Source organism: Megalopta genalis, chromosome 2 (genome assembly GCF_051020955.1).
Source record: "Megalopta genalis isolate 19385.01 chromosome 2, iyMegGena1_principal, whole genome shotgun sequence".
In the NCBI taxonomy this organism is placed as follows: Eukaryota; Metazoa; Arthropoda; class Insecta; order Hymenoptera; family Halictidae; genus Megalopta; species Megalopta genalis.
In genome coordinates, this window is record NC_135014.1 from 7,489,275 (window position 1) to 7,561,363 (window position 72,089).

Here is a 72,089-nt window from a genome sequence, read left to right on the forward strand (position 1 = left end):
GTAAACATTGAAATATTTTAACATCAACTGACAGAATGAGTTAATTTTTCTTTTGTCCCACTAAACGTAATCAATCTTAGCTTCTTCCTGTATAAACACCTAAACACTTTGAACGTTTCTTCGAATATATTCCTATAACAATTCTGTTTAGAAACTAATGCTGGAAAAAATATACTTGCAGTCTGTTAGGTCCATGAATATATTTTAAACAAATTTTACATAATAAAAAGCAACGAACTTACGTGTTCCGGTTATCCATCCAAGAATTGAACAAGAATAAATTCTAGATGTCAATGTGAAACATAATTTATTTACCGACGAAACGTGCGAAGTTCGGCAAATTGAACGATTATTCGAGACAATGCTTGAAACAAAAATGCACGGAGGAATTTGCATAGCGTGATCGATATTCGGAATCGTTGTATTTAACGTCTTCCGCGATAAATGTTAACAGGCGGGAACATAGCGGCTACGATTATCGGAGGCCAAAGGTAGGGGTGGTTGTACGTAAGAGTGCCGATAACCGGCAATAATCTCGTTTTGTTCGATACTTACTTATTCATGCAAATATTTATTATTCAACGTAAGCGTTTTAATTGCATTAGCACGGTAACGAGTAGGTGCCTCGCACGCGTTCATTAAGTATGAAAAAAAACACACACACACACACATACACATACATATAGCGGTGAATCGGTCGAGAGCCCGTCGAATTTTCAAAGGAAATATTGATCGCGCGCGCTCGTGCATCTTCGCTCCTCGCGATTTATTTGCACACGCGACGCACTCCAGAGACTTTAGCCCCAGAAAAATAGGGAATTTGATCTCACATAAGAGACGCCTGCTTTCTCCCCTCTCTTTCTCTCTCTTTTTCTCTCTTTCTCTCTCTCTCCCTCTCTTTCTCTCCGTGTCTTCTTTCGCATTGTTCCTTTGCCGCACAAGCGCGCGCGTTCACGAGTAATTTCATTATCCCTGCGAATTTCGAAAACAGATTTGTCCTTTGTAGAGGCAGGTAATAAATTCCGTGAACGAGACGGTGTACAGTAGAAAGCGAATCGTTTCCACACGCTACAAACAAGAAACAAATTACGCGTTTAATCGTCGGGATCGGTCAGAAGGCGCAAAAAATTTGTAATCGTCCGGCGTCCATCGATCCCCAAAGTAAAAAGACAGCGATCACCGATATGGATTTCCCTCCGTCTTCTGTCGAGACCGTTCAATGGAATCACTGAACTCTTACGGCTAGGCTGTCGATCTATATGCTCTGATACCGTGTGCAAAAATACAGGAAACGTTGACACGAACATGTATTGACCTTTGTGCAAGATCTTCTGCGCCGACTGCGAGAGACAACAGGTCAACAGTTTTGATAAATTATAGATAATGTGCATCTGAATTTATTCGATGTTTCCTAACATATTTGTTACAAATGCATAAAATCCGCAGGTTATGAATGACAGGTTCCTATGTCATTTGAAGCGAAGAGAAATTTTTATTTCATTAAACAAGTGTCGTGTTTGTTCCAGGTTGTACGAGGTAAATGTTAATCCTTCTCAGTAAGGTCAGTATTAAACGTCCTTCGTAGAAAAGTCAGTGTTAAATATCCTTCTCAGTAAGGTCAATGTTAAATGTCCTACGTAGTAAAGTCAATGTTAAATATCATTCTCAACAAGGTCAATGTTAAATATTCTTCTCAGTAAGGTCAGTGTTAAATATTCTTCTCAGTGAGGTCAGTGTTAAATATCTTTCTCAGTAAGGTCAGTGTTAAATATCCTTCTCAGCACGATCAGCGTTAAATATCTTTCTCAGTGAGATGAGTGTTAAATATCCTTCTCAGTAAGGTTAGTATTAAATGTCCTTCGTAGTAAAGTCAGTGTTAAATATCCTTCTCAGTAAGGTCAATGTTAAATATTCTTCTCAGTAAGATCAGTGTTAAATATCTTTCTCAGTAAGGTCAGTGTTAAATATCCTTCTCAGCACGGTCAGCGTTAAATATCTTTCTCTCAGTGAGATGAGTGTTAAATATCCTTCTCAGTAAGGTTAGTATTAAATGTCCTTCGTAGTAAAGTCAGTGTTAAATATCCTTCTCAGTAAGGTCAATGTTAAATATTCTTCTCAGTAAGGTCAGTGTTAAATATCCTTCTCAGTGAGGTCAATGTTAAATATCCTTCTCAGTAAGGTCAGTGATATGTCTCTACCTCTCGCACTTGTTAATTACTATCTACCGTAATTAGTCTGTATGTCATACCGTCTCCACCGTATCTCTTGTCGCGACTAACGAATTTCTATCTTAAGTGTACGTTATCCACTTCAAACTAGAAGAATCCAGGACAAAGCTGTTCGCCGCTAGGAGTAATTAAATGCGGTTCGCTTTCGCGAGGGCCGGGACCATGCGAAAGGGTGCCATAAAAACTCGCGGGGTGGGAAAGTGTGCGGACAAAGTTGTCGAACGTAAATTACGCGGAATGCCTGAGTCCGGGTGAACGACCCCGCGAAGGAGCCTTGGTTCAGCTCGCATTTCAAAGCGGACCGTGTGCGGTAGGTGGTCGTGCTGGGTAGACACGGGACGAGCCCGCGTTTCGCGTCCCGCAGGAGCTGTCCCTGTGTGAACATCAACTCCTGGGGCGCTGGCTGACGTCTGAGATTTAGAAGCCGCAAAATAACAAAAGCTTAAACAATTTCCGGCTACAAAAGCGGAGCCATTCCCGCGGCCCGACGTCGCGTCATTGTTTGGTCTTGCCGGGAACGGGGTTGGTTGGCTCGGACACGGGGCAGGGTGCAAAGGGACAGGGTGCATGAGGGGGTGCGCGTTTATACGTCCAAGAGACGCGATATCGCTTTAACGGTCACCGCAGCTCGGTGCCCTATTAAGGAGGAGTCGCAGGCCTCCCGGCGAGAACGAGCTTCTGAAATATTTCGGCGGACATTTTCATAACGGCCCCGGAACCGGCAGTTCTCGCAAAACATTTATGGATACGCCGAAAGAAAATCCGGCCTGTTCGAGCGGAATACGAGCGGATGTTTATGCATGCACAGTATCCACGGATCCGGGGCATCGAAAACTCAATTGAGAATAATATTTAGAAATAATATAAAAAAAATTGTTGTGTACGTGAAATTGAACAACAAAATAAGGAAGCACTTTTTACATTTTATTCGTGGAGTTATTTATGAGTTTATAACGTGTGCAGCCTCGTAAAATGCGAAGAAGTGATTACACAGACAGAAGAATTAATATCATTTTAATATTCCGTCGATTAAACATAGTCGACGAGATAGAAATTGTTCTTCTGATTTTTGTGAAATATATTACAAGAATAGCAATTTCGCTAAAGTTCCCCAGTCATTTTGTTAATTTGTGTTGGGAGAAGGTTTCTCCTTTGAGACTAATTTTGGTAATCGCATCCCTCATTTAAACATCATTGACCATAATTTATGCGTCTAGAAATCATTATTGGTATTCACGCAATTTAACGGTCATAAAGATATTTATTTCATAACTATTTAAACAGGCAGTTAATTTTCTTGATTTACATTTAAATAAATGTAATTAGCTTCAAGTATTAGAAAGACAATTGTTACACCATCTAAAAATACTTGGGTTGTGAAAGTTATTAATTCTAACACCAGAAGGTTTATTCTAATATAGCAGCCAAATTTTATGTTTAGTCGAATTGGAGAGGATTTCATTAATACTTTAGAAGAATGGAATACAGCGAAACATAAATTAACATGGTTTCTAATAATTAATGAAATAATAGTAATAAATTATCTAAATTTCAATGATAACTAAACAAACGCTGTAATTGTTGTAATCATGATGACAATTACGACCTAATTTCATGTTAATCGCACGGATGAAACGAATACATGAACAACTAGTTCGAACTTCATTATAATCGAAAGCCTATTATTCGACGAGAGTAAAGATTTGCCCATGTTTCAAATTTCGTTTATAATTTTCATAAAATGTAATGACTTAACCCACGAGTAAGAATAGATATAAACCCAAAAATAATAACTTATAACCGATAATACTCTAAGATTACGTTCATTCACATTCCCATATTCGATAAATCATCGTCAAAATGTTGACAAAAATCATCGCGGCGACGAATTCGCATTTTCAAACATCAGCTTACATAGACAAGACAATAATTCAACAAAGGGAACTCCAATTAACGACATAATTCACAACAATTAAGCATCGTTCAACAAGTTACACGCGCATTAATCACAATATCCGGCGAGTTCTCCAAAAATCACCCAATTTATTCGATATCCCGCGTTCCCAGCAGAACGCTTAATCGAAAATTACGCTTAACAAGCCTCATTTATTTTAGTCGGCAAGTATTAACCGCTTCCAATGCCAATCGCTCTAGATCCGCGCGTACTCGACCAAAATTATCCAAGAAAAATTTCGCAATAAAAAGGGGTCGATCTCGTTTACCACGGGATTCGAGAAGCCTTTCACATCCTATTATTCTTCGATTTGGACATGATGGAGCCTCGACAGGAGAAACCAGAGCCGACCATCGGAACAACTTTTGTCTCGCTGGACCGAGGATTCCGTAAGCTTAGGCTCGAGCTACTCGTCCGAATAGACGGCGCAAAGGAGAGATGGGTCGATCTACGTGTACTGAAATATCAAAGGGAAAGATGAAGGAGCCACGGGGGTTAGCAAAAGATCGGCCGGTGACGGTCTCGCAGGTTCAAGTTTCGCAGGTGTGGTGGTCGGCATTGGCGAGCCAAGTATTCACGACAGTGTCATTGGCAGGGTGGTGGTAGTAGTGCCGGCAGCGGCGGCGGCGGCGGCGGCAGCAGCGGCGGTGGTAGTGGTGGTTCGGGCGACGGTTATCAAAATTGCGCGTGCCATTATAATTTTAAAGCCGGCTTTCCTCGCAGCACAGTCGCCTGGTCGTTGGACCGCAGGGGGTGGCGGAGTTCTGGCAGTGGGTAAAAGAGGAGGTGGAACGGAACGGAACAGGAGGACGAGAAAGAGAGTGGTAGAGGAAGTGGAGGAGGGTGGCTGGGTGGCTCGGAAGAAGTGGAAGAGGAAGAGTGAAAGAGGTGGGCGCGCGAAGGGTGGCGGCGCGGAGCGGAACAGAGCGAAGCGGAGAGAAGCGAAGAGGAGCGGCGAGCCGGCGAGGGTGTTGGTGGGTCCGTGCACGCTGGGGATTGAAGTTCGGGACGGAAAGGGGGTGGACGAGCAAGAGAAGGGTCGAAGGGGGTGGGTCATTTATTTCCCACCCGCACGGCATAATTTATCGCGAGGATTTTCGCGAGAGCACGCAGAGAGCACCGTGATAGAGGAAGAGTTAGGTAGGCGAGAGGAGAGAGAAAAGTAGCAAAAGGGAGGGCCGGGACAGAGGAAGGGTGGAAAAGGGTGGTCTGCCAGTGGCGTCGGCGGCGTCGGCGCTGCTACGGCAGCAACTCGCTCGAGGCATCAAGAAACTGATGTAAATGGAGGCAAAGTATTCGTCCTACGAATGCCCGTTCCCGCGTCCTCGTCTTTGATAAAAGGACCCCTCGATTTACGGTCGTCTGCAGCCAGGGATATTTTATATGCGAATTTCGTATTACGCACCGAACGATTCCGTACAGCTCGCTGTTCAACCCCTGGCTGTCTCGTTCGGACCGTCGTTTCTGTATATTCAAAGCTGGTATCGCGCGGACATTTATGTTGATTCCCGAGTATAAAATCTTTTTGCTTGACCTCGATTTGATCGAATTATCTCCCATGCAGCTCTTTCCGCGGAATTGAACGCTGTTATGCGTGGCACAAAAAGAAGTCCAATTTGACTAAATAACACGATCCTTGATGCTCGAATTAGCCGAAATAGGAAACTGAAGTCGCCGATAACAATTGCATCGATGTATAGCCGATTGAATTCTTATTAAGTCGCTATTTATTTCATCGAACATCGTACTCTAAAGATTCATTCTTAAAACCTTGTCAGCAATTTTTGGGACAATTATGGTAGGGAAGCCGATTACTGTGGGCTGACCAATTTCTGTGTAATTGGTATATATGATTGTAGTAATTAACTTTATACATATTCATCGAATAAGGTATTAAATGTTTGTATTAAAAAATAAACGAAATAAAAGTGTAACAAAATTATGCCCGAAAACAAACCAAAGGCACGGCAGTTGGTCACCCCACAGTAACCGGCTCCACTATCGTATCACCGAATTCAGGCATTCGACGTTGCTCGTAAATTTACACTTCATTTAAGGGTTCACGCGTTCACCGCCAAACGAACGACCCAAAATTTTCGTGAAATCATAGTAATTTATTTAACAAAACGTCACACAAAGTTATTAATTGTAATAATTTTTTAGTTTCCGCGGATTCAGTTTACATTAGCATGTCGCAGTCAAAATTAATTCCTAAATTTGGACACGATATTGTTAGTGTTATCGTCACCCAATTATAATCGTTACAGCAATAAACGTGTGAAACATTGGTGCTGGACTGCGAATCTTTGTGCGAACGAAAAATCCTGCACAAATAAATATAACGATGTTCTTAAATTCATTGAATATTTCTTATTAATTAATTTGTTATCTGCGATGATTCGCGAGGACGTTATGACCTAGGCACGATCTTCATCGTAATTTCTCTACTCCTGACATCCTTGCATCTAATAAAATGATTGAAAATAGCAGAATTTAGATGTCGCATCCTGCATGTGGGAAGCCAGGCAAGAGAAATCAGTTGAAGACGGATTGATCGCGATGCGATCTGTCGTTGGTACAGCATCGCGTCGAGCTGACAGGTCGGATGGAGCGTTGCAGCGACCTGTTATTTAAATAGGAAGCACACTTTAAACAAACACAGGAGTCGTACTTCGCGGGGTACTAGCAGACGGCGCGGAATTGTCCATCGGCGACCGTAATACGCGTATTTGCTTTGTCTCGTTATGGAACGGCAGACTTCATAATGAATGCCAGATGTATTTCGCGATTAGAATCGGACAAGAGAGCGGGAACGAATTTTCATCGTAAAATACACAGGAGCTTTGCGACTACGAGGGCATATCAACGCGTTTACACGTTACAGCCGCGGTGCCGTGGCCGCCGCGTAACGATTTACGCGTGAAATTTTCATGAATGCGCAACATAATTCGCTGAAATAAAGAATTAATTATTGTTATTGTGTGTTTAACGTGCACGGGGCCGTGTTACACGGATATTGAATATTTAGCGTTAACTTTTAAACGCGGAGCGGCCGGTGTCCTTTTCCCGGCTTTGATCGGCGAACTACATCTTTTATTTACGAGCCGCGATAAAGATAAATATTACAATAAAAACGCTCCACACAATAAAGGCAATCGGAAAAAATTTTTTCCCGCTACGCGGGAATGGCGAGCGACCGCGGACATTCTGATTAGAATTATAACGTGGCGCGGTTCGTCATAGAAAAACGCGGCCGGCAGCCTTGGATCAGCCGCGTAACGAAATTTCACGGCGGAATGATAACCGACAGAGAAAAACCAACCCTGCCCGCAGCTATTTATCCTGCAATCGATTACTTATGTGTTATTGTTCCATTACCAAAGGGTGAAGCGAGCAGTGTTTATATTTGAAAAATACTCTGGTACCGGCGTCTCTCGTCCCGGCGCGCGCCGCGACGTCTTTTGTTGTTTCAGCGCGTCTTCGTTTTTCAATTTTCTCTTTCGCCAATTTGCCCGCGAAATAGACCGTGTATACCTTACGTCGGGGATCCGAGGCCAGGTTAATCGTCGACGACACGGCGCAATTAATTTTAAGCCACACGCGGGTGCTCGGCAGCATCCTCCAGCTGCTTAAGAAGCCTCGATAAAACGTTCCCCGATCCTCGATACACCGCCGGTATCGATTAGAAACGGATTACTCTTCGTCTCCAATATACCCTGACACAGTTTAAAGCCAAGACCATGTGACACCCCCGACCGCGTGACACTATCATTCATACATGTCCGTCCATACATCGAATCCTTCTCATCTGTATATCGATCAGCGTCCACGGTGCGACCGGAGTGCCGCCGCGGCGAGCAGGGGTGGGGAGGTCGGTGGCAGAGAAAGGTAGCAAAACACGCGAGGAGGGCGAGGGCTCGCATCAAAATTCCCGAGCTCGCACCCCTAGGGGGCAGTTCGTGGAGGAAAAAAATTAGGGCCGTCAAGACGGGGCCGAAGGGATACGGATAAGAGCGGGCGACAGCGCGCGAAGGGGTCGGCCGGCGGCGGTGGCCACGGAATTCGAATCGATCCGAGGGAGCCTTGAAAGTCTAAGGCAGGTTATTTTGAAATTCATCCGAAACTCAGCGCCATCGTTCACGAAAAAGTTGCGTACTGCGCACACCCCTGCACGCTGCCCCTTCTACCACCCCTATGCCGCCCCTTCGACGCCGTCGAGGACGAGGAGACACGGCGGGCCTGCGGGGGGTGCCGGCACGGAAAGCTACACTTGTGCGACCTCAGAGGGGAAAAATACACGTTGAAGTGCGCGCGGGTCGTGAGGGCGGCGGTGCTGACGATGTCGCTACCGATGGTGGTGGTTATCAAGCCTCCGACCCCGGTGGTGGTGGTGGAAAGGTGGGCAAAAAGTACGCCGACGCCGGATTGGACCGTTGCCCTGGGGTGGGGCACCTTTTCGACTGTCGTTCCTCTTTCCTCGCTGCGCCACCCCGCTCTCCGTCTCGCTCTACCGCTTTATCCCCTCTCTCTTCCTCTTCTGTCTCTCTTTTCTCTCTCTCGTCTCTCGCTCTCGCAGCCATCCCTGATATCTCTGAGTCGCCTCGGCTACGTTCACCCTTGCCCCCAACATTCCTCGGTATATTTTTCTTCGAGGAAAGAACGGGGCGCCCGGGAACAGCCGCACATCCCTAGACGTTTACATGATAGCGGTATTGTTTCGTGTTTCTGAATTTGCCCGGACTAATGAACGCCGGGCCATTGTGCTTTTCGGAACACTGGCCGATGATGTTTTCGGGCTACGCATTCCGGATTTGATCGCCGTGCTTATCGCTTGCCTGAGAATTCTGACTGCGCGGAATTTCCGAAGCGAGACTTGAAATGTGCGGAGAAATTTGCTGAAGGCTTTTCAAGAAAATGGCACGTTTCTCTCATTTCAACACGTTCCCTTGTCTCGGAGGACGCTCTATTTGCTTTACATCGTTTCTAGAGTGGTAGAAAGTATTTTATTTTAATCTTGGTTTAACTATGTTCTGTGGTCTGGTTAGTAAAATTAACTTTACGATTAGATGTGAATAGTAGGAAGGGGATCAGTATCAAAGATCATTCATTTATAAAAAATGTTATCCAGTAATACTTTCGTCGTCTCCTCCAGGCGCACCGCGTACTAAACAGGGAAAAAGGCCCGAGACTTCTCCTCGACTAATGGAAATTTCTCGTTGGAGCATGGCCGACGAGCAGCTCGCCGCTCTCGAAACGTAAAAATTGTCACTTTCAGCAGGCGCTTTTGCATAATACGCGTAACGTAGCGATCAGCATTCATAGAATAATTTCGTTCTAGAGACTACTGTATGACTTATCTGGCCGTCACGGCTGACAGCCTTTCTTCGGTCCCTTTTTAATTATTTCATCATCCAAATTACTCGCCCGGCGCATTTCGGCTTCCTTCGAACTCGGATCTTGCTTCCCCCCATGGCTGTTTCAACAACATTCTATGATTCGTACGCAAAGTCTACAGTTAAATTTCTCATCTTGAAATTCTTCCCAATTATCTTTCCTCGACATTAGGATAGAATAACACAATATGAATTTGTGCCTGTGTGTACGACCATGAATATTGTGTAAGAAATATATTTGTTCTATTATTATCGATATCTATATGATAATATTATCAACACTAGATGTGCGAAGCTCGTCAATCCGACAGGTTTCAAATTTTTTAATTTACAATCACTGAAATTACTAAAACACATTTTTCATGGGGAACATACTCGATAAATTTGTTTCATTAGACATACGTTAAAATAAATATTGCCAAAAATGTGAATAAATGCGTGCTTGTTATTTTCATGAAGCAACATAAAAGTGCTGCTTTTAGTGCCCCGGAAACCCAGTGTGATTAGTGGTACCAATTGACTCTGGATTCAACCAAAAGCCACTTCGATCGTACGTATTATGTTATTATTCTCCGCAGCATTGACGAACGGCGACCACGCGAACATCGAAGATAGCCGTGAAAAATGATTAAGCCGAAAATCCCAAAGAAGGCTAACGGTGATAATTCTCATCTAGAAAGCTCCACGATAATTTCGGCGGCTGCCTGGCAGAAGATAGCTCGCGATAATCGAAAGGTTCCCGGGCTCGCTCAATTTATCTTCAAATCGTTCACGGAGCGACGTCATTTTATTCAGGAAATCGTTCACGACCGGATGCCTTTTCATAATTCCGCGTAATGTTCTATCGAGCGCGGTTCGACCGCGACGACCGAGGGACAGGGCCGGAGCAAATAAGGGGTGAACCTCCATTCCTCGTGATGGTCGATGTGAAAAAAGCCAGAGAGAGAGAGAGAGAGAGAGAGAGAGAGAATGAGAGAAAGGGGAGAAAGATGGACCCCCAGAATCCTGGGACACCGGACTCAACGTGATAATTAATCAGGCTAAGAAAGCCGTACGACCGTGAACTGCGGCGACGTCGGAGGTGACCGGGGCGGGTGAAAAAAGCCCCCGACACAAGGATACACAAGGCTGAATTTCAAACACAGAGGTGGCAGCAGCTTGTAGGCAGGGAATTTGGCGGGAAAAACGAATCCAAACACGACGACGGGGAACACGCCGGGCAATACATCACGTTCTTCTAGTAGCGGAGAAAACACCGGGAAAAAACGAGGAAAGGGAGCGTCAGGAGGGACCGTGGAAGGGCATAAAACTGAACACACACACCTGGCGGTGAGGCGTTGAGGGGGAGGGATGGATCCTCTCTCCTACCAGATCGTCTCCTCCTTCTCTTGCCGACGACTCTCCCCCGATCTTTTCCGTCGATCGTGCTGCAACCCCTTCTATCGTCTGCCGTTCATTTTTTTTTTTTTTTTTTTTGGTGTCGCGGCAGTGGGGATGATCAACTCCACCCCTGCGACCAGAACTATCCCTTCTACTTTTCTTCGGCCACCTTCCCCTCCGTGCCACGTGGAGGGAGAAGAAAGAGAGACCGGGAAGGGTGGAGGGGGTCACGGGCGGAAGGTAATTTTTAAAACGCCGCTTGTGGGAAAATAAAAATTAGCCGAAGAAGGAGACGCGATCGGTCTTCCGAGGCAACAAAAAAAGAATCGCCCCGGCGCAGCGCATGGTGCTCGTGGAACGTCAAGAGGAGGTCGGGGGTGGCAGGATCATTTTTCAGGGGCTGGAAAAATCGTGTAATAAGGGTGAGGGAGGGGTCAGGGGCCCAAAAATTGCTGGAATTGCGAGCGTGAAACGCCCGTCCTCGTTCGCGCCGCTCGGGATCTCTTTTGCAGGCGCGGCTTAATGAGTCGCAGCGAGGATTAGAGCCGCCCGATTTTTGGCGGGAAAACCGTCCAAGGTGTTACGGGACGAAAATTCGTTGATCCGACCAACGCCGTTTCGAGACAACGAGCGACACGGTCGCGCCGAACCCGTCCTAAGATCGTGCCGGGCATCTGTTACGGTGTCGCCGCAGAGTTCTGCTGCTGCTGCTGCTGCTGCTTCTATTAAATCTCCTGACGCGGTTAACTGCTTCAGGGTGACAGGATTTTAATGGGAAATCGGCGGCGACCCTTTCCTCCGACGTCGGAAGTCAACGGCGCGCAACAATTAAAAAACACCCCCGCGGCGCCGTTCGACAGACCGATTACTTCGTTTTATCGAGTCTAGCAAGATCCTTCCGATATATTTTAATGCATTAATAGAGAGCAAGGGACGGGAGGGGCGACGAGTGAATCCGTCGCAGCACAGTGCCCCCCTCCCCTCCCCCACCCAACCACTCATCGAGCAAGGATCAGAGAAATTTATAGGGTGTTCCAGGAGGTATCTCGCTATGCGCAGATTTATTGGCGCGTGCGGTGCGTCACGGAGAACTGCGTTATAGCACGGCTATACAGATCGATCAATTTTCCGCGGAAGTTATAGATTACCTGACAGAGGTGTATCTTTAACCCTCGAATCGGGCAAACGCGGCGAAAATTCTAAGACGGCCCGTCGGTCGCGGGTAATTGTGAAATCTCCGAATGATACTGGTTAGACATTTCGTGAAATTAGAAGATGCTGCTCGTTGGAAATTGGTTTTTCTCTTTTCGATGTTTGAAGATCGAGGTAAACGGAGCATTAGCAGGAGCGCGAAATAATTAGAAAACTTTGCTAGGGGTTCGTTTTCGTTGCGTTTTCGGTCGGAAAACGGATCGGTCATCCGTTACAGTTATTTGCGAATAAGTGAGCGAAACTGGGAGCGCAAGTGGCTATCTTTCTATCCTTCTCGCTCGAAATTTAGAGAGATTTAAAACGCTGGCTGGAAGTATTGCTCTGTTCCCATTTATTGGCACGTGCGATGCGTCAGGAGAAAACACGTTACGGTACACTGACTGATCGGTTTGGCGGGAGCACGTCGAACTTTCCACGGTGAAAGTTCGATCGCTCGCTGCTGCACCGAGCAAATGCACGCGAGGATGCATCTAACGGATTGCATAACCAGACTGGCCGGCCACCGTGGATACGAGACCATGACATTCTCTTTGCTATTTTTTTTTCTATTTACCACTTGAGACTTCGAACTCTTTCTGATCCCACAGTCAATTTCGACCTGTAATTCCTTGAGTACCTAATCTTCGTTTTGCCATTTAACAGTGTTCGAAACAACTCGCTGATCGTTTTCTGCGGACTGCTCTTTTCAATCCATTGCAATTGATCGCGCTGCGAAAGGTGCATTAAAAAATACAAGATAACAAATACAATCGAGTGAATCGTCGCTAATTATTCATCTGCCTCGAAGTCGGGCAATTTCGAATTTCATTGTGATTTAGGAGGGGTTAAACAATTCAGACTAGAAAAATATTTTCGCAATTTAAAAAGTCGTCACGGATTCGTTATCTGTTTCTCTCTGTTAAAGTCGTCCAATTTAGAATTTTATTGTGATTTAAGAACGATGGAACTGGTTTTCGAGAACTGAAAAATTTAGACGAAAAGCAATGTTATCGTACAATAATTTGTTTAACAATTTATTCAATTCTTTTATAAACGTTCAGATCGATGAAGCGCCTTCTATACGAATTGCATTAGGTTACAAACTAAACGAAGAACCATCTACTCAATTTTAAATCAAATCCTTATACTCGCTCGTAACCGTAAAAAAAATCGAAATCGTTCCACTTTTTCAAACAAGCCGTTAGCAAGAAATAGTTCACGATCACGCAGACCATCGGTTATCGCCATTCAGGTTGTGCACTTGTGGCCCTCCGAAATTTCGAAAAAACATTTACCAACATACGTGCATTTCTACCTTGAAAATTTTCGCCTGCACTGCCTATAAAATAATTTATGAAAATATACATTTGCATAAAGACTCGCAACGATCCCCGAAGGAGCGAATCTCGTGAGACTTTCGAAAATTCCAGCCGTACGCTGGCCGGTCCTGGCCGGTCCTGGCCGGTCCTGGCCGGTCCTGGCAAGTCGGGGGGCCGCGTCAGGAGAGCAGAGAATTAATTACCGACGGCGCACCTATTTCCCCGCGATTTCGAAAACGGACTGCAACGTCCGCGCGACGCCTATCGATTTTTTCCTGGCAACGACGACGTCGACGACGCCCGTGGAGCTCGCCCCATCGCGAAAAGTCGCCGCAGGACGTTCTTCATTGGATTACTCTTCCCATCGCGTCGCGCTCGCGAACGTCCGCGGACCGGTTCACGCGAGCATTCGTAATTCGTCGCGCGGCCCCGCACTTAGCTGCGCTAAATTGCATTCGCGAATCTCGTTAGCGCACCGCGCGCGTTTCCGTCCGAGCGGAGAACGGCGCAAACGTTCGCCCGCAATTTTCGGCCCCCGCGAACTTCGAAGGCGGAACCCTGATGAAGCGGGGGCTCTGATTCTCGGCCCCGCGAGCCCGCCGGACGTCCGCCGGGATATCCGTAATTAAACGGGGACAGGAAGTCGCCGAGGCGAGGCGAGGCGAGGCAGAGGCGGAGCGAGACCGTCAGCCCGCCACGTAAATTGAAAAATTTTCGAATACCGAATTGACCGGGTCATGCCGATTATCTACGTCCGCGGTTTTGCGCGCAAAACACCCGCCAGCCACCGTCGCACAATCGCTTTACAATTTTTCGCGTTCCCCGTTAGACAAAAGGTCGATCGACTGACAAACCGCTGATCCGCTTCATTCTGGATGCACCATATTTTTCGATCTGGTCGTTCACGAAATTTCTTCCGAAACCTTCTCCCGTTTGCTTTTGCGCTTCAACTTCGTTTTCTTCTTTGGCGACTCGTCTAAATTTTGAAATAACTTCACAGTTTCACGGCCGTTGTCACGTACACGTGACTTCGCGAAAATTCGAATGATCAAAATCTGTTCGTAGCAACTTTTTTACAAATACATCATAATTACGATATTTACAAAATTTGTCGTGTTTATATTATCAATAAAGTATACCATAATTGCGCCATTAAGAAAATGTATGATAATTACGCTATTTAACACTTCGACTACCGCGTCACCCATATGCGACGCATTCAATTTCTGAATGTTCATTTTTGCGCTAATCCATTATGATTTCTTAATTTTATTAAGATTTGCAAGAGAGGTAATAATTTTTATAAAATAATTGATGTCATATAACTTTGCTTCGCAATTTTACTTTAATTGAATAAAATACTTTAATTTTATGAAATTTTTGAGGTTTTTCGTGCTATTGTTAACAATGGACATTTCTGTAAATTGTCATTTTAACGAATTATTTTACAAAAGACCATTGCAGTGACTGTTTGGATTTCTTTTGCAACTCATTTTTCGTCTTTAAACGCTCTGTCACGAATGTGACGCGACAAGCTAAAGTTTCTGTAATTTTGTAGCATCCGCTTTTATCTTAATTCTATGTTGTCGTTTGCCCATTAACTAGGAACTTATTGAATTTTTTGAATCGTTGTATGAAAGGCTCATCCCGTGAATACTAAATAAATAATGATAATAATAAAAAAAGGGAAATCTGTAATGTGTGGTAATATGCTTATCCTTTTGCATTTTGCAAACGTGCACGAGTTATAAATGCCCAAAGATTTTCAGTTAATTAAAGTTGCATAATTAAAATAGGGATGCATAATTTCATTACCATGATAAAAAAAATTCTTTTATATTTATCTTGTGTCGGTGACAAAAATTTATATTTATCTCATTATTCGCTTTTCTTTACATTTTTTGTACAAGCGACTCACTTAAGATCTGAACAGAAAATTTCAAAAAAATTAACACACGTAATTTTTCGAAACAACGAATTTTGTTAACACGGTCTCCGAATTGATGAATCATAAAACTACCATCAAGATACAGTACAAATTAACCCCTTGCCATATAATGACGAGACAGACTCCGGATGATAATTTGAACTATAAATATTATTCCTTTCTTTTAAGCACATATAGAATTCTGTTTTCTTCGCACAAATACGTAATAATTCATACAAATGTAGACACAGAAACCATTCGCATATTCTTTTCCTTCTAACACATTATTGCAATCAAGGAAGTTCTAATCATTGCAATCGCGAAGAAAATTGTACGGCAAGTGGTTAAATCGAGAAGGAAGGTGATCATGATTGATAGTAATTACAGCTCGCTGTTCGAAAGAAGAGAACCGAGTTGGAGGGATAATTATTCCTTGCACTGAAGCCAGCTAAATATTGCGAGTCGGTAATTATTATACCGTGATGGTTACCCACCGATACGATAAATCAGGTCGGTTGAAAGAGGAGTACACCATAGATTTTCGTATGTTTTCGAGCTATATTGTTCGAACAATGAAAATAAAATATTTTTATTTATTGAATAATTCAGAGCACGCGTGGAAATGTATGTGGCACGACAACGAGGATTCTGCGAATACATTTACAGTTCCGGAATCAAACCCGTGGCTGAAGGACTGAAAAAAATACGCGCACACAAACATAGAGAAACATGTACACAGAGGCGAGCTCGCACGTCGATTCTGTATCATAGTTGGGTTAGGTCTGGGTTTGGGTGACACGTTGCGTCGAAGAGCAAATGCGCAACCGATTGAAGGGGTAACAACGATCTTTCGCGATTGTGAGCAGTCGCGGGAACCGATTTACAGAGCAGCCGGCATTTTCTCACGGCAATTTATGCTTCGCGGATCTCGTTAAGGTAGCCGGTTCTAATCGAGTGTGCGTTCCGGTTGTTTCCGGGGCGCGCGTATGAAAGAGAGGCTGGTATCGCTCTATGAAACGGCTGGAACAATGGAATACAAGTAATATGCGTGTTAAACAAATTGGAAATTCTGGAAACCGTACAGCGGTCGAGAGCGTTCGAAAACGTTCCAAATAATTTTTACCGGGCGGGGTGGGCGCGTGGGTGGATGCCTGGTGTGCCATGACTTTCATGATTGAATCATGAAATCGTGCTCCGCATCGAAGCGCTTCGCGAAAAATCTGACAGGAGGTAGTTACTGAGGTAATATGCAGCTGGGAGTGGCGAATCCGAGGCCTCGGACTGGAAAACAGGTGATCGTTTAGTAATTTCTAATTAGTGAACTGCGAATTTTCACATGCGAAATACAAATTTTCTAAGTCGATTGCCAGAGGCCAGAAAAAGTTCGAACAATATATAATTTTTCTTTTACTATCTCTGGTAATTATATTCTTAAATTCGTCACGGTTTTTTATCATACGTCGCTATAAATGCATAAAATCCGCAGACTACATTGTAGTATTCTTTGTGAGACGAATTGAAATATAACGATTCGAGCTTTTATACCGAGGCCCCCGATTCAGTAATAATAGGCTGTTGCATTTTACCTCGGCAAATAAAAGAATAGATTAAGCTGGATAAAATTTGTTAAAATACTGGAACAAGCTGGGAGACTTTTGACAATCACGACTGAAAATACTCGATATTTAAACTATTCGATGCGAAAGGGGCATTTTATCCTCAATTTAATCCAATATTTACGCGGATTCCATTATAAGTATACAAAATAGAACTAAATTATCAACCTTGCTCTATTCGACTTATATCCATAGTGAAAACGATCGGAACTATTTCAGAACCAAAGAATAGAACTTTGTCACGAGCTCGCCTCGATATTACATATGGCACGTTTAATCGATCATCTACAAATATTTTTCACATACATGAATAATTCCTACTTTAACCGAAGCGTCGACCCAGGCAAACTTACAACGATCACGAATGTTCATCAACCTAAAAATTTGAAATCATATGATAGCCGTATCTTTCGTAGATTAATAGTGATCCACGACACCGGGTCGTTCGCTATCAGCTCTACGACCGCAAGATTCCGAGCACCGAGTCGGTGGCTAATTAGCAGAAATGCGGCACGCGCTTTTAAATTCTGCATCCGTCTTAAGCCGCGTTCATCGAGATCCCGCAACCCCCCCGGTGGCCTCACTTTTTTTTCCCGGGCGCACAACCGAGGACGCTTAATACCCTAATTAATGTAATTTGGTTTCTATACCGGCACAAATCCCAACTGTCGGACCGAAACCGTTCTCCGGCGACCACCGCTCGGGTCTCGCGTAGCTTCTGTGTATATTCGAGCCACCCATCGGATCACTCCCTTTCCGGCCGGCGAACGGCCCGACGGTCATCTAAACTTTTCCCGTAATTAGTTATAAATTTCATTCGCGTTCTACGTAACAATATTCCTGCGCGACCTCGCCGGACACCGTGTACCGGTGTGCACACGCGAATACAGGCACGCGTGCACACGTACACACCGGTAAAGGGGGGTGGGAGGCTGCGGAGGCAGTGGTAGGGATCGAGGGGCAGCGAAAAAGAGAGAGAAACGGAGACGTATAGTGGGTGGAGAAGTAGGAGCTCGGTGCTGGCCGTAGGAAGCGGTGGGGATGAAGGGGGTGGAAAACGGAGGCCGCGAAAAAAGGAGACGGAAAAAGAGGGGTAGCTGGCCGGCTGGAGGGAGCGCAGGTCCTCCATAAACAACAGAAAGAGGGTCCCGCCGGGACGGGAAAGAGAGGGAAGAGCGAAGGTAGTTCTGGTTCCCGCCAGTGGCGCTGACCGAGTCCTGCCGGGGGTGGGGAGGCTCGCAAGAACGGTGGTGGAAACAGAAAGTAGAGGGGAATGTTGCGGCCGGGGGACCGACAGGAGAGGGTTGAAAGAGGCTGGAGCGCCGGTCGACAGAGAAGGGGTTTACTAACGAATGACGAACGAACGGGAAACGAACGGACCGGATAGAAAGAGAACAGGATGGAGAAAATTCGAACGCTCTACACCCTCGAGCCGGAGTAGCCTGCGACTGGTGGGGGTGGCGGCCATTTTGCGAGCCGCGAAAAACAGCCCTACCACGAGATAGCGCGAAGGGGATTTCTGCCACCGACCCCGCAAACCTTCCATGCTCTCATCCTACATTCTCTCTCAGCCTCTTACTCTTTCACGCCGCGCCGATTCTCTCTCTCTCTCTCTCTCTCCCTTTCTCTCTCTTCTCTCTCTCTCTGCCTGTCTACCTTTCTCTCGCTCCCACTCTCTCTCCCTCTCTGTTTCCAGCTCGGCCGTGTTTTCTCCACCCTTCGCGGACCACCCTACACGGCCGGCCCGTGCGGCACACACACACGCGAACCATTCTCTCTCTCTCTCTCTCTCAGCCGCTCTTATTCCCTCGATTCCCCCTACGGTCTTGTATTAAGCGCAAAATGTGGACGAACATTAGGCACTAACGTTTTACTTTAAAAATACATTCGTGTTTGGGAGATCTCCGGCTGTCCTACGAGTCTCTCGGGCTTTCCCAGGGGTGATTGTCTTCTGGAGCCGGATCCCGGTCAGATGGAGGGTTAAACAGAGAGCCGCCCTTTTTTTTCCCTCCGATTAGGCGGATCCTAATCCGACGCCGGCAATAATTCGAAATTGCCGTCGTAGAGCCGTGGATCGTTGCCGTTCTCCTGTCCTTTTGGTATCGATTCGATCGTATTGACGCATTATCTTCTTGGGCCGTGGCCGTTGCTAGAAATTTACATTGCGGTTCGCCGATTTCGTGAATCGTGCACGATTATCGGATTTCTAAAATAATAACAATGGCGGGGCCGCGATTCGAACGGGCTGACGGCCATAATAATATCGTTGACGATTATGCAAGCCGTGTGCGTAAATCTTTCTTTGGAATCGCGGCGCCATGACGAACCGTGTAATTCGAAGCCTACGACGATTTATAATATCGTAACGCGATACAGAAACGGACCTGTGGAGCGTAATCCACGCACGTGATACTTAATTAATGTGAAATCGAAAGTCCTCGTGACCCATACATTCGGGAAATTAAATTATTGTTATTTTCGGAATCACCTGTTGGCAATACTCCATCTGATAATATCCAGCGAACCGCAGAAGCGACGCGGCTGCGAGAGAGCCCGATACACACGCGCGGCGCATGGAAATTTTTCGATATTTTCCTCGAAAACTTTGACACCCGACAAATTACGGTATTGCCGCTTTATCGGTAATACCGCACTGCCCGATATAATTACGTAATGCCGATGATTGTTATACTGTTTACATTATTACGCGGCCGGCTATTTATTTCGAATGCAACACGTGGCGTGTTTTTGCTTTTCGTGTCGCTGTTGCACCACGTATGGCGTGCCATTTTTCACGACCCTGCCCCCTCCCCCCCGGTGTCGACGGCCCACTACGCTTCGATCAGCGATTTTATTGACAGCCGCTGCCGTAATCTTGATATTGAATTCTAATACCCTGATTTCCTTATTAATCTTTTGCAATTTTATCGCAAAGAGAATTACTGTTTCTTTTAGATCTGGGACAGGTAAATCGTAATTATCGTTATTATATATTATTTAAATCGTAATTATTTCAGCTGAACTTATTCCCCCGTTACTCTCTTCTCAAATTTTATTCCAGCAAAATCATTTATCGTTTCTCACCATGAAAGAATAAATGAAGTTGTTCCTTTAAATTTTATTTTAATTTTGCTTAAAAGAGGATCATTATTTCTGTTGAAGAAAGAAAGTGTAAATTACGTGACGAAGTAACATAAAATTCTGCGATTAGAAAACACAGATAAGAAACGTCACGATTAGACCGCAGATTTTCATGCGTAATTCAATTTTTTTTTGTACCAATTACATAAAACGGGAGCCAAATACAAGTTTCTTTCTTCCTGTAATGATCTGAATAAGTTGCTCATGATATATACGTGAACAAATAAATACATATAAAAGCCTTAATCTAGATAATAAAACATTTCAAAGTATTTTAGAACTCCAAAGCAATTGGAGCAATCAAATTTCATAAAGTTTATTGAATTTATCACTGTATGATGCAAAATATTAAATCTACCGAAAAATTCTGTCCGATAATGTTATTTCAAGTTTAACACTAAACCTACCGAGCACTAAAAGCGACGAATTTCTGTTGCTCTGTAAGAACGATAAAACCGAATCTATTTAGACTTCCCATAATTTTTGTTACAACGAATACTCGGACTGTGAAATTCATTTAATAATTTTCTATGAAAAAGTCTCTATAATTTCAGCAATTTTAAAATACAAAATGTGTAAAAAACCGGTCATTTTGATCGGCTTGGTAGGTTTAGTGTTAAATAAGTATGCGCATGTTCATTTGAGAGATATATTTTTCAAAAATGATATTTACAAAATTGCTGCCACGCTGACAAGAGATCATAATTAGCGACGAAAATTATATTGTTCAATAAATATCATTAAGCGTACGAAAAGTTTATTGTTTCCAGTATACCTAATAGTTATTTAATGTCGAATCAGACTTGTCGAAGTAATAAAGTGAAGCATGCATCATCCCAGATATGAGGCAATCCTTTTTTTTGCCCACATTGTTCTAAAAAAACAATTGAATTATTCATAATCGGATTTACCAATGCCTGGATCAAATGTAACTATATTTTTTTGCGGAAAGGAAACGTATGTAAAATTGATTCTATCGAATTTATAAACTCGACCAGGCTCGGCTGCCTTTTTGCTTCCGCATGAAATATTTTACACTTCACGTCAATTTTTCCCGATACCATTTCTATCGATAAAACTTGTATGAAAAGTAAGGCGATTCGATAAGCTTTATCAAACAAGGCGATTCTTTTGTTGCTCGCTACAGTTTTTGATTACCACGATCAAAAAAAATTTCACGAGCATGCTTAAATACGTAGCTCAATGATAATCGGAACATACGTTAATTTTACAGCAAATCCTCGCTAATTGACGCTCAGATTGTATACAAAAATGGAAAATTTGGGAAGTGGAGATACGATTATTCGAGCCTTGAGGCCTGTTTTTATTGTTGTTGACAATCGGTAACTATGAAAACAAACCGCAAGGTTCGAATGATCGTATCATCTCTTCCCAAATTGCCCACTTTTGTGAACAAGTCGAGCGTCAATTAGGGAGAATTTACTGTACTTTTCAAAAATACGATACGAACGAATCAAACGTGTTTACTAAATTTTCAATATATTAATTGCAATATATTAATAAAAATAATGTTCGACAGAACACGTATTTATTCTGATTAAAACAAAAGTCGTCCCTTATTGCAACTCGAAATGTGCACACAGAATGGTGTTTATGAAAATTACAATGATACGAAAACGTAAAAAACGAGATATTACGAGTATCAATATTAAGCCACGCCTTTTGCAATCGTCGCCGAACGTTTCATACATTGCGTACGTGCTGGGACATTACATAATCCAGTGTCATTTTTATAGTGCTGCAAGTCCCACGGATTCTAATAAAGATCACGTCAATATCACACCGTTTCGTCTTAATGTTGCTTCGACGCACGACGTCCAATTAAACGATTCTACGAGTCGTGATTTCAAATTAATTGTTGTTTCCAATTTAATTGAATTTAAAGCGACACCATATACGCTTAGACCTTTACGATGATAAAACACATTTCCAATCAGCGAACGCGTTTTTTCGAGCTCTCTTGAAACGTTACTAAGTAACTAAACATTACTAAATAAATCAGCACAACTCTAATGAAGATTATATATTTCACATATTCAGCACCCCGGGAGTAACGATTTCAATCAAATAGCATCGCACTCAAATTTCGAATGTTACACTTAATTACGCAGCATCGCGAAGTACTTAATCCTCTCCCGGTGATCTGGGTCATTAAATAATTAATTAAAATTTTTACGTTTGAATATCTTCGAAGCGGAAGGGTCGAGCTACGTGGTTCTCCAATCCAGAAAAATTCTGTAAGAAACTTCTCAGTAAGTATTCCAGAATACTTGAATAATTTAAGCCTAGAACTATAAAAAATAAAGCCTTTATTTGATATACCCATGTTGCCGGCTGTATTAATAAGCAATATCTTGCCAACGAAGAGTTAATATCCGTTAACACGTTTGCAGACGTGAATGCCATAGCATTCATTTTCATTGGAATGCAACATGACACGAATCCTTATAACGTTCAAATTTATAAGTCACATCATCATGCATTCAATTCTATATAATGTTTATTTTTTCAAATTATTATGCCCTTTACTTTGGTCTGTATCGACGCGAATGCTGTGACATACATTGTCTGCAACTATTAAAATGTGATATTCTGAGCACTCGGGCAAAGTGCGGCTAATCAAGATTTGGATACAACAATTAATTTAAGAATAAATCACCTGTCCGTTTTTGCGGCTCGTTCAAATGTTCCCTGCTCCGCGAACGTGTTAATAACCTTTTCCTAACTCGAAACGAAAGAACCGCTATTGGTCCTTGTCAAAAACGTACCCTAAAATTCTCCGACCGTCGAAACTACGGTTACTTGACATTGAACACATTTTAATCGGCCGAGCAAAGCAAATTATGGCCACTCGATCGTCCGTAAGCAGGAAGGCGTTGCTACCACACATATTTACCAACAAACGGCTGATCCGCAGTGACCCACTGCTTAGCGTAGCCAAAATTCCATGCCATTCATTCCATTCGGATATCGGGAGATCCATGTCACGAATTGTCCCTCCCCCGGTATGGTATGGCATGGTATGGCACGGCGTGGCACGGCATGGCGTGGCGCCGGAACGCGCGTGTCACCTATCTCCTTTACACGGGGTCCGCATAACGGAGCATCACCCTTAAGCATTTCTGATCGGCGATCGGCGGCCGAACAGGCTGCCCTGATCGATGATGCTAGGTCGGCCCCGACGGTCGCAGGTGCAACGAGCGAAAAATTGACGCCATCCCCCATCCCCCACGCCCCGGAGCGCGCCGCGCCGGGACTTTATTTGGAGAGGTTTCGCGCGGCGATTCGCAGAGAAGGAGATGACTCGGGAGCGGAAAAGGGACCAGCCGGAGAAGAGCGGGCGAGAGAGAGAGCGTCTTTCTCCGAAGACCGGCGCAGCGGTGCCCACGAGGGTTGCTTCAGACTGTATGGAAAATAGGGTCCAAGGGATATTTCAAGGCGAGCAGGAGAACGGGGGAGGGAGCCCGGTCGGAGGACAATCGAATTCGCAACAGCCGTCTCGGACGGCTCGTCCCGGCCCTCTCTCTTATTTTCTCATCGTCCCCCAGCGGCTGACCCACCCCCTGCACGTCCATCTTCAACCCCTTTCCTTCGGGCGCTTTTCTACGGCTCGGTTTTCCGCCCTCGTCCACCCCCGGACCGGTTTCCTCCGCCAGATCTCCTTCCGAACGGTGCGAAGCTAAGCGTGGGGACGCAGAGACGCGGCGAACGAGGGCATTACGTCCAATTACAAGAAGCTTTCAGCAGATCAAATTCGGTATGCCGGAGTTTTGATCACGACCCGGATCAATTGGAAACGAGCAGGCCTCGGAACCCGGCGAACTCGTTTCCCAGCTTGTAAGAGGGTGATCCCGGGTCTCTTGGTTCTCCTCTCTCCTTTTGATCGACTCCGACCGACCGTGGCTTCGTCCCTGTGACTTTATTCCGGAGGCGCAAGCTCGACCGATTGGAAAGAACTCGCCGGTAGAGAGTTATAGGCTAGAGGGGCTCGCCAAACCGTTTTTCGCTCCGGCGCGGCGCTCGGTTCTGATCGCTAGACCGCGCGCAAATACAAATACATATAACCGAGACTAACCGACTGCACTCGCAAACGCTACCAAGGCTACCCCTTTGTGAGCCGCGGGAGAGCTACTGTCTCGGAAAGGTACTCGCACCTTCCGCCACCCGCTGCCGTGCGATGGAAAGTCACTTGTCTCCCTCGCACTGGCTGCCAGGGGATGTTTGTGGAAACACGTGGTTTCGCGCGTCATCAAGTCACGGTGACGTCTACTTTTTGCTGCTGGACTTGTTCAGCCTGACAGAAACTGCGGGTTTCGTCGATGTGTTTCGTGATGTTTATGGAAACTTCTGATTTTCTGCTTAGGCACGTTGTTCGGTGTGTCATGATTGGTGCTGCATGCACCTGTATCTTTATTATGCATCTTATTGAGATTGAGAGGGATTATAGTGTTTACCGATGCTGGCAAATACATTGTTCGATGCATCATGAGATTCAATTTACATACATTTGTCTCTACAATAATAACATTTGAGCTTGAATGAGCTTCATGAAAGCTCATTAACATATTAGCGTCGGGAAGTTGCACGCCGCGCTTGACGCCAGTACGGTGTCGATCGTTTTAATCGTGTAAGATTCGAAAAATTGCTGTGCCAACTGCTCGAACAATGCATGCTCACGCATACACTATCATTTGACATTTTTGAAGAAAAGTTGAGCGATGACTTGTATTCGCGTCATCCGCATCCAGGTGAAGAACTTGAATGACGCGTATACGCGTTATCCGTCGCCAATGTGTTCAGATTGAGAGGAATTGTACTGTTTACTGACACGCTATGTTTGCAAATGTTGCGTAAATCACGAAGCTGTGCGAACAAACCTTTCATTACTCTAGGTTCTCTTGATGTAGCATACTTAGGGGACGTTTATGCAAACTTGTTTGCATTATTTCGAATCTTATTGAATTTAGTCAAAGACGAACGTTCTATTAAATTTCCTTAATATTGTTTCTCTAATATGTTTTTCTATTCTCCAGCCAAACATTTTAGTCCTTTATCTAAATGAATGCAGTTTGATGCTTGACAATTTTTGAAATTGTATAAAATTCTAGAAAAAATGTACAATAGTGACAATGTTATCAAGATATTCATTTGTGTATAGTAAATATTTGCATATTTTTATCAAACATTTTGACTCATATCTTTGATGCTCATTAATCACTGTTTTCGTAATGAATGATGTAAAACGTTAAATAAAATAGACCTAGTGAATGATTTCGGTACAAATAAAAAAGTCTTTCTTGGTTAATAATTTTATATCCTGTCCTGGCGTAGACTTCGTGTTTAGAATTTTCTAGAATTGTCTAAACTTAATAAAACTTAAATATTTTTTCGATCGTGTCACATTATTATATACCCGTGTATGTTCTTTTCATAAATGTGCACTGATTATGTCTATGAATTTGTAATACGTTATTTTATAATTAATATTCGGTAATAGCTCATTAACTGTTTAAACATAACTGTAATTTACCTTGATTTTAGCAACATTATTATGTATCTCGGTACTTGCTGTACAATCGAACGGGAATTAGATTGTTTTCCAAATTTCGCATTACTAAAACGACTTCCATAAAATTTCTTCTAAATTGTTTTTGCAATATAACAAATTGTAACAGTTCTATTTAAGTAATCTTGAGAAAGAAAAATGTCGCAAGAATATCCGCGAAAATGATAATATAAAAATTCTATACTTTCGATGTGTATCAAATTATGAACTATTTATAAAATAAATACAAAAATATTTCAATTAAATACAATATAAATCGCGTGTTCATCTTCGATAAGTCTAGAATCAACAATTTTAAATGTAGGCAATTTCGATGTTCTTTTAAAAATTCATCGTTTTTGTATTCGCTCGTAGACGAATTCACTGACATTTGTCGGCCATGATCGGCCCGGTTACCAAAAAAAGAAAATCTAATCAGCTTACGGACAGTTAATTTCCAAGAGCAATATAATACGTTACGTCGTTGGTCGGCGCCTTTTATCAATTGATAAAGCTAAAAAGTGACGTCTCTAGTCCTGGCTCTGCTGTAACCTGTAACCGTGTATTTCCTGCAATTCCCCCGAGGGATAAACACGTTTATTCAGATGCTAGACATTAGCTTGAACAATGCCGACAACTACGAGGTCGTCATGAAAATTACCTATGCAGGGTAGAAAATTACTTATGCAGGGTGGCCAGTGGGCGGTGAAGAGATGCAGACGATGTAAAAGCTCAACTACCGTGGAAAAATGAATGTGCCGTCTGCGCGAGAATGAGTTATATAGATTGAAGTTTCGGAAAAAGTTCGTTAAAAATGGCCAAGAGGAAATCCCGCATTTGTGGGGCTCGTCTGTGCGCGGATACGTGTCCCCCCGCGTGCGTGAGTGTGCGTGCGCGAGGGCGGCTGTCCGTTCTCTGGCCTCCGTAAGTCGACACTTATAAACGGCCCTTTGCATTTGTCCCCGCTCTGCGCGATTTGTCTAACGATTAAGTGTGACCAGAAAGATTTCCAGTATCGTGCGATTCTGTCGGAAAAATTTTATGACGCGACATCGCGCTCGCGTCGCTTCAACAATTTGTCCGATACAAATTTCGGGAATAATGAATGCCAAGTACGGCCATGGTTTAGACTAGTGCCATTTATTCTTGCTACAACGGGGATTTCGTTCGATCGAAAATACTATAACCGGAAGCCACGTTTCAATTAAAAGAAAGATGATAGATGTACGAACTAATTTATTTACGATACGATCGAATTTCGTGCGAGATTTTAGTTGAAGTTTGAAAATCGATTAGAAGTCACGGGTTAGTCGAAAATAATTATTATACACGTCTGAAAAAATTATGTTAACACTTAATTGGGAACAACGAATGTGTTCTTATGTATTACGTGTCAATAATAATGAACGAATAAATTGAATAACAGACGTAATCAATGTTCTTTAGAAAAATGATATTCTGTAACGAGACATTTCGTTCCACTTAAATGTTGTATAATATTCGCATACCGATATAACAAAAACAACCCTTTCGCATACATGAATTATGCATATGTAGATCTATTTTAAGCTCAAGATGTAAAATCGAATTTAAAAAGTTATGAATGTGTCCCGTCATCAAATCAGATAGATAGATAGATAGATAGATAGATAGATAGATAGATAGATAGATAGAGAGAGAGAGAGAGAGAGAGAGAGAGAGAGAGAGAGAGACAGAGACAGAGAGAGAGTTAGGGATTGTAATAATCTATCCATGGGGGTGGATATTATCGAAATCCGCGGTAGTCGGGACAATGAAGAGACCATCCAGAAATTCGTGATATAAAAGGCACGATAATGTCGCGGGAATTGAATCGTAAAAACTCGAGAGGGTAATCGTTTCATGCGCTAAGTGGCCTCTGAAAGAAATTTCCGGTGAAAGGACCCCGAAGCCGGAGACTGACGTGCTTATCACAGGCAAAGAGTCAAAGGACTTGGAAATATAATGGATCTCAGAATTTCTCGTAGTCCTTCGAAACAAAGTGCTGTCATGTTTAGCGAGACACGGCGTCGACGTCAGGGCGTCGGCGTCGGCAGCGTCGACGACTTCAGGAATGGTCGCCATTGGAAACCTGTCCGCACGGAAAACAAGTATTAAGTAAAGATGATAAGAACCGAGGAGGAAAGGCAGACATCCGGGACAAAATTGTACAATGGATGGTGGTACGCGGGGCATAGGACACGGCATAGGAGGTTGGTAGACGGGGACGAGAATAAGAACAGCGAACAAAAGGGGGCGGTAACACCCGAGATAGAGACGCGGGACACCGCTTGATCCTGGCTCTCCCGCAGAGGGACGACGAATTCCGGAAAGGATTTCGAAATGGAGCAGCATTTTCAACCGCGAGAGTACAAAAAGTAAACCGGTTTTGCACTGTGCAAAAATAATAAATACCTGACCGATGAAAGAATCCGCAGATCACGTTCGCTTTGCAACGCGGATTACATTAAGCAGCACGGAAATTTCCAGAATTCAAATGAATGACAAAGCAATGCGGGATCCATGCATGAAATATTTTTTTCAATCGCCTAATTAAATTTACGGAATAATCACCTCACCGACGACGTCGTTGGTCCCGCGAATGAAATAAAAAAGAGTTACCGTACAAATTTCTGAGAAACGCTCCTGTCCAGTCGATGCAATTGCGAAATGCTTTCGAATGTTTCGAATTATTCATTTATGTTTCGAAATTCAAGTGGCTTAATTACTCATTAATTAAGATAGTAATATCGGTTATTATTGGGTTCTGAAATGTGTAGAAAAATTGCACTGTGCCAGCTGAATATAAATTTTTCCCTGGGTTACTGAAAGTTTCTTCCAATTTATATTTGTAAAATGAGGATAAATTTAATCCCTCCATGGTACTGAACAAAAATGTATAAAAACAATTTAGATTGAGAATACGTATTTGCTGAAATTATTAAAAAATAATTTGTATTACTATCGTATTATTTATATAGTAATTATTATAGTAATTATTGTAATCATCTAAGCATCATTACATTATTAAACTTATAAATAATTTAATTCAATATCATATCGATTTATGATAGAAATTATTTATTACACATTTGTTTTATTTCCGCACAGTTTAGAAAATATCCCAATTATAGGTTTTTCCTTTACATACATTCGAGTATATATTTTGTTCCTATATTTTTAACGTTGCTATGTTTAAACAAACATGTATGGTAACAATATTTATTTACATAATTTTCTTAAATAATGCAGTTATTTGAATATTCTTAGTATTCTTATTGTACGCTTTAATAATCACTTTTGTCTATAACTCAACACTTTCTACGCTCAAACTGGCAATTTCAGATTAATTAACAAATCGGAAAGGTATTTAAAGTAACACAATTAGGTAAATTTTTTCGAGATTATTATTTAAAGAAACATACACATTAATCTCGTCATTAAGAGACCCACTAATTGGCTCCTCGTGACTAAAGTGTTAACAGCCACAGTGACAATCGAATGACCCTTCGATTCGGCTAAATAGAACGAGTTCTGAAATTCGCGGATGTCTTTCGGTAGCTTCGATACACCAATAATGAACAAATCGAAAGAGTGTCGGGCGATTACGCCTAAAATTGACTGCAGATTCGCCATATCCACCGCGATGGAGAGGCAAAAACCGCCGACTGGGAAACGATTAATGAAAACCTGGTCCGGTGGCTTTGCGCTCGGTAACGGATGGGTGTATAACAATTTCCAGCGAATCAATCGATCACCGTTCATCCAAAATAAGACACGCGCTCCCAATTTCCACCCTTCCGCGCAAAGTACACACCGGAAGACCGGCGTGGACGAACGTCGTAGGGTAGGGGGACGTTCCCAGTAGGTGTAAACTCGCGCATAAACTGCAATTGCGTCGTCGACCGTTTCGGACGATCAAGCAATCACCGTTCGTGCATGTTCGGAACACGTTGCTTGATCCTTCGCGGACCCGCCTTGTTGTTCTTACGTACCAACACTCGCCAGCTCCACCCCCGCTGACCCTCTCCCCGCACGGCCGCCAATAAACAATGAATACATGAATATGAAAATTTCCATGAGAATTTGCTCGCGCACTGCCTTGGCAACGGGTGTTGGCCGGCTGTGATTATACGGATCTGCGCTATTTCTCCGCGTCTAATCAATCGTTGAGCGAGGTTATTCGTGAGGTTTATAAAGCTATTACAGCCGTCATTGATGTGACTTCCATCGGTGAATTTTATGAAATTGTTTTCGAATGTTCGCACACCGGACGCTGCCTAATCTTTTCCCAATTTGATTTCACAATTTTGATTTCGAAATTAATTTATCAGAAGTATCAACGATGATAAAAAGTCGAGGCATCTCTTTACGTTCGCGAATTTTCGTTGCGGTACGCAGAATTTGAATCAAAGAGAAATCGTACATTTTAATTCGACGTTTTTGAATACAGTGTTAATCCTTGGATGCGGAACGATGCTTTTGACGATTTTTTGACAACCGAGATTACACAACCTTTCAAATCCTCTATAAATCCATTCATGCCCTTATCTATCAATTTCCTGTTACATATTGTTGAAATTTCCTGTTACCGAAGTTGACGTCTGTACCGATTAATTTAAATCGGCTGCTAGAAAACTCGAAATTAGATGAAACTCAAAAACGAGATAGCATTTTATATTATATAATAAATTAAAAATTTCCTTCGTCCGAATACAATAGCCAAATTATTAAACGAACTGTGCGGACTTTGTTGAATTTATAGTAGAAGTAATTCAAAACACGACCAATTAGAAATTTCGCTGAAAATTCCCTTCATCCGCTGTTGAAACTGAATAATCCAAAAAGGCGTTCATTCTACCTCGTACCATAATGTTAAATTAATTTGCATAAATAGCTACATCCCAGAAAACGATCTCGCGAAAAAGCGCAAATCAAACCCTAGTTTCCCTAAAATAACAAGCTTAAAAACTTGAAGCAAGCCGATCAGAGTGATCGAGAAGACTCGATAATCAGAACGTGGCTGGCCGAAACGTCGAAACCACCGTATAGGGTAAATTATCCGCGAAAGGGTGGGGGAAGCAAGAAGGAGGAAGAGTGCTTCGTTCATTGTCGAATGAAATTCCCGTAGCCGGGGGCGATTTTCAGCACTTTCTGCAGGACAGCGGACCCATCGGATCGTGTGCGAGCGAGCTAGCACGCCTGGTCCGAGGCCTGTTCCATAATAACAGATGTAAATTACGTGCGTACACGGGTATACGTGTGCCACGATGGTACATGTGGGAGCGGTCGTATGCGTGACCAGGAAAAACCGGAACATAGATGAATGCGCACGCTGTCGAACGGCGAAGAGTGCACACGCTCGACCATGCGTGTGTCCCGGCACACACGCGCGTGCCCGTGGGTCGGGAATATTTGCAAGCCAAATTTTAATACCGGAATTAATTTGACCCGAGGAGGCAGACGAGTTTGAGGTAGTTAGGTACACCTCTGTGCACGGGGACGACCGACAGGCGCAACCCTCTCGCGACTGCTCCTCGACGAAAGAGTCGCTTGTCGCCTCCTCCTCGGCGCTGCTCGCATTATGGAAAAAGTCTAAGCTAATTTATCGACGCTGGACGCGCGCTGCACCCAAACTTTCCTCGGTATTAGGGTACTTTGGCTTTATGTATCGTGAATCATCACGGCCGGCCAGCTTGCTCCTTCTCGATGCCCAAGGATTCGACCCCTCGCGATCTGCTCGCCCTCGTCTTGTACCCTTTCTTCCCCTCTTATTCTCTCCGTCTCGTTTCCTCTCTTACTTTCTTTCTCTCTCGCTCCGTTTTTCCACCAGGCCCTCATCTTTTTCCTCCACCCCCTATCTCTTTTCGATCCCCCTCGACGCGATGCAACGGTCGTTCTTTCTCATACCTGGCTAAAAATATCTCAACTAAGAAATACAAATATTTGCACAGCTATTGTTACGTATGCTTCATTTGAAATAGTAATTTATTTCCGTATCAAATGGAATACTAGTTGAAATACTCAACTGATTTTACAAATATATATTAAGCGGTTCCTATGTAAATTGTATATTTTACAATGAGAACCTGTGACATACTTAATTGAAATCAATGTTTACTGTATCGTGCGTTAAATGGAACACTTGAATATTATTTGCATGAAATATCGGCGACCGAGCAATTGCTAGTTCGTCTTGACATTCGTGTTTACATTCGTGATGTGTACGTTGTTAAAAACGAACAAACGTCGAATGTTCCACTTACATTCATTAATTAAGAGGTATATAAGGAAAAGCTTATTATCCAAAACAGTATGTGTTTGTACTTTCTCTATAGGTTTACCTTTTCTGTATAAATACTGATCGTAAGAAATAGAATTTTAAATAATTTATAGAAATTTAGTCGCGCATGCGAAATACTTATATCACACTATTATTTCCAGTAAATCTTAATCAAATGCTATTTCAATGAATAGCAGTTCCCTTTAACGCAATATAAATAATTATTTTCAATACATGTACTTGTCTCTACGACGTCAAATAAATCTTCAAATATTATTTCATACAAACAAGGGCATTTCGTTAACTATTTCCAATACTTTTTCAAACATTTTTACCCAGGTCTGTTCTTTCTTCAACCGGCGCGGCCGTGCCCTCCCCTCCCCCCCTACTCTCCTCGATACAAATGGCAAAGTAAACTTCGCCATTACGAAGTGCCCTGGCACCGAGGTCACCCCGTTACGGAGCCACCATTTTGGCTCAACCAACACCACCGCCACCCTGGGGAGAAGCCCCCATCTGGAGTCGCGCGAGAGAAAGGGGTCGTCGTCTCCTACCCTTGGCGCCCACCAACTATCCAGCTTTATGGCGGCTCAAGAGAGGCACAGGAACTTACTCCGCCGTTGTCCTAATTGGTACTCGGTATTAAAAGAGGAAAAAAATGTATGCACGCGCGTGCCTGTGTACGTGTACGTGTACGTGTACGTGTAGAAGCCGGAACTGTTCCGAAGGTAACTGCGCCCGTGGAACGTGGGACGGGTTAATGAGATCAGGGGTTTTTAGTTGAATTAACAAAATATGCGTACTAACTGGGAACAACGTAACCATAATTTTCAATGAGGGATGAAGTTAGACGGTGGCTACGATTACTACACCCGCGTGGATCGTCTACGGGCGTTATTATCGGGCAGCCGGATTCTTTCGCGCAACAGCTTCGTTTCTAACTTCGTGATTAATTATGTCGATAATTATGAAATTCTGTGAGTTATTGATACAGTTTTAAGTTCGAGGAGATTAAGGTTTCATTTGATATTATGCACGATTGAAACATTGCCCGGAACTTAGTGAATATTTCACTTTCCTTAGATTTATCTTTGAATAATGTGCCTTTATTTGGCAAATGAAAAAAAGTTGAGTAATTTGTAATAGATAATTCAATGTGAGTAATTTAATATTTAAAAAGTCTGAAGCATTACGATATCAAAGGAACGAGAACTAAGGCAGAATCATGCCAGATAGTATTATCGAATCACTCTTAAAATATTATTATGTATTTAAAACTATTATTAAGATTACGAATGGATAGTCGTTAGAAACGATAATTTAATTAAAAATCTATTCTCCACGATAATTTTAAGTGGAACGAAGTATCACGAATAAAATATTCCGTAGGCACCTTGAACTCGTAGGAAAATTATAAATGCGTACTCTTTTTAAACGTAAGAATTAATATTGGCGAAAACTTTGGTTAATTTTAAATTATAAAACCTTATCGAGAAGGGAAATGTATTTTTGATTTATTTCTTAGAAAGACAAATTTAACACGCAATGTATTTCCTGATACGTTTTCGTATCTGTAATGCATATTTCTGTAAACAATATCAAATTCATCAATTGTAACGTTATAATTAGACTGTGGATCATTATGGAGAGTAAAAATTCTCAGCCCCTGTTACGAAAAAAGTAGAAGTAACTTAAAAGATGCATTCTTTTTTTAATAATTTCAGTAGATCGAAGGTAGTGCATCGACATTATTTAATGTTCCTCAACCTTTTACTGTTTCACATTAGACGTACTCATATTTCTCTCTATTGTGAAGCTCTCCCACACCGTGGATCGTTCTTATCGTCTTGCGGCGAAGCTATTGAACCAGTTTATATCGGTCAGGTAATTAAATATCATAATCGAGCCGGGCCGAGTCCGAGGGTGCTGTTCAATGATTTTAATTAAAATTATTTAGAGGCGTCGCGTGGGACGATAATTAATTGAAAGTAAGGACACGTTGGTAATTAAAATCCTGCGAAGAAGAGGCCGATCTCGACGGTGAACGGAGGGTCTGATCGCAGCGAAGGAAGATGGAAAAGCCCACAAGGGCGGAGGGGGGCAAAGAGGCACGGAGGAAGGCTATTTTTCGTGAACTGGGCAGGAGGCGGCAGACTTGCTTGTTCGACGATCTGCTCGCCCGGCGCCGCGCCCCCGTTTCCTAGGAAGCATTAATTCAATATCTAATTAACTCGGTCCTCGAGACTCGGCGAGTAGTCTCCCGGGCGTGCTGCCGCTGCCGTTGCCGGCTTTCTATTTTTACGAGTTGTCGCGAAACGTCGGCCCGTTACCTCGACCCAGGAATATCCTCAGTGGGGTGAGCTTGGAAAACAATCTCAGGGAAAAGTATAAATAAGATAGGCGGCGTAATTGACCGACGGCGGACACAACCAGGTCTCAATAAAGTTATTAAAAAGCGCAGCGCTGGGACGTCGTGAAATGTTTCTGTGCCCGCGGACGTAATTGAATTTCAGATTGTCCGCGAGAACGATTGTCTTTGGTCTGTCCCTCCTAAATTGACGATGTTAAATCCTCGTAAAACGCGTGCTAAAATACGATCCATCATAAACTGCACTCGTCAAGAAATATTAAATCGAGCTGCCCCGTTGATTCAAGTCGCCTCGCCGCACAATATCGTCCACGAAACCGAACTTTATTTTTTCGTACATGCACGTCCGGTGCAAAAATTTACCTTCGCGGTAAAAATAAGATAAAGCAAAGTATGCTATAGTTGATGCTTCGTAGTTTGCTAATTTCATCACGGCGTAAATTTGCCGTCTAGCTAGCAGAACTTGAGAAAAAATCAGTTTCTTATTCAGAACTGATCGATGTAACGTTGTTGACGACGGATCTTTGTAAACCTCTTGTTCCGATTATGGTCACTTTTCTGTTCACGGTTCCGATCGTTTTAACTTCGTTTCTGTACAGAACAGTTTTCATACGAAACAATCACTTCGTTCGAACGAAGCCAGAAAGATCATTTTATAATTTGATTACGTCATTATTAGATAAAATATTACCCACACTGACATAAAAACAAAGTCAGTGGTTCGTACGTAATCATACCGTACGATATCTAAAAATCTATGAAAATACATTTTCTCTCCCCATGTTTCGATCAGAGATTATTTACTTCCTAAGTTGATTTCATTAAAGCTTCGAAAACAGTTTCTAACAACGATCACGTTCCAAAATAGTAAGACTCTGCACCATTTTAACCAATTTCGCTGTAACAACGAGTCAGACAATGTGATAAAGATTTCACGCATAATCTACTAAACGTGAACGTTATTCGCTTCTTCGAAAGGGAATGAAAATAATAGAAGACGCACGAGAAACAAAAAAGTTGTCTCGATGTATTCGGTAAATTATTAAGAACGAACTTCTGCTGAGCAACATATGATAGAAATCGTAGTGCAAAAGGCACTAACGATATGCACGATAATCTTCAAGACCTTAAATTGCTTTACGTGTATCGAAATTGTATCTGCCGGCGTTACGATAATTTCGGGAAAGCGCTCGAAGATCGGCAATGAATTTAATGATCGGCCAGCTGTAAAACAAAATTTCCGGCCGGTTCGTTAAAAAATCTCTCGTCCCATTACCCCCTTAGCCGTGGCGTGTATTCGCGCGCAATAAATTCCGAACTCGGCAGACAACGAGCGAGCCTCCATGACAGGCCCGGCTATCCCGTAATCATCGTTCTTAACATCGGGGACAGTCCGGCGTCGTCGCGTTGCCTTTTAATAAATATCTCGGCCGGTAGTATCGATTCGGCGTCTAATTAACCGGGAGCCTTCGGTGTCTATGGTTCTCGCCTAGTCTCGTGGGCGTACCATTCCTATTTTACGAGCTGTCGTAGGAACGAGCAGCACCAGCCAACCACGGCCAGCCGTAGGTACTCTCCAGAGAAACGAGGGAAAATCGCCGGCACGTACTCGTCCCTCGTCCACGACCCTTTTCGTACCCTCCTGCCATTCGATAAACTTTGTCGATTACACTTTTCCGTGGAGTTCGAGCGGGCTGAACGGGCTGCTGCTGGCCGCTTCTGCTTCTGCTGCTTCTGCTGCTGCTGCTGCTGGCCGCTGCCTACCTAGCCGAGTCCGTGTAAGTTAATGAATCTCACGTCGGGACACAAGGTGGGCCGATATCCGGCCGAGCCAAGGAAACTTGCCGACAGAATTGCAACCTTCCCCAGGAAAAAAGGAACGAACCAAAGCGGAATAATCCGTTAACGACTTACAAATCGCGCGGCTGTCCGCTCCGAAACTCTTTTCTTACCGGTGATTTCGCTGGTTCGACTCTAGCTTTTTTATACCCGGACGTTAATTAATGTTCGGAGGATTTTTCTTCGAATTGAGGTAATCGCTTTTGTCTGAAAATAAGGCGTTGATTGCCGCGTCAGCCTTATATATGGCTGACACTATTCTTCGTTTTAGAAGATTAATTGTTCTTATAATATTGACGCGTACGTCGAATGTTTGCAGGATTGCTACGATTTCAGAAAATTCGAAGAATTATCATTTTAATCAGCTTCCATTATGCAGTTTTGAATATAATACTAGATCATTTTGATTTGTGTTAAATCACGTCTGTTCATTATTTTCTCACCTTGTATTTATTACTGCGTCGGCAATATAATTATGTAAAACCCCAGCACCTTGTAGATCTCAACAAATTTTCGTTTACTTTAGATCGCAATGGAAATTGATTTTCAAGTTTGATGACGAAATTTTGTCACTAATATATGACCGACATGGCAGCCAGCCAAAGTGTTAATATCATGGAATGATAATAGTTCAGTTCCCGAATTGCTCCATTGAAATGAAAGGAACGAGATAACGTTATTTACATTGTATAATAAAACGATGAGCAAAACATATTTTTCGAGAAGCAAAGAGGAATGTATTAAATTGGCATACCATAAGAATAAATCGATTTGATATTACAAAACCTTATGTAAGTATGTGTCAAATAGTAATAACGTAAGAAATAGGTTTTTAGTTAAATAATGATGAATATGTAGTTAGATATATGTACAAGTTAAAAATGTTCAACTTTAGCTTGATCAATATCGTTAGGAGCTAATGTGTGAATTTTCATGCACATACATATTTTTACGCAGGGGTTTGTATACCCTTGAGGCAAAAATATTTATTATTATTAGTATTAGATAATATTTATATGTAAATAATATTTATAAATATGTATTATTAGTATTAGATTTCGTGAAATTTTTGAAACAGAGAAGATAATACGACACAAAATGAATAATCAAAAAATAATTCCTACATTTGCTTCATTGCATTCGTAGAATAGTTATCAAAATTGCTGGGAGTAGCAGGGCAACTTTTACAACAAAATATACATTTATGAAATTGTTAAGATTAACTTTTTACAGTCCAATGGTACTACGGTAACGGTATTGATCATCGGGGACTGTGCACCTCATTTATAATAACGCGAACTCAATTTTCAAATAAAAATTAAACCGGATGCATTTGTAGAGAGAGAGAGTTTCATTATATAGATAATACTTTTAATTTACTGAGGCTGCTTGAAACATATTTTTCGATGAGTGTCGAAAGGTTATTATGTATCATTTTTATTATTTGAAATGTTGAAATATAATCTTTCAATTTACAATGAAATTATTGATTGAATTTTAATTTCAGTTCTTAATTCCTTTGTTTGCAATTACGCTGCGAAATATAATGCATATATGTTTGCAGTATATATATGCAGTATGTTCTCGAGTGAAATTGCTTTTATTACAGATAAATCTTAAATATTGCCACAGAAACCATGGCTCAAACAAGAACATTATCGGCTCAACATCTTTAATTAATCGTTAAAAATCGATATTATCTCCACGTCCCAATACTTTTGTTCTAGCTCCACTTTCCGACTAAGCAGCACGATTATTGAACACTCACTAAACTTCATCAAGCTATCTCGCCAATAAATAAATAAATAAATAAATCACAAAGAAGAATTGAACATGTTTAGAGATTCGCAAACATTCGTTACTAATTGTAAGTCATAAAATTTAGCTTCAATAGTTCCAAGCGCTTCGCCATAAAAGTACTTTGAAAAAAAAAACATTAATTCTGAATGGCCTTCGAACAATTTTTCCAGCTACGTAATTGGGACGAGCCACGGTAAACTTGCCGGACACAACATAACAGTATTTTTCGAGAAAAACGTCGCTCGGGGCTAAAAAGAAGCGCGCTCTTTGTGCAGCGAGACCGCGCGTTTCAACGGCAATCGAAGTGGCAAGCTCTGTCGGTACCGATAAATTGACCGATTACAACGCGATAGCCAGCGCGGAGGATGTATTACACACGATATTTCATTTCGCGAACAAAGAAAGGGTCTCGTAAAAAGAAGAGAACGCGACGCCGCCTCGGATTGGCCGCCGCGGCACCCTTTGATTTTCACTCTCGACATCCTTGACCCAGAAAGCACACGGTTCGATTCGAACGGTGGCTTCAATTTTTTTCCCTCGTTTCCTTTTCTTTTTTATCTCCGATACTCACCTTCCTCTCCGCCTTTTCCTCGACCCTCTACACCCTTCGTTCGCTCCTTCATCCCCCTCCGCAACAGCCCGACGCCGTTCTCTCCCTCCTACACGCCGCGTTCGCTATCTTCTTTCAGGCGTCGCCATTTTGTGCTCTTCATCGATCCTGCGCCCACGCACACTCCGATTTTTCCCGCCATTTTTCCGTACGTCCCTCTTGGCCCAACACTCTTTGGGTCCGAGACCGTTCCGCGAGATCTGCGTGCACGGTGATCGACAGGGCCCGATGTCTACGGACCCGAACTGCTCTAGTCGCGACCGATTTTCAACTGATCTACCAACGGTCTTCGCTCGTAGATCTCTATCCTAGCCTCCAGCCGATTTGCATAGAGCTACCGAAGAACCGGAATGAGATCGAGGTGGAAAGGGAGGCTAAGCGTGGAGGACCAGCCGACTCCTTTCATGGTGCAGCAGCCGTCCATTGTTGGACCCCCAGCAAAGCTCCAGAACTCGACCCCTTGCTTCGGAGCTCGCTGCAGAACGGCTTGTAGGGTCCTGCAAGGGGCTGCAGAACTTTGGCTATCCTCCGCTTGGGGGTACCACTGTCGCTGAAGACATAGGGCCAACAGGAATCTGTCGTTTTTCTTTGATGTTAATTGAAGTTTTTAGGAAAGTACCTTTGTAATTAGTTAGCATTCTTCTACATATATATAAAACTAACAGGATCTGATGAAGAACGATGGAAAATAACTTGCAACAGTGATTTGCCATTTTTATCTCCATAGTAGAAATTAATTAATTGAAAATATTTGAGAACAATAGTTTCTCTTGCACACTTGTTTAATATTAGACCTCTGCACTCGACGCCATTTTAACTCTAAATCCGAAATAGTTTCGGATGATCTACAGTATTTCCATTTTACATGACTTGTTAGTACAATTTATGCACGTGAAATTGAGTCTACATAACAACTATACATTTAACAGCACTTCAAAAATAAATAGATTTAATGGTGTAAATATTATTTTAGAACGTCGTATAAAAATATTTAGTAGTTTAGTTCAGAATCACCATTCGAGTGCAAAGGGTTAATACTTTAACAAAAATGGATTAAGGAGACTTTTGAAATTGATGCACGGTTTCCAGCTTCATAAAGAAGGTAAATAAATTAAGGTAGGAGGGTAAGAAGGTAATTAAAAATAATACCAGGTATGCAAAATTTCTGATTAAAAAATGTAATTAAATGTTTATACCTAAGCTTAGTAACTTGTACTGCTTTTATTGTAATATTTTTGAAGCTTCAAATCTGATATACGAAGTAATATGGGTTGAAAATTTCAAATGTTATGAGGTGGTTCAAAGGTATTATTTTCTAGCGGTAAAAAGTTGTATGTATTCGTAAAAATCTCTATGTAACACGTGTTAACAACTAGATAATATGATGCAAATTTGATTATTATTTAAGCATCATATGAGATATTACACTAATTCTTGATATTATAACGAAATTAAAAATACCGAATAATACTGTTGTCTGGAGTCAACTGAAATTTCTTCATTTCATTATGCAAAAAGTATAATGATATGTTAAGCTTTTAACATACTTTAGTTCTTATTAGAAAAATTACAGAAAAATTTTGTAGTCGAGTAATTTGTAATGTAAGTAAATTTTGTTGCAATTTGGAAATGTATTCGAGATTTTTAAGAGCTTAAAGGTGTGAAGGAAATCTCGCAGGAGGTGTAATTAAAATTTTCGCACAAGGGAACGTGTGACCGCGAGAAAAGTAAATAGTAAGTAATGTAAGTTGTAACATAATACGGAGTTCTTTTCTCCACCGTTTACATATTTTTTACTCTCGCAATTTAGACTCGTATCTTCCGTCCTCTGCAAAGAAATCTCGTACCTCGAATAAACATCTAACGTACCTCTTACTTGCGCAAATTTGCTCAACAATTTTTAAACAGACCTAAGTAAGTGCATGTTTTAATTGCATAAAAGTAGTAATAAAATTACTCAAATAACATTTTTCGATGATCGATGTAATTTAAGTCAAAGAATGGTTTATTCGGATTTAGAATTGTTGCACAAGGCGGACACAGGGTCACTTCTGACCCACAGTCAGTTTTCTCTTCCGTGTATCTGTTTGTATCTAATTTGTATTATTATTAATGTCGTTTTAAAAAAGATACTAGAAGAATTTAAGAAAGAAAAAATATAAAAAGATGTGTGCAAGTTATATTTATACGAAGAAATGTAAAAATTATAAATTATGTTGCGCAAAATAACCTAGGTTACGAAAGAACCAGCGTCCATCGATAGAGGCTTAATGGAATGCTATAAATCATGTCGTCTGAAATTCGCATTATTTGCAGAAATGCCTGCATTTATGAATTTTTCGTGGTATTTATAGAACAATGTGTCCTTTTTGTGTCTCCTTGTGGTCGGTGACGCTTAATAAAAGTTCTTGAGAAGGTCCATCGTAGTTGGGCCGCGTTTAAACATGCAACGACGTTATCAAGCTCCAGCCCAGAACGTCTCATGATACGTCTGTGAGAACTTTCCACGTCCAGCGCCTCGAACTATTTGCGGTTCACTGTGCCATGCGCTTTTAACTTGCACAAAGTTCCTCCCTCATATCAGTCCTTCCAGGTCGTGTCGGAAAGCGGTTGGAATGAATTTTGTTGAAAATACTTACCGCCCCTCTGGCACAGTAATTAACAAATTTTCGTCGCGTCGCGAGGCCGACGGTTACGTCGTTTCCCACGCGTGAAATGGCCAACTATTAAATGTTTCCGATTCGTTATTAATAGATATTAAAAACTCCGTACTCAGATCGTTAAGGGAATAATGAAACGCTATTGAACACGATCACCGGTTCGGTATAGTTTCGAGGGTAATTCCGAAGACAGTAATTTCGTTCAATTAAACGACCGGCTGCGTCGCGCTTAAGCAGATGCGATAATGTACTTTAAAAAAGATTCATGTAATTCAAATTTCTCGCGGTCACCTTGCACTTAACGAAATTAACTTTGATTTCGCCGAGGAAAATCGGTTACCTAAGCTGCGCCCCTTCTTTACATTTAATCAAAGTTGTGCCGAGTCAGCAGGCCGAAGGGAACGTGATTTTTGAGAATTTTTATCTTAACAACTTCAGAAGTTTATAAAAAGGATCTCTCTTGATATAAAGCTGCGTAGTATAGAGAGCGCATCATAATTGTTTTGTTTAAAAATATTTATTGATCGTGATGTTGTGGATGGTATACCGGAAATCCTGTCAAAAATTTCGTCACGCTGCAGTGACTGCAAACGTTGCTGTTGGCGTGACTTTGTAATCGATGAATATTTTAAAACGAAAAACTTATGAGATACTTTCGGAAATACAACTTTTCAAATCCAGGGATCTGTGTTAAAAGAAATCTAGAACTAATAATCGGGGAAATCCCTTGAAGCGTCGTGTTACATGGAAATCGTATTAGAAGAAACCTAGAAACAATATGTAGGGTAGATGTCCCAGTTTCCGTGCCTGTCCCAATTTCCGTGTCCCCGGATTAAAAACATATAGAAAAGAAAAAGTTGTGCATATAAATTGATACCTCTCCCTGAGTCTTACATGTTGATAGGTAAACAATTTGTATATAATAATAAATAAATTGTAAATAATAATAATAATAAATAAATTATATATTATATAATAAATAAAATTAAATAAAATATAATAATAATAATAATAAAATAATAAATAAATTAATAATAATAATAAGTAAATTGTAAATAATAATAATAATATGATATTAGGTATCAATTTGTATATAAAACTTTTCTTTTTCTATTCAATTTTAATCCGGGGGCACTGAAACTGGGACATTTACCTTAAATCGAAAGAATACGTTCCATGTTATATCTAAAACCCATGTTCGCCACGAAAAAGCTCTGTCATAATATATTAAAAGAAATTTCAAAACAGTAGAAATCTAGAAAATTCATACAAAGAAATTTGGATGATTTCATACAACAAAAACAAACATTGAATATTTTTGTAAAACTTGTTGTCAAATCCTGCGATAATACGAAAATTAAACACATCAAAAGTTTCTCTACTTAATACAGTAAATTCTCCCCAATTGTTCTTTAACTAGTAAACAAAAATGGAGACAATTTAGGAAGAGAAGACACGATTATTCGAGCCATGCGGCTCGTTTTTATAGTTGTTGACAATCGACAATCATAGAAACGAGTCGCGAGACTTGAATAATCGTATCTCCTCTTCCCAAATTGTCCATTTTTGTCTGCAAGCTGAAGAACAATTGTAATTATATTAATACACGAATGAACGTACATCTATATTTGTGATGAGCAACCGTCTACTACAGGGGTGTCAAACTCAAAAGCTAACTTGGGCCAAATAAACAATGCTTAACTTTAGGTGGGCCGCAAAAAAAAATCAATGTTCATAGAAACAAATATTTTTATTTTGACTAGTACATTGTAATGTTTATTACAATTGTTTACGTCCTGATACTTGACATCGAAAATGTTCATCTCGGGCCGCGAGTTTGACACCCCTGGTCTACTAAATTAGTTTTCAGTAAGGACAAGCTACGCGAACATTCGCTATTGCAAACGTCCCACTTATGCCAACAAAAACCGTGTTGCAATGGAAATATTTCTGTTATCAATATAAGCTGTGGCAGAAAATGATCATGTTATAAAACTACCGTGTTCCAAAGGACTGCCACTATTTTCACATCGTGCTACATCGAAACCGTATTCTCGAAGTACTGTGTATCGTGAGAAAAAAATTCCTGAAACACATTTCTTCTCGACTTGTTGACCGAGCATAGCCCGTTAATTTTGGTTTGTCTGAACTAGTAGAATAATAGAAATTCGACAAATAAGTGGGTAAATTTGATACCTTTGGTCACCGAATCTCGCGTTGCTCTCACCCCATCAGCTTCGTCACAGACATAACTAACACGATGGTGATCAATAGTCCGAAGTACAGAGAGAACAACATCAAACAATATAACCAGCCGAATAGCTGAAATATATCACGAAAATTCTCACGGGACACTCATGCTCGCCGATCTCGATCTCTGCACGCCACGGTTGCCATACAATCGCTGCATAAAACGACAATTCATTTATCTTGCGGCACGGTGCACAGACTGGACCGCATAATTTTCTATGCTAGAACCGGCAAGATCAGCGAAATTCATTAAATCGCCACCGGAGGATTTATTTACCACTCCTTTCGTATTCAACCCTCGAGCCTCAGGATGCTTCGGACAATGACGTCGAGAGAGTTTACATGAAGCTGCTATTCGAAGCTATCACCCTTTCGTGAGAATATTAACCTAATGAATAAAGCTATCCGGTCCAGCTGATCCTGCGAATCGCGGCGATTCGAGGAACGTGCAAACAGATCGACCCCCAAAAAAGATGATCCACGCGGCGACCCCCAGCGAAGAACCGGTTGCTGCAAGATATTGTATGCTCCGATCGAAGCAGCCCTTTTGAAAAGATTAACAGAGCCACCGAAACTGGTTGAAAACGAATCGTCAAAGAGACAGGACCAACAGGTTGCTTCAGGAGAGCAGAAGGGGTCCGAGGTCTCGACCTAAGGGTGTTACCTTTGACCCTATACAGGTATTCGGTGGTACCCCACTCTGCCAGGGCAGCAATTTGCTGGCATTTGTTAGTGAACCGATATGTAGCCTTCGCAGTCTCCGAATTTCTTTCTGAAACATTAAATTTTATTTAGTTTTGATTTTCGAAAAATTATATTTTGCTGTGTAATAGCAGAAATTGATTCCTCTTAAATTTATTAGACTTTGTAAAGGTATAACAAATTCTTGTACTTATGAATTATTGCAGACCACGATTTTTATTAATTTTTCGAATCGTTAATTGAATGCTGACAGTATCTAAAAATATTTCATGTTTGCATATGAAAAACTAGAAGATACAAGAACAAAATTTCCTGCTTTATTTTTCTATTTCAAATTGAAGATCTGTTCGTATAAAAAAGCATGCACTACTCGTACTACCTGCGTAAAAAATCACTTCCTTGACATATTTCTCTTTTATAACAGATAATATTGTGAAGTATTTAAAAAATTATTTTTCTGTATCGCGAAAGCATGGAAAATAATCATGGAACGTGCGGAAACATTCTAATTATGTGAGTTGCACTCTCGAATCTAGTAATTGTAGAAACATAAAACGAAATACGTGAGCGGTAGAATTCGGGAAAGAGTTCTGTAGCGGTAACGTAATGTCTCAGTAATGATGCAACGAAAAATGAAATGTTGGTGCGCTCGATACTGGAAAACATAAACGATAACGTAATGGCAACATGGCACAATGAAAACGACTGTCCGTAACCGCGTAGTACAATCAAAAATATATTTTCTATTTTCCAAATGTATTGTTTCAATCACGCTCGCCGATACAGTTACACCTACGTATTTATCCTGAATCTCGTACATTCTTCCTATTTGTTCACCGCCCCTACACTCAGTTAATAGCTCGAAAGTTTGAAATTTGAATATTTACCAGTTTAATATTATAACAATGAAACGAATACACATATTTGAAATATTTCACCGTCCGATCACCATTGCGAAAACAGGCATTTAAAATTGCAGAATCAATATTAACTGGATCGATGTACATATTCCAACAGCTAATAAACATTCGTCATATATTTTCCATAGCTTCACAAACCCGGTTTAATAAATATCGCAAAGCTTATTAATCAAATTACGTTTTATACCGTAGACTTTGCGGTTGGCGAGTATTCAAAAATTATCCAATATTTATGATACCGCGAGAAGTAGTAGCTATCCCTAGCGAAAACTACACGATCGAAGTTGCGAGCGTAATCATTGAAAGAATTCTTTTTCGAACGTATATTAAAAATGTATTTCACTGCTTTTCAATCGTTTGTAATTTATAACAACTGACTGTTTGCAATTCGTACTTTTTAAATCTTCATTTTCCAAATAAAATAGTTGTAAAAATCGATATTAACTATCTCACCGTAAAATACTTGTTTTGTATAATTAATTGTTTTTAAATGTATTTGTTTTTTTTAGTAGTACCAAGTCTTTTAATATCTCAACAAAAGTCAAGTCGTTTCCTCTGGTTTCAAAAGATTTATTCTAAATTTAAAGAACGTTTGATCAAACAATTAAAAATTAAAAATTCAAGATGTATAATACTGAATAGCCTTTTTGCATTTTTCAGATCCTAATGAAAAGTGTATATTGCATATATTACTACTAAAATTCATTTTTAAATCTGAACAATTTTGTCACTCGTATATGAGACACGTCAGGCAACGGATTAACAATTTTAATAAATTGCACACGAAATGTTACATAAAAAGCTAGCAGTACCGGTACTTCTATTGGCGATTATACACATATGTGATCTTATTGGGGAAGAATAATGAATAAAATTGATTTGTTAACAACTTTTATAAATAAAAATATAATTATAGAATACTAAGATTAAAAGTTGAGGAAACAATTAACAACGAATTTACAACTAATGTACAACTTATTAACAACAGTTTAACAGAAAATGAACAACTAATTAAAAACTTTGCTCGCCAATTTCCCGGATCTGATAAAGGTACAGTAAATTCTCCTTAAATGGCGCTCACATTGTGCATAAAAATGGACAATTTGGGAAGAGAAGATACGATTATTTGAGCATTGCGACTCATTTTTATAATTGTTGACAATCGGTAACTATAAAAATGAGCCGCAAGGCTCGAATAATCGTATCCCTTTTTCCCAAATTGTCCACTTTTGTGGATAATCTTAGCGTCAATTAGGAAGAATTTACTTTACATCGTTCAACATAATTTACTCATACAAATATTGGGTTGGCAACTAAGTAATTGCCGATTTCATTTATAGATGTCTCTCACTCCTATTTTTATGATATCCGTAAATGTTATAGTATAAAATTATTATTATTATTATTATTATTATGTTATTTTTTATTATCCGTGAAAGATAGCAACTGGACAAATTGAATACAGCGGTCAAGGAAAAGCGACCAGAATTGGTCAATCGTAAAGGTGTCATTTTTCAGCAGGACAATGTTAGGCCGCACACGTCTTTGTCCACTCGGCAAAAATTAATGGATATTGGTTGGGAATTGATGTTACACCCACCATATATTCCTGATCTCGCGCCATCGGATTACCACTTATTTCGATCCCTGGACAACTCCCTTCGTGGTAAAACTTTTAACGATGATGACGCTGTAAAATCTCACTTAACTCAGTTTTTGGCAGATAAGGATCAGACTTTCTACGAGCGTGGAATTTTCAAGTTGTCAGAGAGATGGCAAAAGGTCATCGAACAAAATGGAAAATACATTACGGATTAAACTTCATTCCAAGTAAAAAAAAAATTGTTATTTCATTGAACAAATCGGCAATTACTTAGTTTCCAATCCAATACTTTCCAGGGATTCGGTCCAGCGATTCGACTACTATACTATTTTCACGACTTCTTAAGAGTGTCCGATAATTCCGGGACCCAAGCTTTACTCCTTCTCTATTTCAATTATGTATACTACTCAGGTGACATAATTGACATAATTTTGACATAACCTTGACATAACCCAAGCTTTATTGCTTTTCTATTCCAATTAGGTGTACTACTCAGTTGACATAATTGATACAATGTTGACATAATCTTGACATAACCCAAGCTTTACTCCTTTTCTATTTCAATTACGTGTACTACTCAGGTGACATAATTGACATAACCTTGACACAACCTTGACATAACCCGAACATTAGTCCTTTTCTATTTCAATTATGTGTACTACTCACGCGAATGTAGAAAAATCCAAAAAGTGAATGAAATTTACGAAAATAGGTCGTTTTAAAGAAATTTTGGACTTACAGCAGACTTTGATTCCATTTCTCTAATAAATATCAATTTTCCCGGGAAAATACTATAACTTCTAATCATTAGTTTTCCAAAATTAATTGAACATCTGAGAAACCTTGTAAGACCGTAAACATCGCTCCGTCCCGCTAGATCGAACAAATAATCGACTGTGTGTCCCCTCGACAATCTTTTCAGATCAGACGATCCCCACAGTAGAAAACACCGACAATAATCAGACACCGGAACGACTGAGCATTTGACCAAGCATCTGTAGAAGATTACAGAAATCTCCGTCGATACCTCTAAGAACGAATCGGTCGGCGGTTCGTTTCCATGAGAAAATGGTGTAGAAATTACGCGTGTTAAAACAAGTAATCCCTATCGGGTAAACTTCGTCAGATCGAGGGACGTCGGCTCGGCAGGTCGGCGATGCCGAGACGAGGTCCGATCCGCGCGCGACATAGGCCTATTATGTAATCGGTGTGCATCGTACTGTGTATCAATATGTCTGGTGTACATATGCAGGCCTGTCTATGCGTCGTATCCCGTGAACGGTATCAGACAATGCGCGACCGTGCGCCGGTTACGGCGGAGCGTGGCGCGACCTGGTCCACCGTGGCACAGCGTGCCATGCCGTTCCTGTGCCACGCCGTACGCCGGCGTGCCACGGCACGAAACACATGTCGATACGGCCACATAATGGGGACATAACCACTATGTAGGTATCTCGTAGTATTTAGGTGTCATAGTGTCAGAGGTTAATTGCACATGATTGGTTATTGTCCGTTTACCAGCCGCATCTGACCGCGTCATTTACTTTCGTTTTCGGACGGCACCTAGCCGTGACACTGGCCGTCGGGCCCTTGCCGGGGATCTTATCGGCTTTGTTTTCCGAAATGTTCATGCCAATTCCTTTGAACAGTATCCTCGTTACCCTCGGTCCTCGGCAGATCGCAGCTGTAGCTTGATTTTGGGAGCATAGCGAGTAGAGTCTTAAGGCAGACTCTATGCGAAACAAATGTCCAAAATGTTGACGTCGATTTAATTCTGATCATTCTTCCGAGGGAGATGAAATTTTGTTTGATTCTGTCAGCTGGAGGCTTCGAGGCACTAACGTGATTTAGATATTGTAAATCATTTGGAAAAGGTAGATATGGTCAGTTATAGTGTGAAGTGTTCTTGACAGTCGTTTGTTTTTTGATGTTCAGAGAGGCAACGTTGATATCTTGAACCGTCGCGGTCCTGGAGAGATCGCGTATTGTTTGTTTGCATTAAGTATTGTCTTTTAAATTATTCGTATCGAATGTCTACAAAATAAACTAGATGTAATCCACAAAATGGAGTCGATAAATATTTGGTGTTCCAGTACCCGGAGCATTTTAATCACACTGTGGCCAACTTGAAGAAAATTACGCTACTGTGTAAAATAATGAGATTTTGTTTTAAAAAAAAAATGATATATCACGATCGCCGAAAAAGGGCACAAAAATTGACAAAAATTTCATTTGATATGAAAACGATTTGAAACGAAGCAAATGGAAATTAACTTAACGAACAACAAATTCTAACGATTGCGACAATTGTACGTGTGGCAATAGGATTTTTAGAAAGAGCAGTTTTTTAACCGAATTTCTTGACAACGATCAGCGAACGGTTCTCTGAATGGTCCGCACTCTGGCTGTCCACGAGATAGCGAAGTCCATTTGTCGTAATGCATGACGAATTAGTGTCGAGCACAGGACAACAGTGCTGTCGATTACGCGCGGAATGGAACAATTCGATGAGACGTACAGTACAATAATTAATAGACTCCGGGTATTTATGCAGATTAAAATTATTCGAGCCTCTTTCGCAGTAATTGGAATTAGTAACTTATACTCACATCGAAGATTTTATCTGCGAATAAAATGAGACATTTATTGGGCTTCCATTGAGGTTTGCAGTTTGTTGCGTTCAACAGGCTCGTGTTCGCCAGCGCATAAAATCGACAATTTAATAATTACTGATTTCACTTTTCGTGACCTTTATCGTGCAAATTTCAGTGAATTATTATTATATGTTACGTATATATAGCACCGAAAAATTCGCAGTGTTAAATAATGAAAATATAATTTTCTGCTGTTACTACGACTAATTAATAGACGAACGTAGAGATCGTGATCAATACGAATTGAAGTAACAAGACAAAACGTAGTGTTCTCGAAATTTCTAAACGAAATTTTTTCGCAGAAATTCATATAACAAGTATTTACAGAACGCGTTTTAAGATATCGATTTAAACCAGAACTCGCATAGCATAATTTGTAAGGGTAAGGAGAAAGACTTGAGCCTACATAGTCTACCAAAACGGAAAACACGTTTCGAAGCTCACACCCTAAAGAGATTAGCTCCCCGAACAGGTTTATTGATTTTAACCTAACAAAAGATATTATAAAAAACGGCAGCAAGAAATAAGATGCAGAAAGGGTTACGCAGGCGATTCTCATTTTAAAGATTAGGTTCGTGCAGGAGTAATTTGTGCTACCTAAACTGCGGATCTTTATGCAGATTCATATGTTTATCAATTACTTTATAAAAATTAGAACAAAAAAAGGTAAAATTTCTTTTCCTAATCAAAAGATTTAACGCACACGATTTCTCGTATCTTAGAAATTAGACAGTTTAGAGATAATAATACTTTAGTTATCACGATCGCAAATGTTCGTATCTATTAATCAGTAAATTTTCAGAAACATAGGTACATCGGAGACATTTTAATGAATCCTATAAGTCCAAAAAACCTGCTCGTTAAGCTCATTTTCACGTAAAATCAATTCGGATAGACTGCATCGTAAACACGTGTAATACGAGGAAAAAGATTTTTGAACAATCATTCGGAATATTCATTCGGGATTAAATCTGTACAAAGAGTCGGTGTATACGGGACGGAAATATAAACAGTCGCCGCTTCATCGAAGTGTGCATGTACAACCGTAGACAGGTGGAACGCGGCGTTTCATTCGTTTTTCGATCGATGCAACAGCTGACCGCGGAAAAAATCGAATAGAAGCAAAAAGAAACGCCCACAGTCGAATGGCTGGACTGACCGATTTATTGCCGCGTCCGGCGGTGTAGTTTTCCTCCTTTTCGTCGCTTTTTCCATCTCTCCGATACTCGCCGCGTAATCCGCGACCTTTGTCGCGATGAAGATGTGATCGCCCACGTGCTCCTGATGCATCGTCCACGTGGACAAATAATCACTCCTCCGATACACCGTAAAAACTTTCGACTAAATGAATATTTTCCCTGATCGATAAATCTCCTTTCATCGGTTTTACGTTCATTCATTAATTATTTATGGATAATAATGATTAACACTCGTAGAATTTTCTCTGATCACCGACTGATAACTCGAACACGTTTATTCGTTGAGTAAAGTAATTAGTAACGCTTGAAATAAAATGTAAATTGATGTAATGATTGAAATGACTACTCTATTTAAATAGAATTTGATACAAATTTTGTGAAATAACATTTCTAAAATAGAGATTTTTACGATGAATTGAAAAGCTCTAAAAAGCTCTAAAAAATACAGCTATGGAACACACACTGTAACGATAGATCTTTACTGTATTTATTTACTTCGCGCAATAGCTTTGCGAATCATCTTTTTGGACGAATTTTGAGGTTAATTTTGTCCAACACGACTTTTTCGAGTGTATCGTAGTGCGTGAGTATAAATAGCATTGAAAGCGTTGTTACATTTTTGTTAAAGATTTTTTACTGGTCTGGAGAAACTGTTTACGGTACAAATTCAATATAATGAATAATGAATCCAAACGCGATTTAACAAGTAACAATAATACAAGAATGAATTATATTGTTGTTTTATCGAATATATATATATATATATATATATATATATATAACATCGAATCACATCTTTCCCAACTTTGACCGTTTACTTTGTTTACGGCGGTATAACTTTTTGTATCTCTTTTTACAATCCTTTACACACTTTACTTATTAAAATCCTGAACTTATGTGCTAGAAAGAACGTGGACAAATTTAAACAATAACAAAGTATAACCATTCTTTTGCTATATGAGCACTTAATGCACACTTAAAGACTTCATTATCTTATTCGTAATATACTTATAACGCGAATTATTAATATACTTAATAATAATTAATAATAATAAATATACTTGTAACACTATAATCTCCCAACATACATACAAATTCACACTTTCCCCTTGAAAATCGTAGGTTTATCACTTCAACGATTCATTCTATCGGTTAAATTTTAATTAAGAAAACATTCTACTTCGAAGTTCAAGTTACTGAGACACTTTTTAAAGAATCTAAACAAGATTGTACAGAAAGAAACACGGATTTTCGAAGGTTCAACGCGATGACAAGCGCCGATGTGTTGGGATTCGAATGGAATCCCGGAATCAAAATCCATTCACCATAATCGCAGAACCGAAACGGCCGTCTTATCATTCCATTGTCATTTGTTTGTCAGCTCTGTGAGTCTCAAACTGACCACGAGATATGTCCAATAATCGATGATAATGCGATGACACGCCAGAGAGGTTTGACCTTGACACTGGACCAATTAACGCGCGTTGACCCCCTTCGTATCCCTCTATCCCTTTACCACCCCCGATCGGTGGTCCAATGCTATTGTACATACGTGTCCCACGTTAACAGCCACGTACATGAAACTGAACTGTATACTGGGTGGATGGTACCGGTTGGTATGCAATTCCATGATTATATGGCCAAGCAGCTCTGAATGAACGTTGATAATCTAAATCAATGGGATCGAGGCTTACGGGAGCGTATCGCGAACTTATTTCCCGTTAGCTGTGAATTCCCCATCGAATCGCAGCTACTGCAATCTTAGAAATCCTGGGATTACCTATATATTTAGTACATATTACTGATATTTTAATTTATCAGCAAACATCGACGACATTTAAACGTTACTTTTCATGCAGAGTTTTTGGAATTGGCCTTTTCATATGCTCCACCTTGTACGCTATCTAAAGCATCGTTTCTTGTAGTTAAATTATGAATCTTTATGCAAAATAAGATGGTTATATCTCGATTATAACACGCAGGAGTTAAGCAGGAATCCGTTTCCATACTCAATACTCAGCCTACTCAATTTTGTTAGATGCAAAATCTGCAGTTCAGTCATAGATATAAAACGCACATGATTACCTATAGGTACATATCGTGTACGTATAGTTGTACACTCTTGAAATTGAATTTTATACAAACCTCAATTTTCGTAAGTTATTTTATAACAATCAAAATGGGAGAGAAATGTTTTCCATCGATTAAAAAATGTTCTGCGAATACAATCGAGTAAAGGTACCATCAGTTTTGTAATAATTCCCAGTTTCCTACATTTCTCGTGACATTTAATGCAGAAAGATCCGCAGTTTAATCATCAATGACATCGATCAAGAAAGTAGATAAATATTTATCAATAATTACAATACTAAGTAAATAGCAGCTACATATGATTTGTTTGAGCATTCGTTATCGAAAACATGAATCTATCATATTACGATTTTTCTTTTCTATATACAAATACAGTAATTTCTAAGAAGAGGTCAACGCTTCTAGTCTTCACAACCTAAAGGATGATCCACGATGATCATGACGAAGTAGCTGGAGGAATTGTTCCGAGGAGTCGGGAAGTCAATTCGTCGTTTATTTCGACCAATTTCCCAGCGTCTTCATTTGTGAATGGCCACCAAGCGTCACCCGGTATGTATCGTGACCGTGAACGCACATTCTCCGGAACATTGCGGAACACTATCGCTGTCAATGACCGATATTACGCATGGCCGTACGTCCTGTTGGGTTCTGTATATCCCCTATGATAACGTGCCGTGGCCCATTTCGAAGTCCGTGCACCTGTGAAATTGCCAGTGTAGAGGAATTGCGTGTACCGTGGCTGCTGACAAAACTGAGCCTTGGTCTGACAATATTAGACGCTGCCAGTGGCCGATTAGCTGGAAGAATAATCTCATTTTGACAGTGGATCACGGAAAAGGATGTCGAGGCCACGTGCTACCTGAAGTTCGGATTTAGAAGGTGGTCGAAATAATAAAAATTGTTTCAACACAAGGAGTATTATTGAAGTAGTCATTTCAATCCAGTGTGATCCTTCTCACGAATTTGATGCTTCGCGCGTAGGACATCTGATATTTAACACGTTCCGTGCCGAGCTTTTTTTACTCGAATCTTCACACTGTGATATTTTACTAAAACTTGATGTATTACGTGCAATTATTAATTCTCGTACACATAACAACGTAACAAAAACTTATCAACGCCCATTCTTGCGGTGGAAATTGATTCTTCGGTTCTAAATTTCTTGTAAACAATTTGTTCAGTTCACTAAGTAAACATGCAAGCGTGTACCATGGATGGTACACGTGGCACGGAACGTGTTAAGAGCTACTTGTGCCATTACAATATTTGTTTTAATATTTCGAGACATTGCAAACCGTTGTAGATTAAAATGTTGAGGATCGTTTATTTTTTGGTGACCGATACTTATACGTTTCTGTAAATTATTGTTAAATACATCGCATGATATCTTGTACTTTTAGTCAAAGGTACAATGACTATTTACACCAAACAATAAGGGATTTTATTGAAGCAATAATGCGCTTTCGAAAAGGCATTAATCATGGGGGTGAATAAGTAAACACAATTTTTATCACAAATTTGCTGTAAGCGTATAGATAACTTAAGATAAATCTGCAAAAGGATTATTACCATATCATTTTACAAAAGAAATTCAAAGATCAATAAAGACATGTAGCTTTTAGGGACAATTGAATTTGAATCTACAATTCAACCATGATTTTTACGAGAGAACAACCGAACTGTAACAACTATGTACAACAAATTAGTGATGATCGATAAGATCCCTGATCGAACCGAGTACCAATGCGCGCAATTTCAGAAAACCGAGCAACGAAACTATGAGCCTCGCGGGGGAAGCCTCGCACGGCAGGAAAAACCAAAACGATTGCGGATCCGATACTCGAAGCGGACCGTAATTTTGCATAAACGCGGCGGTCAGCCGAACGGAACCCTTAATACGCGGGCATTGTACGTTAGATTGGAATCGCGGCGGGCGATTCCGAGTCCGTCGGCTGTTGCATTTGGATTGAAAGCGTCGTCCGCCATTAACCGCGTCTCTGAATCGTCCGATGGAGACGATCGGGGTGACCCATTGCTGCGATTTGCAGAGTAGACGCCGCGATGCCGAGGGTTAACGCGGAAGAGAGCTATGTCCTACAAAAATACAGATTTCCAATAACCGATAGCCCCCCCCCTTCCTATTCGGAAGCTTTCTTTTTTGCTACCCTTGCCGGGTCTGTCTCTGTTGCACCTGCAGTTTTTCCGCCTCCGTTGGTCAGACGCGCGGAATATGGAAACAATGCAACGTTTGCCATAGAGAGAGAGAGAGAGAGAGAGAGAGAGAGAGAGAGAGAGAGAGAGAGAGTTTGTGCCGGCGCTGCTACCCCCGCTCTTCACCTTTGTCCCTCTTGTTCACCGACGGCCCTGCGTCTCCTTCCGACGCGTTATTCTTTTTCAACCACCCCTGACCAACCCCACCTATCCTCCATCTCTGGCTCGGTCATTTCGCTGCTCCCCTGTCCTCTCGCTCGCTCTCCCGGCCCTCTCTCGCCCCTCTCTGGCCCGGCATACACAGGATGCATGTGTACCACGGGACCACGTGTTAAGGTTCTCCGTCCAAACAAACCGCGAACGGACTAGCCGCCACTTCGACCCCCGACTGGGGACCCCTCCATCTGGTCCTCCGTTCGTCTGTCGATTCTCCGCGATCCTCTCTGCGATACAACCATTCGTAGCGTCGCGACGCCTCTTTCTCTCTATCTCTCTTTCACTTTCCCTTCCTCGGCCTCCGGCATGCTGTCGTCTTCGTCAGGGTCCCGCTAGTTGCCGTCGTTCGCGCATCGGTTAATAAACCATTGATTGGATTGACACCGATATAGGAAAACCTGTCCGAGCTGAATGAGCAGCCTTTCTTCTCGCTTTTTGTCCCCTACACCCCGTTCCCACGCGACGCCATCGAGGACATTCGCTCCTTTTTCACTGTTTTATCGTTCCTTCGCCGCCACCGGTTCCTTGTTACCGATATCGTTTCATTTTCTACCGGGATTCCTTCTTTTTGCTTCTGCTCGATCGGTGTTTTTTCCCTTTCATTTTTCTCGTTGGTTCTTTTCTTTTCTTTCCTTTTCTTCTCGTCGAGGGCGGGTGTGTTTGCTTGCCGATGCTCTCTCACGGTCAACGATTATCGCACGGTTTTCCAATGCGATTTAAGAGATTATTGGAGGATATGACGCCGATGGTCCGCGGTCGGGATTTGCGAAGCTTGTTGGCTAGGTACTGTGTCGATTTACATTATCTTTTTGCTGGCACTTTTAACACCCTCCGATTAAAGTAGATCCGTTCGTTTTCCACTTTCCACTTCTTTCTCAGGTGACACGTCACTTTATTGTAAACATTCTAATTTTATTACATTTGCTCCAGACAGTTCATTTGACTGCATATCGTAGAAAATGTTTCTATAAATATTATCTTTGTTCGATTGTATAGAAATTCTTAATAAACGAACTTTTCACTCAAGACAATATCCCGTGCAACAATACACGTGATTTACATAAATAGAATTTCCGAACAGTTTTAATACTAGAGTTCGATACCATCAGCTTTAGTTGTAATCTCTCGAACATTTTCTGTGTACTGTGTTTTGCTAATAAATCGTTGGTTAATTACAAATTTGAGGTTTCTTTTACTTTTTGTGAACGTTTAGATCTTGCGGCCTGAATTTATTGTATTCAAAATGTTTCACTAGATATTTCATAGTAGTTTTACAAAAATCCCAGCGTTACACTTTATAATATAAAAAAGCAGAGTAGCATAAAATCTTTTATTTCTATAGGCTTCTCTCTCTCTCTCTCTCTCTCTCTCTCTTTGTCTCTTCGTTTGGGAACTTATCAGTGAACCTCTTTCTATCGCAGTTGTCTAATTGACGCGCTAGTTGTGAACGTGTTCGACTAGCTTATTCTTCGTCCGTCTTTCGAGGCAGAAATAATAGCTGACAACCTCCGTAGACTTTTGCAGCGTAAAGTGACGGAATTGCAAGCACAGATCAGCGCCGAATTCTCAGGATCGTGATATCGGGCGTCCGAAACGATATTGACCTATTCAGCAAGGAAAACGAGACTGGATTGACATTCCCCGGCATCGCCGAATTTCAATACTTAGCCCGAAGGGATGCCAATTACCGCAGGATAAACGTTTCCGCACAAACAGTACCACTAATCAGTGGTCAAAACATGAAGTCGAAGAACGGAGGCAAATATTAGATAATAGGCCACGTTAATTTTCAACGGTTGCTGTCAGTTACGACGCGTACCTTCCCATCGTTCGCGTAAAAAGGAGGAGAACTCTGACTCGGTATTTACTTCTACGTCTCTATCTGCATAATAATGATATTTACTCGCAGGATAGTAAACGTTGACTCCGAATGATCATGTGCACGGCGCAGCATGTAGCAACTTCTCTGCTAACTACGGACCGGAGTCGCGTTCCCTAATTTCGTCTACCGTCTGCGCTATTCGATCCCCTTCCCTGTAATTTTCACTATTTAGCAAAATCAACGAAAATTCAGTCGTTAAATCAATGCACAAAATTTTTTCAGCAAGACGCACCATTGAGAAACATACTTGAAAAAATATTAAGCAAATATAATAGCCCAGAAGAATCGCAATCTTTAATTATTTCAACAAGTGTCCCTTTTTTTTCATTTCTAACATGTTTATGCAAATCGTTTTAAAACAGCTGCGAATACTTCAATTGAGATGTATTCTTGAAATTGTACATAATAAATTGCTAATTTGAAATACCAAAATGAAAATTATGAATGTAAAATGTGTCTTAAAATTTTCATCAAGACTTACTTAAAAAACGGTAAAAATAATTAGCTACGTGTTTTATCATGATGTACACTCTCCATTATCGTTCCCCTCGTTAAAACAATTACAACAATTGTAAAGAGTAACTTCACAGCAAATAAATTACGCAAAAAAATTAGAGAAGAAGATTTAGACTTCATTTATCATGAACCTCGGGCTAATTAAATGAACGAGAATGAGGATGATATATGGATATCGCGACCACGAAGATCGTACAAGTCTTCCTATGTTTCATTTTATTTCGCAACGCATTTTAAACGGTGCTTAAAAGAACGTAGATTATAATGTTCACATGAACGGAATAATTGTACTTATGACCTTAATGTGTATAATTATGTTAAACCAACCCTTAAGTGCGATGTATAGACTTATAAAGAATCAATTCAATTATTCCTGTTTTAAAAGTTTTATGATAATCAACACTTAATAAAATTAACATAGCAATGAATAAAAATGATTAAGGGTTATTAACAATACATTACAGTATAAATCACAGGGTTGACAAAGTACGCTATATTTCTTACAATGTACTGTACTATGTATCGTATTAGATAATGATTCGATGCACCAAATCGTGGAATGTTGTCAGAGCACCTAGTTAACATTAGGGCTGCCCATTTTTTCCATTAATGTCCGGGTATTAATCATAAGCAAAGAATTACGAAGCAGATGCCAAATTTTTTAAAGTGCACAAACTGTTCGTCACCATAATATAAGATGGTTAATGATAAGTTTAATAATGAAGGATATAGAAAAAAATGTACACAAAAAATTAAATCATTAATAAAATATAAAACATCATTCGTTTCTCTTAAATCTACACGTGACACAAGTTTTTATCGTCTAAGGACTTTATACATTGCCAGCTATAAAAAAACAGCTGTTCAGCCGACACTAACGTTGTAACTATGCAACCATAAAGATAAGCTACGGTTAAACCAACTCCTCAATACAATTGACTAAACTGTATATGAGCCGTTTATTTTGAAAGTGGCATAAGTCACTTTGTTTTTAAGTCGATATATTTAAGGGGTTGTGTTTTAACACGTTTAAAAATATGGATGCTAACTTTCGAGAAGATTTACTTGTATTTGTTATCTCAGGATACTGATATTTTTCTCAGTATAAATAATTTCGTATAAACATTAAAAAATCACCACTTTTCATTACCGTAAAGTGACTTAAGCCACTTTCAAAATAAATAGTTTAGAAAAATGACTGACATATATTAATTTTGTCCGACGTATTTTACTGAAGTGATGTTTTGAAAGGACAGTGATTTACTAAAATTGTTGAATAAATTACATATATAATAATAATTTATACCATGAACATATTTAATATAAAGGTTTGATTTAAGTATTTTTTATTTTAATATTCATCAAATACAAAAATAATTAGTACATTTTGAAACATAAGTATAAGTAATTTATATGAAAATACATCGGTTCAATATAATTTTCGTCATCAATAGGAGTGATTAAGTCCTCGGAAATCGTGTTTTGTTTCAAATTTTTAAAATAACTGTGGTATATTGGGGGTATATAATTAAGCAAGTCCATCATGTCTTTGTATTTTGCTGAAGAAACAGGACGAGATCCAGCGTATAACAGATCCATTTCTATTTGCGAATAACGCCTAGGTCTTCCTCTTTTTGGTGACAAATCCAAAGTTAGAAATTCATCTTTTTCATCTAAAGTTAGTTTATAAAACATTTTATAGCCATCTGCTGGCGGGTCTGGAGGTAGCCGCCACATCACTATAATATAATTTACAAAACTGCACTATTCTCTTTCGCACTTATAAGAATAAGTCCAGTAATCACAACTTTTTTAAAAATACTGAAAATAATTCAAAACAATACTTCACACACACTTATCACACGTTTCTATTTCTTTTACACTAAGCCCCGCAATTAATTTCCCGAGTACAGCGACTTACGCCACTTTCAAAATAAACATGTTTGTTATATCGTTAATTAGCAAAACTTCTCTCGAACAAATCTCAATAGTTCTCAACTTATTGATTGCAAATTTTTAAAAAATGAAAAGATACCGTTCAATTGTAATTAGTGTTACCATTAACTCGATTTTTTTGAAAAAGTGACTTATGCCACTTTCAAAATAAACGGCTCATATCACTCTCACTCTCGCTGATGTCACACGATGCTGGTAGGATTCGTGGCTGGCTCCCGATTGTATGTTCAAACTTGTATTACAATAATACTGTGTTGATGTATCCTTAAAGAAAAGGTGAGCTGTGATTGACCATTCCGTATGAAAACAGCCAATCATGGCCAGTCCAGTTCAAACTAAAGCGGAAGCAAAACAAAGAAAGAAAGATATTTTCTCTCATTTTTTACAATTTATATTCATATTCATAGAACTTTTCCGTGACGAAAGCATTGAAGATATACTATATTCCAAACGTCAAATTGTCCAATTTAAACAATAACTTTAAGTTGAAAAGATTATTTATAAAAACTGTGAATCGATGTACAATCCATCTCGTAAAAGTCGATTCCGAAAGATCGAAAATCGTAAATCGTAAATAAAACTATTGATCTTTGAAAAATCGATCTTTCATCGGTATACCTAATTAATACTCCAACGGCGGATCTTTCTAACAAAAATATAACTTAGTATGGCCGAGATAATTTATAATACTACTTATCAGTTTTTTTCAATATACACTTCTTTAACGTACTCCTTCCAGACGTGTTAATCTTCTATAGACCTTAATGAAACGTGTGATAAGTTAAAGTAATTGTCAAAAACGTCTGGTTCAAAATGGTGTTCCAGTCGTGTAAGTGTAAAGGGTTAATAAAGAAGCAGCTGGAACTATCTTATCTGACATAGAGCGTCCAGTTACGTTACCTTCGCCCTTCAAAGGTTGAACAGCTAATGACCACGAATTCCGTTTTGAATTCTTAGGTCTAGCCGGCATCAAAGGCCAACGGAAGTCGAAGAGCCGATAATCCCTCGTATCTCGGTGTGTCAGCGTCCAAATAAATCCTTCGAAATGATAGGTACCGTGAACGTTCCTCTAATCGTCGGCCAGACGGAAACACCAAATCAGCTTCGACGGTTCGCGCGCGGTAAAGGTAAATTTGCTCGTTGCGAATTCCCCGAAAAATCTGCACACTTTGAGCAGAGGCCCAGGCCAGAGACGCTCGATACACATAGGTAGCTGGTCGACACGTGTGCACACGGGGCCGTAGGTGCAGGTTATTGCACGGAGCAGCGCCCTTTTCCGCGGTAACTGCGTTGCATCGTCGACCGAACGACACGTTGCTCAAAGAGGTCCAATTTTGCATGGCGTTAATCGCATTATCTCTCCCTGCCCGCCGATCGAAAGCTCAAACGCCGGACCGCCTCATCGTCGCCGCCGTCTCTTGTCGCCAACGCTTTCGTTTCGTCGCCGGATGCGCCCGAGTGCAACCGTGTATGCTACCAAGTGCAGCGGGGTGGCTGCGAGCGTGTCCCGATCTAAGGGTGCCGCTAATTAGATTGATATTAGGCGTTGTGCGCGGACCCCCGACACGCCTAATGGAAAACCGGATCCCACAGATCGCTGATAATTGAACTACGGCTGTTTACGGAAATTTACACCTTCGTCGAAAGCTTCGCACCTGACTTACGGATGCAATTTTATTTCCCATGCTGATGGATCCGAGAGTTTTAAGACAGTGCGAGGATGCAGATTCTCTGGAAGCTCCAATTTCAATCACTTGTAATTCTACGCGAAATGAAAGTAATTTAGTTAACACTAAACCGTACCGCTAGGGTCGAAATGACCGGACCCACGGTTCTTGTTTTAAAGTTGCTGAAATTATAGAGACTCTTTCGTGGAAAATGGCGAAAGGTTTAAACGAGTACAGTCCTTTCATGCTTATAAAAAAGGGAGGTAGACGGTGAGTAATTCTCCAACCTTCTTGCCTTATACAGCTCCGAAGAATTTAGTGCACTGTATATGCTAGTGCAGAAATTAATTTTTGAAGACTTTCGGTTCCTTTAAAAAAGTATTTATTTTACTCGTAATATTTTATCTCCAAACCGAAGAAATTTTTGGCGGTAGGTACTATGGAGATAATAATCCAACCTAAAACTCAAATACACGATACGACTGTAAAATTTGGCAAAATCTGTCATCGCTACACTACGAATTTTTAAGAAAAACAAACAATTTTCATATGACAGTGTTTTGTCGGATCTACTTGTTAAAAGACAAGCGAATTGTTGATCTACATTGAAAACGCAGAAAGCACACACTACTTTTATAAATAACGTTCCACGGATTATATTTATACCATGATTTAATGTTTAATGCGCGCCGCTCTATTTCTGATTAATAAATTAATGCAATTCTGTGTGCTTTTAATCCAACCTTCATCGTGATACCCATGCACATTCGATTATGTTCAATTAGGCATTAATTAAAATTAGATTAAGCAATTATTATATTAAAATCAAAGGAATTCATGCTGAAAATAAACAGACAGTTAAAATAAATACCGCTGATCATCTCTGGACAGGAGATTATCTTTTAATGCAAATAGCATAAGAAAAATAAATACTTGCGAGCTGCCATATTGAAGGGTTTCATGTAATTAGTGTTTGCATCATTATAGTTCCATACAGTGTATTTCTATCGAAGAAAATTATCTAATATAAATAACTAATGCTTACCAAAACTTGAAAAGTTTAAAAAATTTGAGAACAAAAATACATCGTTTTCAGTTAACTAAAATTATTGAAGAAAGAAGGAAGATCGAGTTTGTGATGCGGAAAAGAAGTCTCTTCATTAATATAAGCTAAAGCCTGTTAATATTTGCCTTATTTTGTTAATATTGTAACTAACATTTTACACTTCTGTGATTTCTATTTCTAAGGAAATGACTCCATCATTTTTCACGAAACACAAACGACTTCTATGTGCAACTACATTCCCCTATTCTTAACCCATTTGCAGAACGAACAGTAATGACACAAAATGAACTCGTCACACTATGCCTTCAGCAATATTTGGAGTGGTCAGTGTACAAAGCTACTTTCTGGTTATCACACTCATAAACTGTATCCCTCTTTTTCTTGCGTGATAAACAGGCGAAAAATCTTTCAGATTTTCCACGATGTAGTCGTTTCAGCCGAGAAGAATGAAGCGTGCGCATACCCCAATGATACAAATGGATTAATCATTAGGGGACTATAACTTAGAATAACGGAGAAACAATTTTCACGCGATCTTTCCACTAGTGACGCTTTCTACCATAATTTATACTACACCTCAGGAGCCATATGTTTTATCGATAGCTAACATCGCACGATCAACCGATCCTTCGGCCAGCAATCCCGCTTTTGGTCACACGCCGAATCGATCTTCGCGCACTAGTGCCACGGTCCCGCGAAAAATATCGGCCTTATACTCTCAATTTCCCAGGAATCCCGCGCGCAGTCCGCTCGCGGAATCCGTGTGTAATTGGCAAACTTGAAAGCCCCGGGGTTATCTGCCCAGTGCTCACTATCAGCTGATGTTTTCGCGTGCGGCTTAAGCGAAGAATGAAATTGTTTCGTCGGTCCGCGGCGAGGGCAAACAAACGTATTAACGCGCGGCGCTGAATCGGCGCATGATTTCCCTAAATCAGGTTAACGAGACGAACGCCGCCGGATCGATGAATTTCCTTTCTTCCTCTCTTCTTCTTTATTTCTTTTTTTTTCCATTCCATCCCGGACCTACGCCCGCCCTTCCTCGGCCTCCGCGTCTGCCCCCGTACTCGCCAAGGTTTCGCGGCTATAACCAATGGGCCGCCGAGCGGATCCGAGCCGCGCCGCGCGCTCAGAAACTACGACGTGACGGGTAATTGCTAATTAGTACGCGGCCGTATCGTGATTCGAGAATCGCGGTAATTATACGTCAGCGTGTACAAACTTCATCGCGGATCGGACGCTCGCATAAAGCTCGGCCGAAAAAAAATCATTTCACACGGTGCAATCCGATACGCGTGAAAGGAACCGTGCTGCATCCGATTGCTCCTGATCGTCGAATCGCCGATTTTTTTAAACAATGTTCAAATTTCAGGATCGTGTCTCGTTTCTAAACGACCTGCCCCCACCCTTGAGCGTAATCCCGTGCTCCTGGCGCTTTGCATAAAGTGTGATAGAGAGCAGAATCGACAGAGAAAAATGCGAAGCACGCATAGAAAGTAGGAACCGGTTGCGTGTCGCACCCGAGCCCGATCCGGCCCCAGAGGGGCCCGGTCACGTGACACCGTTTATACCGCGTCTAATGAAACGCTCGCGTCGCACTGTTTTGCAAACATTACTCGTTTACTTACGGCGGAAATCGAAGTTTGCGACATCCAGGGACGCGTATCGAGGACGGAGAATCATTGGAAATAAGGGAAACTGTGGCGGATTTCTCTTAGAAGCACTACGATTATGTCAAGGTTATTTTAACCCCTCGCCGTACTTTAACGACTCGTGGTGCAGATTTCTAGTAATATGCTATTAAATACCAATGTTATTCCGTTTTTTTAAGCCGGAATAAAATTCTGTCCTCTTGTGATCAATATTTTAATCATCCCAGTAAATCAGCCGTTTATTTTGAAAGTGGCATAAGTCACTTTACCGTAATGGAAAGTGGTGATTTTTTAATGTTTATACGAAATTATTTATACTGAGAAAAATACCAGTATCCTGAGATAACAAATACAAGTAAATCTTCCCGAAAGTTAGCACCCATATTTTTAAACGTGTTAAAACGCAAACCCTTAAATAGATCGACTTAAAAACAAAGTGACTTATGCCACTTTCGAAATAAACGGCTTAAATGTAGATACACGATAAATATAAATTTTCTTTTCTTTCGATGAAATTATTACAATCGAAAATGTGCTTATCATTTTAATTATGAAGAAAATGGTACGGCAAGGGGTTGATAACCCCGAAAATTAGGTATCACTTCGTCGATCTTCTTAGGTGTGTACGGACTCCTATTGAAATGAAGCTTCTTGCAACGATGGCTTTCTTCATTTCGTTCTGCAATTGTTACCAAAATCAAATAGTACTTTCTAGGAGGGGACTAAATTTTATTCAGGTACGAATTTTCCAATTTTCTGGTGGAACTTTCACTTTTTCTTTACCGAAGACAATCTGGAAAGTTTAAACCACCATTTACTTACCGAAAGAAGGATTCCTCAAAGAAATTGTCAAACATTAATAAATGATAAAATATTTCGAGCTAAATATTATTTCGCTGACTTCTCGAAATATTGTCTAAACATAGTAAAAGCTTCGCGAAATTAAATCTAGTCGTTTCATTGTTAAACATTCTGAAAAGGATGTCCCTTATTGGGGACATTAAAGGTCCCCTATTAAATGTCCCTTATTAAAGGTTGTCCGGATACGACAATAGTCTCTTATTCTCATAATGTAACACTCTCATAGACGATTATCCGAATATCTCGCAACGAAAATAACCGAGCAGCCGAGTATCTAATAAGTAAGGTGTTATAACTGGCTACAAGAGTATTATACAGGGTGTCCCAGGTTTTAATGTTCAAACATTGTTAGTGTATTCTATGGCACAAAGTAAGAAAAAAATGTTATGCAAACATAGGTCATATAGAGCTTTATTAAGAAGTTATAACAAAAATTCAGAATAGGAATAGTAATCAACTTGCTGTTACTGCGAGCATTGGCTTGAATAGATCAGCAATAATACATTTCGAAATGTATTAATAACCGTTGTTGACAATACATGATTGACATCGATCGAAGATCTTTTTTTATTTTCTATTTTTTTTTTTAGTTGATTACTATTCCTATTCTGAATTTTTGTTATAACTTCTTAATAAAGTTCTATATGACCTATGTTTACATAACATTTTTTTCTTACTTTGTGCCATAGAATATACTGACAAAGTTTAAACATTAAAACCTGGGACATCCTGTATAACACTAATGATTCGTATCATTTATTTATATTTGAAGTCCTTCCTGTCCCACCGAGAGGATACAGAGCTTAAGCTTGGATCTGCACATAATACAAAGCTTCTAAAATGTTCCTATAGTAGAAATTATAATATTATATAATTTTTTTTGTAAAATGAAGCGTTCATGTGGAAACATTAACTAATAAATTCATTCCCCAATAATTAACGGGGAAGGGACGTACACTGTAAAAAATTACTCTTCATATCTTTTTAATGGATTGGATTCTCTTTACTTGTTATTTAATTTAATTTGTGAAACATGCTTTCTAAGTTCTGCAAATGGGGAACATTTTCTGCGGTTGAATTTGTTCAATGTATACCCTTATTGTTGTCCGGATACGACAATAGTCTCTTATTCTCATAATGTAACACTCTCATAGACGATTATCCGAATATCTCGCAACGAAAACAACCGAGCAGCCGAGTATCTAATAAGCAAGGTGTTATAACTGGCTACAAGAGCTATGACTATTATAACACTAATGATTCGTATCATTTATTTATATTTGAAGCGAGGATACAGAGCTTAAGCTTTAGTCGATCATCTCATGAGATATCAGAATAAGTACTCGGGCAATTTTCCGAATATCTCATGGGTAACCCGGGTGCCCGAGTATCTGACAAGTCACTCTATTCTGTATTAAATGCATTCCGTTCGGCTTTTTCCACAAAATGTTCAACAGTTGCTCGCCAATCCTTTCAGAGCACGAATGGGCGACGAGGGTGCGACGTATAGAAAATCGCGGGCATAAGTTCGAACCGCTATTTCTGACGCGACGAACTGGTAATCAGGTTGCGACGGTTAATTGCTTCCGGTCGCAATTTACCGGAGGCCCCCGGCCGCCGCGTCTTAATTTAAACGCGGGGCTTACGCGTTCAAACTTCACCGCGGTGGAAAAACAAAGTTTTATTGCACGGTTACACTTTCGTTTCAGCGGCGCTCGGCTGGAAATGGCGCTCGATAAATTTACGACGAATTCGCCGATATAAGGATAAAAAGGTGACCGAACGAGCGGCGAGAAGGGAAACGGCGAACGGGGGAAACGTCCTCGGGTTGGAACGAGAGGGCACGAGCTTGCGTATGTCCAGTAAATCCAAGCATCGTGAAACGGACCAGTGGAGTACGTCGAACGATCGACGACCATTCAAAAGCCACCGTCTGAAAAGTTTTTCCACCGGCGGCTCCAGTAAATACCGCCACGGTTTTTCTTCAACTTTTCATTTTCCGTACGACTCTGCGACTGCTTTCTCTCTGCCCCCCTCTCTTTCTCTAACACACACACACATTCGATCTCTCTCTCTCTCTCTCTCTCTCTCTCTCTCTCTCTCTCTCTCTCTGTTTTTTCCTCGAATCGGAGCCGGTGGACACGGTTTCCTTCTCGCGCCTCTGTTGGCACACATAACGAACGAGCATCGGGCAATTCTGCGGAATTTATACGGTCGTTACACGACGTGTTACCACTATTTTCGACTGCACGCCGGCTAGAGCACTCGCCGCTGAATAATTTGTTTGACTCGTTGCAAAACAGGCGACTAATAAAGAGACGTCAGCCGCCGGTTTTCATTTCAGAATGGGAACGCTCTGTTGTCTCGAGGAATTGCAACGCGATTGATCGTGTCTCGCGACGCCCCTCGAAATAGAACCCGTCTTTGGACTGCGATATTTTAAAATCACGATGCTTTCTAATTGGATCAGACGTTTATGCGCATTCGCTAGATCGTCAGTTTATCCACGACAAAACGAATTACACGACAATTTATATTCTTCGTTGAATCTTTTACCGGACACCGTAATGACGAGAATAGGGTTAATCGATATTTTTAGGGGGAAATAAATACTGGGGAAAAATAGATTTTTGTGAAATGGTAAAATAGACTATAAATATTTTTATCTTCTGGTGTAATACAAAATTTGGAAGATAAACTTATTTTAACAGATTAATTACGTATGGAAATAGCATTTCAAATATATTTAACTACGTAATGTCCATGTGTAATTACTATTTCAAAATAATGTTGATTTGCCAAATTCTGTATTACATGAGAAGATCAAAATATTTGTAGTCTACTTTACTATTTCGAAAAATCTATTTTTCCCCAGCCCTGTGTCTTCATACAATGCTGATAAAGGACGATTCATTATTTCCTGTGGAGTTTACGTAGTTACTTTTTATTATTGGAAGGTCACTTCTGAGATTTATTAATGCATTACATATTACAAATTTACATATAATTGCAAAATATAAGGCATAACAACAAGGATCGGTTGCACATATAAGAGGGTAGAGAATAAAACAAAAGGAGACAGTACATAAAAAATGTTGATCTTTAGAGAAAGATCCATAATCTGCACATAACGCACTTCTTAAACAATTTCTTAGGTTTCAAATCGATATAGAAAGAATCGTTTTTCTTATCAGGATAAGATCGAAAAAACGAAATTGGAAACAAGTAAAACATTTGCATTGAAATCGTATTCGTGCGAATTAACAATATTGTTCCAACCGAACGTAAAAGCAAATGTGCTATGCATTTAATACGGGGGGGAGGGGACGAATATTTCGTACGTTACAACTTGATGATATTGATTATCTTTGGTATAATATGTAATTCAATGGTCGTGTCCAATTGTTTTACAACATGGCCGTGCGTTCGCATTCAATCGCATTACTATTAAATAGATCAGCCCAAACCCCGGCGCAGGTTTCCGCTAAAACCGTTATTACATTAAATAACAGGGTTTCTTTAATTCCCAGTGTTCTATTATCGAGAAACATGAACCAATGCTGATCGAACAACGTCGATCCCAAAAATCGAAATTAATTTCGATTGTGATTCGCCAAGTGTCGAATTGTTCGTACAATGAACAATCATCCTTTAATTAATGCTAAATCTTACGAGTATTAAAAGTGAATAACATGCGTCGTATTATAAGAATAACGAGACTAAATTCATTCAGTCTTTACGCAATTTTTATCGTAATGTACAGTTAATATTGCCTAATACAGGTAGTAGTGGGTCGCGACGACCATTGATCACTTAAAACATCACATATCATAGACAAAGACATTTCTTCAAATTAGCTATTTTTTTCTATCACCACACTCCTACATTTTATCATCATCATCAACGCGCATCTCAACGCAAGCGTTTTTTACATTCGAGAACTTCATACAATCAGAGCATCAGAATTCGCCGGATTTACAAATATTCAATATCGCAAACCATTCATAACACATTGCATACTTTGTTATACATATATCGAACCACGTATGTATATGTATACTTACATATTTGTGTTATCGTGAGAATGTCTTAAACACTAAACAACGGATTGTATACATTTATTGCACAAATTATTGGAATATTGGAATAAAATATTAATAAATATTGGAATAATTTAAGAACACTCTGTTACATTATTTTCAATTGATTAAAACTATTAAGAGAGAAGATGTAATTTCATTTAGTTGTAGTTCCACGCTAGTGCTGAACAAAAGTTTCATTTTGCATAAAGATCCGCTCTATAACCGCAGTTTTAAAAATCCTTCAACGCTTGTAGCTTGACTCTGCGTTAACCGATTTCGATGAAATTTTCAGCATGCATATACGTTACCGAGATCTGCACAATGCATTTTTTAAATGTTCGTTATGGGCTCAGGTAAAAAAGTTAAAAAGACAGCATTATTTAATTCTTTTATCATGCCAACAAATTGCAAGTTTTGAAAATAATCTTTTATCCATTGTCCGGTGAACTAATCCCTCTAACATCCCCCAAAAAATTTAGTTCGCTTGGCCCAATTATGAGAAAGTTATTCCGTTTTAAAAGGTGTGCGAATACTTTCTTTATCCACTGTATGTATATTCAATAAATTCCTTCAAAATCGTCTTCGCAAATTCAGTCATTCTATAATAAAAAAACCTAACATTTTTCTTCCACAAAACCGTGCAATACAATCTTCTACCAAAATCTATTCAAACGGAGTCACCATCCCTACCATTACACCATACTGTTACGTTCGCGACTAAACCCAATATGACCTGAACTATCCAAACCACCAATATCCGAGTTCATTATTATTCAAACCCGTTTCAAACGCAAATAAAACAGTCTAAAACAATCCCACGCAAGATTTAATCTGACAGCGTAATTAAATATCTGTTGTCCGAACTCTCGTCACTCCGAACCCCAAAGATATAAAAAAAAAAGAACGTGAACCAACACGGTATTATTAAAACAACACAAAAAGCAGACACAAAAATTTAACAGAACATTCCGATGGAGAGAGGAAGCAGCAGCGTGGTCGATGAAAAAGGGGGATCGTTCGAAAGTCATCGAGACGGTCGCGGCCGCTCGATAGGCATTTATCTCCCCGGTAAATGAGGAAAGGTACACGGCGGAGGCTCTCTGTCCGGTGCACGGGGAAGCCACGCATTCGGAAGATATTACGTTTTATTAATATTTGCATTGCACGGCCGGCAAACATTTCGAAATCCGTGTGGGCCGGGCTGGTGTGCAGGTCGCAGACGCGGCACGACGAGAGGCTTTGGCACATTGGCCGGACAACGTGAGCCGCGCGATTCTTCTTTCCTCTCGCTCCCCCTTCTCGCGACACTTTTCTCCGGGCTGGCCGTTGCGTAGTGCTGAAAAAGGAAAGGAAAAAGGGAAACAGAAAAAGGAAACAGGCAGGAAAGAATCGGGGGGTGAGCAGGAGAGCGGCCGCGGACCTCGGCCGCCTCGTCGCATCCTCGTTCCCTGCAATTTCGTGCCCGTGTTGCGTTTCGAAAAATACCTTGGAGCGCGCGGAGCTTCTCTTCCCTGTCCTCTCCTCTTGATTTCCCTGCGTTCCTCCCGTTTTCCTTGCTCCGTCTCATTTTCCCTTTCAAACCGTTTCTCTGTTCCGCGCCGCTCCCCTCTCGTGTCTCGCGCCCTTCTTTTTCCCCGTTTTTTCCTCCTTTTTGTCGTTCTGTCTTTCATGTGCGCCCCGGTACGTGCGCCAACGAAGGGCTTTCCGCGGTAATACGTGCGTGCAATTACTTATTTTTGTTTTCTTTCGCCGTGCCCCCGCCTCCCGTGAAAACCCCCGTGTAACTCTCCCCGTAGCCCCCCTCCTCGTGCCAAGGCTCGAGGCCGTTTCGCCGAGCGGCCGCGGCGTACACGCACGGAAATATTTAAGGTCCGCCTCGGCGCGAGGGATGCACCAGCCGCGGGGCTGAAGCGGATTGCATCAGGAGGGATTGCGTCGCGGGTCTGGCGCCATTTGATTATGGAACGCCGCGACCTCGCATGCGAACAGGATCCCCTGTACTATACAACGACCACGACAGAAGTAGTCCGACGAATTTTACAAACGCGCTCCGGTCATTTTCCTGACGGCGAAAGGATCGTGTAAACACCGGCGACGTAATTGTTTCAGTCGCTGTCGTCACGCTGGCTCCGGCTCTCGGATACAAACTGTTTCTTCTATGTAGGATAGATTGTACGGGGGACCACCGGCCGACCGGTTTCACGGACTGTTCTAGTGTGAATCTTCGAAAAAATCGTTTCTTTTTACATTCTCTCGAAGAATATACAACAATAATTATAGTAACTTTTACATTTTTAGCGATATTTCACCCTTTGCACTCGAGTGGTGACTCTGAGGCACCATTAAAAAAAAATTGTCATATCACGTTCCAAGATATTTTTTATATTATAAAAGTCTAGACGTAAGGAAATTGTTAAAAGTCTAACTGTTGTACGAGTCGCAAGACTATAAATTTCATACGCGTAAAATGCACTTTGTCATATAAAATGGAAATACTGTGAGTCAGGAAAATTAATTTAAACTTACAGTTAAAATGGCTTCGAGTGCAAAGGGTTAAGCCTTACGTCAATGACCAGAATATGTAGACTTTATTCTATCACCTTACGATGAGCTTCTGTATATATATATGACGTTACCGTTTTACATAACGTTTAATTATTTTATTTTTATTACCACAATAAAATATTATTTTTATTAATTGTCTACTCCTTCCTATACATCCTCTTCTTCAATAAGGGTACCCGGGTATTATCTAATCGAACAATAAGTATTGAATAGTAAAAGAAACCGTATCAAAATCCGGATAAGCGGCCAGCCAAATGAACCAAATGTTTCTCCTGTGTAGTGAACTAACAAAATCAATAATATTTCAGCCGATCGAGGATTAATAATAGAGAGTTTGGAAAAGAGAGGCTCGTTTACAGTGGTATACCAGAATCAACTTTGAAAATTGAATGATGTTGTTTCTGTTTCCAAGGGTCAGAGCGAAAAAATAACGGCTCGCTTTTGAGGAAATATTGCACACGAAAAATCTTGCGCTTTACACGGGCAAAACTGTTCATTTGCTTCTTTTATTTGTTGAAACTTTTTATTTGTCTCCGCTACCGACAATTTATTGTACCAGTTCGTCTAACGTTCTCCTATTGAATGAAAAATGATTGTTGTAACAAAAACAATTGAGAAACGAAATTTAAAATATTCGAGCTAGCGAACAGTTTAAGAGGTCATACTGACTCAGAATTCTATTTTACGATCTCTCTGCAAAGAGTGT